Below are 60,948 nucleotides of genomic sequence, written 5' to 3'. Positions count from 1 at the left end.
TTCAATATTGAAATCACATTTATCGATACTATTTGAAGGTGCGCTTTACTTTGATGGTTTAGAGCCTCTGCCCTATACAAACAACACCTAGTATATGAGAAAAAGGAACTATGGTTTCATATTTTCATTTATAGGAAAGCAAGTATAATTACTGTCTAAGTATTTAAAGAATAAGAATTGCTTGAATATTGTTTTGAAAGAATAAGAATTTGGATGAAAATAACAGCTTGTTTAGAGGGAGGGAGAGAGAGAGTTTCCCAAGGGACATCCCAGTAAATTCGTACAAAGCCAAGGGTACCGTAAACCATTATCCTCAAGAAAACGAGCCCGATTCTTCCATTTTCGAAAATTTGAAACACCCAAACGGCACACAGGCTGTGTCAATGGTTTCTCTCTGCTAAAAAAAACCTTTAAACCTAAAAATGGAGGCCTCCCTCGCTTCCTCTCTCCGTGACTCGCCGGAAAAATTTCTCAGAATCGCCGGGAAAATCCAATCCAGGCCGGAAAAATCGTCCCTCAAAACCCTAATATGGACCACACCCTCCTCATCTTTTCCTCCTTCTCTTCCTTCTTCTCTCTCCGACGTCATCTCCAGATGCGTCAAAGAATTCAAGAAGTCATTGGGATCTGGAAATTTCCGACATCAAAGCCAAAATTCCGGCCATCATAATGAAGATTCCGATCCTCAAAGCCAAAATCTTGACCATGAAATTGAAAATTCTGGCCATGAGAAAGAAAATTCCGGCCATGAGAAAGAGAATTCTGGCGATGTTGAAACACCACCACCTCCTCCCACTAAGAAACTAAGGCGCTCAACCAGAAACCCTAAACCTAACCCTAATCCTGATACCAGTATCAGAAGAGAGCAAGCCCTACTCCATGAGCTCCATATCTACACTTGCATTGCTCATCTCTGCACTTTTCACCCCAATGGCGCTTTTCCACCATCAGTTTTACTCCCAGCTGTTCAAGCCCTCCATGATAGCCTATCCATCTATGAACCTGACCCGAATTTACAGTTATCCATTGCTTCCTTATGCGAAGAGTGGTGGAAGAAGAATCTTCCTGATAAAGAAACCCTAATTTCTCAGTCTGTTCCCTATCTGCTGTCTCGATCTCTTTCTCAGGGCAAAAAGTCAGATCTTCGTAGGGTTTATGCTCTAAAAGAGACTCTAACTTTCTTTGATTTCATGGACACTAGTATTGAGGACTTGAAACTCCTTCTGGTTCGATGTGTTATCACTCCACTATATTTGAAGACAGAAGAGGGACGAAAATTCATAGCTTTTTTGTTCGGTCTCAACATTCAGCTTTTGAAGGAGATTTTGGCCATGATTAGGTCACAAATCCCTTTTGGGAGGAAGTCGATGTTAGAAGGTTATGGAGAGATTGTTTTTAGGGCATGGAAGGTTGCTGAGAGTTTGACACGTGAGGAAATCGACAATGGATTTTTACAGAGTTTGATTGAGGGTGCCATACATGCTGGTTCAAGAGTGCTGGCTTCTTCTGCAAGGAGGGTTTTGGGGGCATTTGTGAACCAGCGAACAATAGTAGGGGTTGAAGGTGTTCTTTTTCGGCTTACTGAGCCTGTGTTGTTTCGATCCTTGCAGGTGATTTCTCACTCCTCTTCACTTTCCATGCAAATTTGTTCTTACTGTTCATGTCATTTTTCTTGGTGACTGCAAATTCTTATTGTTTAGTTGGATGGATGGATTGACATTTTAAATATTAAGGCTATAGTTTTTGAAGCATTTGCATTATTTGGGAATCACTAAAACTATTGGGTTGCGAGTGCAACCATTGTTGAGTTTGGCTACATTCCTTTATAGGAAACGTGTGGGACTGATTGGAGCTAACAATGAAGTTACACAAATGTATTTAATTTACTTCAAATGGTTGCAAAAATTGTAGTGAAAATAAGATAAGACAATTCAATTTATAGAAGGAGATCGGCAATAGCTGATTTGAAATTCAGATAAAATCATAGTGTATATTTTCCTCAAAGGTCAAAGCATTGATGCAAGATATGAAACAATCCTATCCTTTTATAACTTCGCATAATTGTGGAGGGTTTTGAGCTCAAAATGTACACAAATTATGTTCACCACGATGTTTCATTCATGAGGCTAAATAATCAGATTTTCCACTATTTCTCAAGATAAAAAATATATGACGACACCCACAGAAAACCAAGAAGGCCTCAAATCTACTTCTGTATCCTTAGCGAATAGCCTGACACTCCTTTAGGTTTGTAGCATACAACTTTTGGGATCGAAGCCCAATTGAGCATTATTTTGAAAAGTGAAACCCCCAGTTTAAGAACAAAGAGATTTCTCTCAAAATTCATGTGCCACCTTAGAACCCTGAAAGGAAGATCCCGTCACAATTGTTTTTTAGAATGGTCATTATTGCAACCATTTATGCAAATAACAAAGGCTGTCATAAAAGTATAACATTGATATTGTTTTTTTTTTCCTCAAATGGATCTTGAAAAAATGACGTAATGGTCTTATAGCACTCTCTATTATAATCATAATTGTTTGAAACAATTGAGAGGTTAAGATTTTGGATTGTTTTAGGAGTTGGAATCGCCGAATCATTGCTAGCTAGAAGATTTTTGTTTTTGGAATTGATGTCATGGGGAATTGCGGGGATTGAGATTCCTACTTTATAAGAATCGAGATTCGACTGAAATGGAAATGAGATCCCTATATATATAGAATTGAGATTCAGCCCTCGTTGGAATCGAGTTTTTGACCTATTTGGAATCGAGATTCTATATATTTGGGATCAAGTTTTTGATTTGATGCTTCTTATAGGTTCTGAATTGTTTGTTTTGTAGTTCATGACCCCATGTTTGTGCTTCTAATTTGATATAGAGTGTATCATTATGTTTGGAATCCAGATTCAACAAATGTAGAATCGAGATTCAACAATTACAGAATCGAGAATCAATAAATATCAGAAATGATAGTCTAGAGTGTTGGAATTGAGATTTCTAAAATAAGGAATTGAGATTCTTGACTTCATGGAAATGGATTCCGAGAAGATTCCTTGTCGGAATTGTGAAATTAGGATTCCTATTCGGAATTGCGATCTTGGGTGAGAGATCCTGGTAACTACAATTATAATATTGCGTTGCCTTCTTTCGACATTTCCCCAAAACCACCTCATTTCTAGATATGGCAAACTAAAACTTGAAACGAATACTTCCTCATTTACATTATGGCCGAAAACTAAGAAATTTTGTTCTAGAATTTCCATAATCCAAGCAGCTCTTGTTATCCTTTATCAAAGCCTAAAAGGACCGTGAACATCCTTGTAGTCTCTAGTGCCTTCATTCTAGAGAGGTTAGTGGACATCTATGAATGAAAATATTGGGAAATACAGAATTGTTTGATCAGCCACTTTCTAATCAACTGAAGGATTTTCCAACTCTTTAGCTTATTGGCAACATAAGTTCTAGAACAGTACCTTTCCTTCGTTTTCCATAGTCATTAATGGGGCATTACTCACCTTAATTGTGAATTTTCAGTAGAAATCTTCTTTGGAAAGGAGTTACAAATCCAAGCTCTAGGACTCCAAGGAAGAATGCTCAGAACTTAGAATCCTTGAGTCTTTCTAGTTAGTTTCTCGTGTTATAGAGCTCAAATTCTTTGAAATGTGAGTTCTAGTTTTTTGGAATGCCGTAAGTCTTTCTAGTTAGGCTCCTATGTCATAAACATGAGGGATTCTTCACACACACATGTGAAAAGTTTTTGCAAGCTTTAATTGTAGAGCGTAGACATCAACCTGCCCACGACACTTTACATAACACCATAACATAAGTGTGACATTGCTCATAATATCAGTTGAATAACATCTTTTCGTTCACATTAGGGAAAATACGGCGAGGAAAGTTACCTAATTGAAACAAATCATGTAAACAGAAATTTCAAGAATCCCAAAAATGTCCTCACCAGCAAAAAACTTAGATCCCAACTTCTTGTGATGCGTAGAACCACTATATACAAAATTGATGGTCCAACCAACAATCTATAGGTGTTCAAAAAAGTATTCTTCTTTAGTTGCTCCTACTTCCTACTCAAGTTCAAACAGTCTCCATTTCTTTTCTCACCAAGAGAAGGAAAGATTTCTCTTTTCACTGAGTTTCCAACTTGAAAATAGAATGTATATAGTGATTGATGCTCTCTTGATCAAAAGAGAGGCATTTGCCTGTTTTGTCAAGTAAAGAAGATTGTGGTGCTTAATTGGAATAACTAAACCTGGATACATGGTAGTTGCTTTCATTGTGGTTCTTAGGTTGATTGATTTTTTGCCATGAGTAAGATCTAATATTTTTTTCCATAAAAGCTATAATATAGATAAAAGATGTGCACGTTTCATGAAAATCATATTGCTTTTTGACAGCCAATGGTTGTATAACCCCATAGTTGCAAGGGTCTCCCAACCTAGGTGGCAATCCTGTTGTGGAGTCTTTCTCTTGCACTTCAAGAAAGGGATCTTCCAAGCATCTCGACTTTTAAATTTTGGGATCTCAATCCCTCTTTTTAGGATCTCAATTTTCTCCTTAAAGACCATGATGACGGACAAAGTGATGAATTTTTTATTTATAGCTAGCTTGCAACTATGCTTTTTATATAGCTGTATTGCTTGCAAGCTATGCATAAAGAGAACCCTGCTTTAAAGAGTATATAGACACGTGGACCATATATACTCTTTAAGGTTGAGACAAAGATTCCCAAAACATTGGGATTGAGATGCCTAAAAGGATTCGGATTGAGATCCCTAACATTTGGGGATCTCAACCTTAACATATTCATTGTACAAACGACTCTATTTATGAATTTGATTGGTACTTAAATGTAGATTTTGTCTCTAATTTAGATGAATCAATATGCCTTCTATTTTCATAATCATCATTTTCTTGAGAATCATGTCTTCCTACAACCTGTTAAAGCTCTATTACATTTTTTTTTTCTTATCGTCTTTTGCTTTCTTTTGGCAGGTTGCAAACTCCAATGTCCGTCAGAATGCACTGCTTTTACTTATTGATCTTTTCCCCCTTGAAGATCCAAGCGCTACAAAAGTAGTTCAAGATACACTACTAGATAAACAGTTCTTCTTGTTGGAGAAACTGCTCAATGATGATTGCCCAGGTGTGAGGGTTGTTGCTGTAGAAGGGACCTGCCGCATTCTTTGTTTATTTTGGGAAGTCATTCCCTCTTCTACCACATCAAAGTTGCTATCAAGAATAGTTGAGTCTATGTCATGTGATACGTGTAGCGAGGTGCGTTTATCTGTTTTGAATGGGTTGATATATTTGCTCAATAACCCACAAACTCATGAAGTACTTAAAGTGTTGCTTCCAAGGGTAGGGCGGATGTTCCAGGATCCTGTTCTTTCTATAAGGCTGGCTGTTGCAGATCTTCTTTTAGCATTGAAAGATGTTCTCTCCTTTCAATACACTAAGGTACTTTATATTTTTTAATATGGGGTTTGTATCAGGTTGATCAAAACCCGAGTTCGAAATGCAATTCTTGCCTAGATGTGGCTCCTGTTTCATCTTAAATCTATGCATGTTGTTTCTCTTCTTAATTACAAAGCTCAGTCTAGGTTCTTTTCTTAGATTGATTGAATGAACTTTCAGGTGGTGGGCATCGACACGTTAGTATCTTCTCTTGCAGAAGATCACCCTCTAGTTTCTAAGAGAGTAACCCGGCTACTGATTCCATCTTACTTTCCCTCAAATCTTCCTGTTAAAGAGGCATGTAGTCGGTGTATCACACTCATAAAAAGATCTCCTCAAGCTGGTGCAAGGTTTTGCGAATATTCACTTTCAGAAGGGTCTTCACCTGAGTCCCTCTTGGAGCTCGTCAAAGTCTTTGTCAGTCTGGTCCTCTCAGCTAATGATATGAACCCTATTAATAGGGATGGAATTTTCATGGCTCTTGGCAAGCTCTGTTGCAGTCTATCTAGTGACGCATCCTGTAAGGAAGTTCTTCAGAAATTGTTTTCAGGGAAAATTCTTCGTAGACTACTCACTTCAGGAACTAGAGTTTGTGCTCAAGCATCTATCCTTGAAATTGCTTCCACATTCTCTACTACAGATGTATCTAAGCTTCTTGAAATTTGTGTTGATTTAGTCACCGAGTGTGGGAATTTGTGTGAGGACACAGAAAGGCAAGCAGCAGTAAGGTTTGCTCATACATTGCTATTGTCTTTTGATTTGTTTGATGAATTGTTAGAAACATTGACAAACCTTCTCCAACGTCTGTCATCTGGCATCCCCATCAATTGTGGCCATCAAAAGTTGAAGAAGAAATCAAAGAAAAAGTCAAGGCTTTCGTCCTCCATCAAAAACTTGATCAAACAAAAATACACCAAGGGAAACAGACTGCACAATTCAGGCCAGTCTAATGTTGGGGATGATCTTCTTGTTGCTGGGGCAGCATGGCAGGTAAATGACATGCTTACAGCAGTTAACACAAGGAGGGCTTTGTTAGATTCTCCAATATTAGGATCAGTTTTGTCTGCTCTTAAGTCTGTCTGTCAGACGATTATTGAGCAGTGTCTTGACAGTAAATGTCTGAATACTTCCCCTGTTCGGGCTTACATTGCTCTCAGCATGCACATGGCTCTCCACAGTATCAACTTAAGTGATACAAATGTACCTGGTGAAGTTGAGAATAGTGTCCTGCATTCATCGTCTTCCTTGCCTACTGTAAGTATTGTTTCCTTATTTTAATATCTTATTGATCTGTCATTTAGATAGCATATCCAACAGGTTCTTTGACGATACTTATGATTTTCTTGTTATGGCTTCTATTCATATGCAAACATAATGGAATTGGTTATTTTCTTTCAATCTTGCTATTGAAAAATAAGAAAATTCATATGTTGAAGGATTATATATCCTTGTGCCACTATTGGTTAAAATAATTTCTTTACTATCTGTAAATAAAAACCTTTGTAAATTTAAATTGGAGAATTAGTTTCAAGTATATGCACTGAAAATCATTTCCAACTTTTCTTTCGCATTTTGGATTGAAGCCAGCTTGGCTTCTTGTTCATAGTTCAATTGTGTAGCTTTGAGAACTGATAAATACAGGTTTAATTTGTTTATATTCTTTTGGTTGGCTTTGGTAAGCATAGTTATGGTTCATTTGTGTAGCTTTGAGAACTGATAAATACAGGTTTATATTTGTTTATATTCTTTTGGTTGGCTTTGGTTAGCATAGTTATGTCACGATATACATGCTTGATTTCTCAGTAGGGTTCTGAGAAACAGATTGCCTATGGAGAAAAAACAATCCATTATGTATCATGGGATGCTATGGCTATTGAGTGTGCTTGTTGAATCAGGCACAATTACGAATGGACATTCTCTTTGTTTGAAATCGCATTGAAATTCATATTTACAGGTTGACCTTCATAAAGAAGTTCATCAATGTTCTTGAATGATTGAGCAAGATATGAGTTTAGATTAGATTGTCCATATGATAGTAGGTTAACTGGGCCAAAAACTTCAAATTTAAGAAGAAAACTGATTCGATTTGGTTGATTGGTTCCTTCTCTAAGATCCAATTTGAATATCATTTTGTGAATCTTAAGATTCAGAATCTTCGATTTCAGAGCAGTGATCGAGTTTATAGTCTTCACAATCTATTTTCTTTGATCCACCAAATTCTTTGGATCCTGAACTGTAAACTCTTGTCTATAGCAATCACATCTCTCTTTTCTTTTTTCGATTTTATGATTTTTGGTCCCCTGAACTATCCAGTATGTTGATATTTAGAAGCAAACAAAAAGGGGATGAATCTATACATGTAGTCTTAAGCAGTTTTTTGGAATCTTGATCGTACACATTAATTTTAAATTCTCCTCATTTGAGGGATAAGTTACATTGTCTCTGATGCTATCCTTTCATGGGAGGGGCTTTTCATATGATATATAACATAAGAGCACAAACTATTCTCTTTCTTTTGGTTTATCTTCATCTTGTGGGGTTCTTTTCTTCTTTTCCTTTCCTTTTTTATTATTCTCGATCCATCGAACTATCCATTATGCAACTTTTATACCAAACTTATACATTTTTGTGGAACCTTGACCATACAAATTTTTTAAATCTCCTCATGGGAGGTGTAAATTACACTGTTGTTATTGCTATCCTTTCATGGGAGAGTGCTTTTTCATATGATATACCGAAATAAGAGCACAAAATTTTTTTGTTCTTTTGGGTTATATTCATGTTGTGGTGCCTTTTCTTTTATTTTTTATTTTTATAATTTTCTATCTCTTAACAATTTAGTATACAATATTTTGAAATCAAACAAAAAGGATGCCAATCTATACATTTGACTTAGCCTTTCTTTGGAACATTGATGCCCAAATTAGGCTGGTAGTCCGACCGGTCAAAGCGAAGGTTGGTGCCTTGGCTACTTTGGAAAAAAACCGGTGAGAACCAGTGTTTGACTAGTTTTGGTTGGTCCTACCAGTTGGTTTCTATCGGTTTGACCGTTGGAATCATAGTTACCGAAGTCTCTCACCCAAGATCATGATTATGATTCGAAATCCAGATTCCATGATTCCGATAAGGGTTCTTCACGGAATTTGTGTTTTGTAACGTCACAAATCTTGATACTTTATTTTAGGAATCTATACTCCAACACTGTCAGAATGTCATTTCTAATTAATTCTTGATTACGCAATTGTTGAATATCGATTCTACACTTGTTGAATTTGGATTCTATATATAATGATACTCAATTCAATTTTACTCGAATCCAGATTCTTGAACATCAAGTGCCATAGTTCTTGGATGGAAGAAACCACAAATAAATCAAACATCAGATTGTGCTTCCACCCACATAGAATCTCGATCCGATTTTTTTGGAATTGTAATACCCCAAAATCAAAGATTAATGTTCTAGATGCACAAATCCCCGACTTAGGGATTGATTCAAATATTCGTGGATTTCGATTTGAGTTATTTGGAAATCGAACTGGAGGCGATTGTCTCCCATAGTTCATATGTGCACCTAATTATAGAGATTTAGCTTAATTTGGGATAAAGGCTCAGATAACGTTTCTAACAGTGCTAGGATTGGCTGCCTTTTTTTAAAATATAATTGATAAAGAGTTTTATGTTCAAATAGGACTACAACCCAAACAATAATATGGCACCGACAAAATCCTAGTTTGAATTGTAATAATGGAATCAAAATCTCATTTTAAATACATCAGGTAAGGAAATGTTTACTAAAGATACTCGTAGGACTCTAAACAAATATGATTGTTGTTTTCATGCGACTCATGAAATTGTACAAATAATGGACCGTTTACAATCTAACATGCCCCTCAAATAGAAAGGGTTGAATTCATGAACTTTGTGAAAGCAGAACACTGGTAAATTTGTCTTACTTTCTGCCATGGTTTTAAAATGCGGCCGCATAAAGCGTTATACGCTGGGCAGTGCATTGCAATAGGCCGCATATGTGCTTTGGAGAGATGTGCCCGCATATACGTCGCATCTTTCTGCATATGCGGTTGCATGCCGCATAATCCACATATGCAGCCAGTCAATTTTGTGAAGAAAACCCCTCGAGCAGGGGTATTTTTGACATTTTGAGCCCCAAAAAAGGCGGAAAGGGTTTGGGGGGTTATTAAACCCCCCAAACAACTAAAAATAACCACATGCATGGCTTTTTTGATCAAATCAAGCAAAAAAAAAAGTGCTGGAAATTTTTTTGTGAAGTTCTTGGATTTTTGTATTGGTTGATATTTGGTTGTTGATTTTTTTCTTTTGGGTGTTGATTTGAGGAAGTTTAGGTGAAGTTTTGACAACAAATCGAGAATTTCAACGGCCGAGAAGAAATTGATATTTGCTTCAAGTAATCAGTTACTTTTTTTTCCAACTACAATAATACTTTTTTTTTTGGGGCAATGTCTTCTTCCCAATCTTCTAGTAGTAGGGATCCGATATGGAAATATACAAAACTAAAAACGATCCAAAAGATTGAAATTGTGTGATTTGTATGCTTTGTGGAGATACTTATATGGGGGTATTTTTTTGGCAAAACGAATACTTAGCCAGTATTTCTGGGGAATGTAAGAGCATGCCCGCAAGCTACCGAAGAGATAAAAAAGGAAATTAAAGAATATATGGATAGCGTGTGAAAAAAAGTAGAAGAAAAAAAATGAAACAGAAAGAAGTAATTGATGAAATACAATTATTTGATGATGATGAGGATATGTCAGAAGTTGAAACGAGGCAAGGGGCACTCCAATGTCAAGAGAGAGGGTTATAAATATTGGTGGTAGTGTTGAGAAAAAAACACCTCTTTAAGGGGTAATGGACAGTTTTTTCACTCTTGACCCTGAAATTGTGGTCTAGGAGCGGAGGAAAAAAAAAACAAACCACAATTGAAAATGGATACAAGAAAGAAGAGAGGAAGAATATATGTAAGTACCTTGCTAAGTGGTTTTACATGGACGACATTCTTTTGAAGACTATAAATCCTTTATATTTTTGCATGTATGGTCTAGGCAATTGGGCAATTTGGCCCACTACTTAATCCTCCTACACTACATGAGATTAGGGAGCCCTTCTTGAAGGATGTTATATTCGATGTTAACAAAATTTTGATTTCTAAAAGAGAAGGGTGGGAGAAGTATGGGGCAACTATTATGTGTGATGGGTGGTTCGATGGGAAGTTGCAGTCATTCATTAATATTTTTGATTAGCTGTCCAACAAGTACTTTTTTTTTTTTAAGTTTGTTGATGCATCAGACAAGTCACATGATGCTACATGCTTATGTGGCTTGATGGATGAGATTGTAGAGTTTGTTGGAGAGAAACATGCACAAATTGTCACTGACAATGGTACCAATTACACTGCAATTGGGCAATTCTTGGCTTTGAAGAGGACGCATATATTGTGGACTCCTTGTGACAGCTCATTGTGTTAATATCATGCTTAAGGAAATGGGTATAACATCTATATTTAGTGGGGTGATTTCAAAAGCTATGTTTGTTGTTGGATTTATTTATAATCACACCATAGTCCTTAGCACGATGAGGAGTCTTACAAAGAAAAGGGAATTAGTGTTACTGGGTGTCCTAGATTTGCCACATCATTTCTCACTCTTTAAAGCCTATGCAAGCAAAAAAAATTCCTTGAGGACCATGTTTGCTTTAGAGCAATGGAATCAAAGTAAGTGGTCAAAGCATCAGGATGACAGATCTGAACAACTTATTCTCAATACATATTTTGAAATAAAATACATTATGCATTGGAGGTGGTTGGCCCTTTAGTGAGAGTGCTTCGAATGGTTGATGGTGAAGTGAAGAGGAGTGATAAAAAAGGCTTTAAAGGATGATGAAAATAAATACAAGTTAACATTCTAAAAAAAAAAAAGATGACGAAAATAAATGCAAGGCTATACTTGGCATTATTGATAGGAGATGGGATAACCAGCTTCATAGGCATCTCCACTCAGCCGGTTACTTTTTAAATCCATCTCTTCACTACAAGCACCCATCCATTGTGTTTGACCGTGTAATACATGGTGGGTTTTTAGATGTATTTGAGAGATTGGTCCCAGACAAAGATATTTAAGATGAGATCTAGAGCAAGGAATTGATTAAATTCAAGTTAGCATTGGGAAACTTTGGGAGAGAGATTGCTACTCGGAATAGGGACACTACAGATCTAGGTAAAGACCAAAAGTACCCTTCCTAAATTTTTTTTTGTTTGCTTTACAATTTTTTAGTTGTATAATGTATAGTTTCATTTATATAAATAATTAAATATTTATCAAAATTTAAATTATAAAATGTTATACAGCTGCATGGTGGGCATTATATGGAAGTGAGGCACCAAATCTACGACGTTTTACTATTCCAGTGTTGAGTCTCACATGTAGCTCATCTGGTTGCAAACGCAATTGAAGTGCATTTGAGCATGTAAGTCCTTAAGACTTATTCTTGGATTTCAAATCTAACTTGTCTAAGAAATGTAAAAGTAGAAACAAAAAAATAAAATCTATTACTTTTGCTTATTTCCTTGTTTTCTACCACAACTCCATACTAAATAAAAAAATAGGTTGGAGCAGAAGAAGTTGAATGATTTGGTTTATGTGCTGTATAATGAGTGGCTTAGGGAGAGGTATCGAAAGCACATGGATCTCAACCCTATTCAATTGTATGAACCTGATGGTGATTGCACAAGTGAGTGGACCATGGATCCACGACTAGAGCATATGTTTGAGGGTGGGGATCTTACTTGGCTTAATGTTGAGCTAGCCACAGGGGCTAATGAAGATGAATGACTTAACACTAGGGCACAAAGGAGTAAAGTTGGGTTGAGTCGTACATCGGCTCTAAAGATCAAGGAGGAGGAGGAGGTTGACTCAGAGGAGATTCAGGAAGAAAAATAATAAGTGAAGGCTGTCGAGGATGATAATGTTGATGATGATGCACATGGAGGCTCTCAAGATAACTTCTCTTATTATGATTTGAAATTTAGATTTTTAGATTCTCAAATCCTAAGAGTTGAGAAATGATGATTTCTTGAGCTTGATTTTTGAACTCTTTAATCTTCATAGATAGCTTATATTTTGCTACTTTAAAGTTTGTGGTAGTAAATTTGTGATTATGTTTGTTGAATGTTTTATAAAACTAGTTTCTAGTATCTATCAGAGGATTGTGGATACAAAATCTTCGACAGGCGATAACTACCTACTATCACATAAATGACCTCCATAATTTTTCTCTGCATTAACCTATTTTTTTAGTTGTTTTAGAATTTTTTTATATTTATTGACCGCATCGCGATGATGCACCCTCATCTGGACTGCATCGCCGCATTGGCCCTCCCAACACATCGGGCCGCATCCCGCATATTAAAACACTGCTTTCCCCAACATGCCTTACAGTGCGTATAGATGCAAGGTGCAATTCACCATTTGTGGGGTTCATCTTTTAGACATATATGTAGTTGTTGGGATGTTTCAGATTAAGAAAGGCTTGGTGTTTGCATAGAACTCTCGAAATTCTAAGATTACTAAACCATTTATAATCTAACGTACACCTCAAATTGAAAGGAATGAATACATGAACTTTATGAAAACAGGGTTTTGGTAACATTGTCATGCTTTGTGGAACATATTTCATAATGCATACTGATGGGAGGTGCAATTAACCTTCTGTGGGGTTCTTTTCTTAGTTATTTATGTATGGGATACTTTATATTAAAAAGGCCATGCTTCTAGTGAAAGCTTTACCATTTTAATGTACATTCGACTTCACGAATCATAACGTTAAGGGAGTCATATTTTGGTTTAATAAACTCCTGCTCCCTTAATATTGTTTGCTATATTGCTTGGTAGTATATCAAAGAAATGTTCTTCCATGAATGTCATAAAAATGCTGCTGTTTGATCTACTGATTGCACCCATTTGTGAATCTAACACTTTCCATGACTTCAAGCATAGTTGGCAAACATTTTGACCTAGGTCTCTTTCAGGTGGATCACACCCATTTCATTATTGAGTTAGTTGGGGCCAGTATTTTAAAAAACGGCGAGTCGCAACGGACTTGCGCGAGTCGACATGGGAATTGGTCACCCCATGTCGATTTCTTGTGTAAAACGTTGAATCTCTTGGTTCTAGAGAAGAACCAGTGATTCTGTACAGTAAATCGTGTAGGACGTCATAGATCAGCGTATGACATTACAATCTTCCCTTACACGTTAAAACGACGTCATGCATCCCCCTGATGACATCAGGATCGATAAACCCATGTATGTGTGACCATGCATCAATATTTTGTGGTAGTAGGAGTTGGTTTTCTTGTTTAATAGGGCTTCTTCTTCCCACATCTCTTCGATGTGGGACAATTCCTTAATATACTTTTGCTTTCTAATATAACCTTTTATTCAAGTAAATAGTACAACAAGTGGTGCATTGGTATATTTGGTTGTCACGTTCTTCTTACCCATCGAAGGTCCTTAGTTCGAACCTCCTGGGCGGCACCATTTTCTTAAAACAACAAGTATTTCTTGTTATTTTATTATTTTGTAAAAAAAAAAAAAAAAGTAATACAATAAGTATTTTTTATCAAAAATAAAATAAAAGGTAATACAACAAGTATCATATTTTTCTGGTAAAAAAGTAATAAAAGGTAATACAACAAGTATTTTTTGTCAAGAAAAAAGTAAAAAGTATTTCTTGTTGTTTTCCTACTGTTCTCATAAAAAAAAATAAAAAATAATACAAGTATTTCTTATTAAAAAAAAAAAAAAGGTAATACAACAAGTATCATGTTTTTCTTGTCAAAAAAAAAAAGAAGTAATACAACAAGTATTTCTTGTCAAAAAATAAAAAAAAGGTAATACAACAAGTATCATGTTTTTCAAACATGCATTTAAGCTGCGATTATTATAAGCTTAAATTAGATATGTAAAGGTAATACAATATAGGCTTGGAGCATATTAGCTCTTTTTCTCTCTCTCATCTACGAATGCTATTATTAGATTTTTTTTTACCTAGGAATAAATGGTTTAATTATATTTTTTATTTTATAATGTGGTGGTCTTTAACATAATTTAGGAATATTAATTTTAAAGATAGGGTTCATACAATGAGGCCATTTGAAATCTCTCTCTCTCTACTAACAATCTCTTCCACTAAATTTATTCTAGAAACCTAAAAAATTAGATTTTTGAAAAATTAAAGTGTTATTTCAAAAATTGGTATGCATTCTAATAATTTCTACATTGATAACCAAATATTTTATTTTATTTATTAATTTATTTGTATTATAAATTGTGTAATGTACTATTTTTTTTGACAGTTGTCAATAATTTATTTTAAATTAGATGATATTATAAGCTATTTTGGATTTGTTATTATTTGTATAATAAAATAATTATAAAATATAAACCAACAATTTCAGTTTCAGTATATAATATTATAGTTAGTTAAGTTGTAATAATTTTGGATTATAGTTAGTTAGGTTGTAATAATTTAGGTTTTTTTTTTTAATGGATTAGGGTGTTACTCCAATTCGAGATTTTTGTGGCCATTTTTTCATCGATTGAATCCATTCTTTATTGTAGTCCATGTATGATCATATACTTCATCCATGACAATTCTATGATTTTTCTTTTGTGTGATGTAAATTTAATGGTTAACATAAGTTCATACAGGGAAAGCACATCTCAATATTCGCATATTGATGAAAAAATGAAAGTTAATAATGTAGTACCTCCCTTTCTTATTGGATTCCTAAAAAACAACATTTATAATGAATTTTAATAATTTTTTGGAATTTATTTAAGGCTTAATCCGATTGATTCGGCCGATTCCCCGATCCGTATCGCCGATTCACCGATCCAAATGGGTTTTTGGGGTGCTTGATCCGGGGCACCGATCAGTTTTTTAAACCACTGGTTTGGGCATAATCTGTGGGAGGTTTGTTCATGTTTTATCTGAAACGAATGGTTTTTATATAATAATGTTTTTAATAATATTGTGAATATCTGCTTGGTCACCTACTCATTGATCACCTTGTAGACCCTGACTTTGTGATTGATTGAGCTTGGGTCTGGGTTTGGGTTGGAAATTTATACTTAAGTTGTCTGGAGACTTGCTTGAGTGGACTTACCTCACATATTTGCCAAGTCATTTTGTACTAATAATTTTCTTAACTTTCCCAAATCAACATAACTTAGTTGAATCCATGCCTTTCTTTCCATTGGTTTTGTAAATGGAAATTGATTTTGGTTTTATGTAATCTCCGGCCATTTTAAGTTCTTGTGGAGTCTTTTTAACTTTTTTTTGTTTTTCTAAATTATCTATATTCCTGGGTTATATTCTTGTTTTGGATTTTTTTCTGTTTACAGTACTTCTAAAAATATGAAAAATAAGCATAGTAAAGATACAACTGATTGAAACTATATGTGATTTGGAAAGCAAACCATTCTCTTGATTAGCTCAAGTTGATGTCTAGGTGAGTTGAGCTGCCACTCTTTGTCAACAATCAACGAGGATTCTTTTATGTTCCATTCAGGAAGTGGTTGTTGAGGAGTCAAAGTCAAAATCTCTCAACTCTTATGTTTAGTATTTTTATTCGTAAGGTTCACATCCAAGAATTGTATTTTAGTAACACAACCTTCTCTAAGTATACAAAGGGTGTTCAGACACTTCTATTTCCAATCCAAGTTTAGCTACCATATAGTCTTCATAATTCCTGGGACTTAAACTACGTTATTAGGGCCTGTGGGGATCATGTGCAAGTCATGGATAGCGTAGCTTTATATGTGTGTAGCTCATTATGAGATGTTTTGTGTGGCACACTGATCTACGAGTAAACTCAAAGTGATTTCATCGGAATTGGATGACTGTTCTGGTTCCCTCATGATCAGTTATGGTACTTGGCTAGTTTGTGTAACAATTTTGGTCCTTACTAAGCTAATAGAAAAACTTTTGATTTGATGTAAAAATAGACTTGGCCTTCAGAATCAACTGTAGCGGTTAAATCTATTAAGAACACTGTAGAACTCTCTGGGTTGTGATTTTATGGTGTCTCAATGATCTAGGGAAGTCCTGTTTTTGCCTCCTAGTTTAACTTCAGGCACATGCAGTTCTTGGTGTTGTCCATTGGATTTTTCAAATAATTGTCCTAGAAACAACTGTCAGGATTTTTTTTTGCAAGAGAGCCAAGGATAGAGCATCACATGGAGTTTTTGTTCTCTTAATACTTAATAGAGTGCAAGATTGTTTCTGATATGTCAACATTCTTAATTTCATGCTTATATTACCACCCCATCTTTAAGTTTTTTATTCCAGCTACTACTAAAACACAATATATTTGTCTTCCAGCAATCAGGGATTGACTATCAGCTCGATTACATTCTTGCTTGTACAGAAAAGCTTTTTGATTCAAGTCAAAATCAAGACATCAAATGTTCACCATTCAAAAATAAGAAAGGGCAGGCAAGGTGTCGTAGATCCAAGCGCAGAGAACCTTTAGTAGATGTCCTACAAGAATCTGGTAAGATGCTTTATAAGAAAAATATCCATGCACTGAGGTTGAAAGTATCTTTTACATTCGAGTTTCAAGAAAAATATTGATTTTATGATATGCTTGAGTCATCCTGATATTAGGAAGTGGGCAAATCACAAAATTCTTGACTATTGCTGTCAAATTATCTTGATCATTTTTTAAAAGTGATTGTATGGCTTTTATAGTAATTGCATGATAGTCGTTGAGGTATAAATATTGCTGTAACTAAAAAGGCTTTTTGTTGATTATTTTATATTTTCTGGAAGTCGAATTGGTTTAAATTAATTAGTGGTCAGACTGCCTTGTGATGCTATGAGATTTGACAATTCTATGGGAAGCTTAGGTAGTATTGCAGTTACCTTGTGGCCAATTTTCTCGATGGAAGCACCACTGGAAAATGCTGGTGCTTTTGTATTCTTTTGTTTTATGATAAATTAGAATACATTGAAATTGAAACTGATGTACGTATATGATGCATGCAAAAGTGAGCCCTGGACAAAAATGGCCTTTATCAAATGTATCTGGAACATAGTTTTAAAAAGCGGACAGCCCAGCACCTAGGCGGCCGCTTAGGCGGATGCGCCCAGGCCTAGGTAGCCAAACTAGGTGGATATCCCTGGTGCCCGCATGAACCCGCCTAGGCGCCCCGCCCAGCGGCGGAAATGCCACTCCTTGAGGGTATTTTTGGGTCATTTTTTTAATACTAAAGGGGCAAAATTGTGGGTTTTACGTTCATTTGAAACCTAAAACCCATTTGAGGCTATTTTAGAGAGAGAAAACCCAAAAAAAAAAAAAAATTCTACTAGGCCGCTCAGGTTTTGAGCCCCTGCCTAGGCACTAGGCGGCCTGGACCCCCCCAACTGCCTAGGTGCCGCCTAGCACTCTTTGAAACATTGATTTGGAAAAAAGAAGCAAAGATTTACGAACACCATCCTTAGCCAAGGAATGAGCGGCCTCATGAGTCTCTTGCTAGGAATGCTAGGAGGTGGCTAGGAGGTTGTTGATAATGGTGAATACTCTGGGCACATTTATCTAAAAGAAAGTGCTTTACCAAGTGCACTAAGCTAAGAAAACTTCCCCATCAGCTTGCGGAAGTGCTTTCACATCTAAATAATTGGAGTGCTGCTTTCTCACAAAAATATATGAGTGTTGAGAAAGGCTGGCAAAGCACTTTCCCAGCTGCCACAGGGATTCCTGCTTTCCAAGAAAATAAACGCGGGAAAGTGATAGTCCCACAGGAAAGCACTTTCACAAAAAATCTGTTCCTGCTAAACAAATATGTCCATTGTCAAAAATAGTGTTTGAAAACTCAGACCCCTGTGGGGCGAACCAGTCACCCTCTGGTCCAAGTTGAACCAGCTGCATTGGTTCGGTCGACTCAGCCAAACTAAAAAGAAAAAAAAGTCAACAAAATTTAAAGAGTACAAAATGTTTGAACATGGTTTAGGAATTTAAAATGTTCCTAAAAACATTGTTTCTAAACAAATGTATCTATTTTTAATGGTGCTTATACACTTCTAGGTTCCCTGGGTCGGAGTGCCAATTCAAGGAGGGACTCAGACTGGGTGGCTATTGGTCCCAGTTCGAATTGGCCATTTCGAGCTGAAGATGCAATTGTTTTAATGCTGGTAAAAAACATTACTCAATCTCCATAGATAATCTGTATAACTACTAGCCCATCCAGTGATTTTCCGGTGAACCCTTTTTAGTAAGTACTGCTTTCAAATTTTGGATCAAAACAGTGTGGAACTGTGAGAAGGACATGGGCTTCAGCTTTATTGGGTTAGTCTTGCATTCCTGTGGGATATGAGCAAACTCGTACCATAGTTCATGGTTCAAGAACAAGGTTTTGGCTTTCTGCTACTCAATTCAGAGGGTACATGAGTTTTATTATGAAATCCTCAGGGTTGGTGAAGCTTTCAGTTTTTTAAATTGAATATACTGGAATTCAAATCACTTATTTAAACTTGGTCTCAAGTTTGAATCCTGCTGTTGTCATGAATAATTATTTTCTAAAAATGTTATTGAGTTTTTATCCTAATTTGAAGACTTTGGGCACACTGACTCGGTTTTTGCAATGAGTGAGTTGGGGACCAAGTATGAGTTTCTAATGCTGGTTTTTGCAAGAGAGAGAGAGAGAGAGAGAGAGAGAGAGAGAGAGAGAGAGAGAGAGTGAAATTGATGATTATTAGTGGAAATCATGTTCATGTTTTGTTTCATATAATGCGCTTTACACCAAACTTACAACCTTGTAATTTATGTCACTATTGGTAGAACTTGATGTCACACCCACTGCCAGTGATTCTATGGGAAGACCCAATTTACTGAAAATGGTAACTACCATCCTCAAGTCCATCTTGGATGCTGCGGCCCTAAGGCTTATTTCCCATTCTCAAAAAAGGTGCTTGCTCTTTGCATCAGCATATATCAAATACGTCAACTCAATTCTTCATACTCCCAACCAACATCACTCCAATTCACGAATGAAGTTGGGAGATTCTAAGCTCACTTCTCTTTATCTCAAAAGCTCATTCAGCTATGTTGCCAAGCTTCTCAATTGGTTTCTCACAGATCCCCACCTTTCTCACTTGTTGGTAGCTGCTTCTTACTTAGCGAGCGACCTACTAGACCTTTTCTCTTTCTTGGAGCCAAGCCTTGGATCCAGGCACACATCTTGGTTTGCACCAACGGCCAAGCCATGGTTGCCTGACCTGATTCTTGCATTGGGTTCAAGATGGATCAAGGATGAGGAGCCAGACAAATTGGTTCATGAAGAGGCAGATAAGGGTAGGGAATGTCCTATGTGGATCCAAACTCTCGCTAGTCTTGAACTTGCTGAAATTGATCTTTTAAATAATCAGGAAGTCAAGGAAGAGAGTGAAAGTAGCAGTTTCTCAAGTGGAGGCCATTCTTTGTTTAAGAAGCTTGTTGGAATGGTTGTTGAATTGTTGAGGAAAGGGGATCCTAAAATCAGGTGGGCTATTGGTGCCTTCTTCATGTCATGGTTGGAGTGTGGGTTGGCAAGAAAGGATTGTGGTTTGGTGCTTGGGCTTGTGAGGTTTGTGTATGTGAAGGTGATGGGCTGTGGAGATGGTTGTTGTGTGGAGGACCATGGCATGATGGTTGGGTGCATGAAAGAGATTTTATCCATAATAGATGAAGCTTTACAAGATTCAGGGGTTGGCCAAGAAGGCAAGAAGAAGTTGCAAACTGCAAATGCCATGCTTGAATCTGTATGTATGCTTCATGCATAATGTGGTCTTTCCTCCATGACATGGTTCCATAATGTATGATGCGAATTTCATGCATGGGATGCTTCTAGTGACATTTGTGTATGTGAACTTGTGTAATTAAAGTATTTGGCGGGAAGTTGCAGCCACTTCTTGGCATTTCTTTACATGTTATCCAGTATTCTTCGTCAATCTGGTGTTTTATGTTTTTTCTTTTATCCTTGCATCAGAACTATTCTCTTTTTTATTGTTTGGTGAGACTTGTAAATAAAATAATTTTTCCACCCAACAATTCTCCTTGCTTCAGAACTACTCTAGAAACATGTATTTTCTAGCCTCTCTGCATAATAATGACATTATTTTCTCCTTAAATTTTTTAGTATGGTAATTTCTCAAGAACTTTTCAAACTTTTGTTTTTAGCAAGTTCAATAAGTATTAGAAGAAGAAAATGATTCTAACCTTTAGAAAGCATTTTTTTTATATGATTTGTGTATATAGTTGCCAAGGAAAAGATAATCCCATGATATTGTGGAAAATTTACTCTATGCAGTTTTTTTTTTATTGTTAATTTATACAGATTCTTACAGGCTTTTCATAATGGACGTCACGATTTACAAATATATGAAGTCATCCATGCCTTTCGATATATTCGAGCAAGATGAAAGACGGATAGCAACGATTAAGGCTAATTAATAGAGTGAGTGCCGTTTCTTAGCGAGCGTGACTAAAGAGAAACCAAGGATTAAGGCTTGCAATAGAGCGAGCGCACTAGTCTCTTAGAAAGGTTGCTCGTCAAGAGCTGCCAATGTTTTTGACTTGGCTTCGTTCATACAGGCCAAGTCTTAAACCAAAATTGAAGCGAAGTGAATAATAAAATTTTTGGTACGATTTGGGTTTCTTCGGCATTTTCCCCCTTCTCCGAAACTATAAAACCTTTGAATTGCTGGGATTTGGGCCTCTTTGGCCTTCGGGCAAACTTCATCAGGGCATAATTGATATTTTTAATGTATCAAGCACAAATTCAAGTAAAAATAAAAGCGAAAATTTTGCCCCAACGAATATAATACTATAGAGAGGGTCATTGTTTCTTTAAAGGGGGAAACGACCATTTTTTTCACCATAGAAAATTTCTCTTTATCATTCTTCTAGTTTTTTCTTTCTTTTTATATATATTTTTAATTATTTTAACAATTTTTTAGAAGAAACCCCAAACACTTCTGCCACAGCATCCAAACCACCGAAAAGCTTCCCTTTGCCAACAAAGTCAAAGAAGCCTTTGAAGTACTTACCCCAAAAAAAAACAGAACCCTTTGAAGTGAAACTGACCAATTGATAGTAACAAATCTGGACAAACCAAGAATCTCAAAATATCACAAAAACTGAAAATTTCTTAGGTTCCTTTAGTCGCCACTTTTTGCAAGTAGCAATAAATTGGCACATGATTTCATTTAAAATGCCTCTTGTTCTCTATAAAAAAGTAAGCATACATTAAGAGAATGTAGACATCAAGAAAGTTAAGATAAAAAACCCTCTCGGTTTAAGAGGATCCTAGGATGCAGACATCAAGAAAGTTAAGATCCAAAACCATCTCGGTTTCAACATATACAGTAGCATAAACAAATGAATCAGATGCATATACAAAAAGGTCTGATCAGCAAAATAAACAAAACTTTGAATATCTCATCCCACATTAGTAAAGCCCTATCCTAACATACCAAAATTACTGGTTTTCTCTGCACATTTTCCTTGTGGACCTCAAAAATAAACTACATGGAACACACCATTTTTTTTTTTTGGTGAACCCCTTCGATCTTCAGAGATGCTGTCACCTCATTTTGCTTTGTTTCTTCAGACAGGGATCTTCTTAATCATTGCAGCAATTGGCATCCCTAGGAATCCAATCAGAATACTGGCAAACCACTGGGTCAATGTAAGTGGGATTGTGTTTGCAAAAGTCCCGAGGTATTCAATAATTATGACTTGGAACACGACTGTGCATGAGAGAACCGCCACAAATACATAGTTGTCCAATATGCCTTTGAACACATTGATCTTCTCCATCTCTCTGGAGTTTATCTCATTGAAAACCTGCAGAGATAGACATAAAGACCTTTCTTTAGTGCAAATTACAAGACAAAATCGTGACATGAGTATTACTCAGTATGAAACTGTGACTAATAGGCTTGGCAAAAAAGTATGGATCCAAAAACTAACTTGATCAAAAGCAGCTTTGGGTTTTTACATTGCAAATGGGGTTGCAGCTAACTGCAAAGAATATTTCTTCATTGCTTGTTTTTTTTTTAAACTTTTCTTCATTGCTTGTTACCCAAATAAGACATTCATCCATGGACATTCTCAGGCAACCTCTGTCCTTCAAAGTTTTTTAGCCCTCAAAATAGATTGAACCTCGTGTGCCAATTTCTACATGCCACAACCAAGGCAATTGGCATGACAAAGTTCTATGGCCAACTGGATCCAGAATCTATTTAATTCTTACCAAGTGTTGTGGTAAAGAGTTGAGCATAATCTTTTGTATATGCCTTGCTCCAGTAAGACTTAAATGAAAGAAGTTTGATGTGACGCTATGCAACATTGATTACCTGGCAAAAGACGAATGAGTTGAAAATCAGAGTATTCAAAACGGGATCAGTATCCGGCCCAGCCAGTCGAAAAATCCCTTTTCCTTCTGTTTGGAGATAACGTATCACGGTGAACTGATATACAGCTTGGCCTAAAATGTTCCTCCACATCACATTGCTTATAAAATTCCCTTTCCTTCCAACTGGGGCTCTTTTCATAAGGTCATCTTGAGGGGGCTCAGTGGCTAATGCAAGTGCCCCTAATGTATCCATAATCATGTTCACCCAAAGAAGCTGAACAGCAGTAAGTGGGGCTTTACCTAAACAAAAGAACAGGCGCAAAATAAAGGTTAATATAGAAAGGCCCAAAATTAAAGTCGATCATCTATTCGTATTCTCTCTGACTGCAGGGAAAGTGTCCTATAGTCGAATGGACTGTGGAAAACCAGAACGGAAGCAATCGAAGCAGGAATCGTGTGCAATGCTTGACCCTACTGTCTCCATAGCACGGTCCATCATTTAATTCTGCATTTATGGGCTACATGGTTTTATGTGGTCCATTGGACCATTGTTACTTTCCCCGACTAAGAGTATGAGAATAGAAAAGAACAATTTTAAGCAATATGATATATACCTGTCAGGCAGGCTGAAGAAAAGTTCACAATTAGGGCAACCACATTAACTGTCAACTGAAACTGCACAAACTTTTGGATGTTGGTGTATACGGAACGGCCCCATTTGGCTACAGTCACAATAGTGGAGAAATTATCATCCAATATAATGACATCCGCACTCTCCTTTGCCACCTGCAAGAGGCATGCACGCATATATAGTTACGATTCATTTCTTGCAAAAAAAAATGTTCTAAAAGGATTTGTATGCCTCTATCATTAGTTTCTGGGAAATTTGTATGGATCAAACATTCCTTCTTGAACAACTAGAAGATTCCCATCAAATGTCTATCTTCCAGGGCACACTTTGAGGTGCAGCACTTAACCCAGGAAGTCTCGTTTCCATTTTCTGTTTTCCCCCTTTCTTTCGTAGTAGAAACAGAAATTAAGGAAATGTTCAAATGTTAAAGGTTGAGAGGATCAGACTAACCCAAACTCTTCTATTCATATTAACAATTCCTTAAGTGAAAAGATTGGGATGTACATCAAAATTGGGAATTCCCTCAAGAGGTTTTTTTTTTAAATCTGAACTTTTCAGGGATTTTATCCAGCTTACAAAAAATGAGGGAGAATTTAGAGGAGAAATAAATGAAAATGGGAAATAGAAAGAGAAATATTTTGGAGAAACATCACAATTTCGTGGGACTCTTATGTGAAACTATGACAAGAAATTGAAAATGCCCAAGGCATGAATCTCAGCTAACCGACCCAACAAAAAGAATTTCTAAACATTGTAGGATTCTTAAAATCTTGCAGAAAAAGTATAATTTTAGAAGGATCTGGTTTATATACCATCTGTGAAAGTCCAAACTATCACGTTCATACAGAAGAAAAGGTCAGTGATTCAAACGAGTGCAGCGACTTAAGGATTTCGCAAAGTAAGTTGGTTGTCTGAATCCAGGCAGACCCTCCTGCCTGGAGAAAAAAATGTTTTGACCAGTTTTTAAGAAGTTTGTCCTATGTCATATATTTCCCATTCTCATAAACATCAGCTTCTCTTTTGGCCATAGACATGAAAGAAGTAGAACTCCTTTTGTTCTAATTTTGTACAGCCTGCCCATAGGCACAGTAGCATATGCATGATGATGAGCAAGTACAACAATTTTATGCGAAAATGAGTAGCTGATTCAAATACCTCAGTCCCAGCAATTCCCATTGCAAGTCCAATGTCTGCCTCATGGAGGGCTGGTGCATCATTTGTGCCATCACCAGTTACAGCAACAACTTCATTGAATGTGGTACGAAGCTGTTTCACCAAGGTATGTTTATCTAGAGGTGAAGATCGTGCCATCACCTGAGATCCCACAGCAATGCAACATTTTAGTCTCACAGTAAGGAAACTATACTGAAATTGACCAAAATCAAATTGAATCTCAGAATACGAAAGCAGACCCTTATTTCAAAAAACAAATAGATATATTCAAACCGACTAAAATCAAATTTATTCACATTAATCTCACAATAATGAAACAGACCCTTTTTCATAAACCAGAAACTATCCTCAAACCAACTAAAATCAAATTGGAAAATGTCAATTCAAAATAAGTATGCAGGTCCATATTTATGCAGGTCCATATTTCCAAAAGCCAAACTATACTCAAACCAACTAAAGTCAATTGTTTGAGAAAGGTCACCTGAATTTTTGGAATCAGTTCATTCAACTCTTCCTGACTCTTTTTGCGAAATTCCGGGCCTTCAATTGCCACCCCACCATCAGTCAGAATTCCACATTCCCTAGCAATGGCCTTTGCTGTACTTATGTTGTCTCCTGTTACCATCCTAACAGTAATCCCAGCTGACCTACAAATCTCAACAGACTGCTTAACACCAGGGCGAACAGGATCCTTAATACCAACAATACCAATACATGTATAACCATCCAATGGGATTTGATCCCCAATTGGAAAGCTATTCTCCAGTTCAACATACGCAAGGCACAATGTACGAAGGGCCTCACTAGCAAAGCTTTCGATGGTATTCTTGAGATGGTTCATAGTCGCTTCATCGAGGGGGACAACCTTACCAGTTGGGTCTATGACCTTATCACAAGCATCCAAAATTATTTCCGAAGCACCCTTACAATGGGCCCTTAATTCTCCATTTGGCAGTTGGATGACAACAGCCATTCTCTTCTTTGCAGAATTGAAAGGTTCAACTTTCAAAAGTGAGCATTCTTGGCGCTCTGCCTCAAAATTACCACCAAGGGATAACCCAAACTCCAAAATAGCAGTTTCAGTTGGGGTGCCTAAAATCTCAAGTTTTCCATCTTGGGTTATCACAACATCACCGCCTGTATTGTTAAAAATTGATTCCAGAAGAAGTTTTAGGGCAGAATCAGGGATATGAGAGCACATGTTTCGAGCTTCCTCAGAGCTACCCACTTCTTTAATATTCCCACAAATGCAAGCTTTTACAACAGTCATGTGGTTGGTGGTTAGTGTACCTGTTTTATCACTACAAATTCCAGTAGCTGAGCCCATTGTTTCACAGGCGGCAAGGTGCCTGACCAGTGCCTTATCATTCATCATTTTCTTCATGGCAAATGCCAAACTCAAAGTGACAGCCAATGGCAAGCCTTCAGGAACTGCCACAACAACAATGGTCACTGCAATAGCAAAATATTCCAACATTTCCAGGGCCTCATCTCCAGTCCATATCCATTGCCGACCCTCTTGGATCTTCTTGCTTAGAAGGCTTTGAACCAACACAGCAAATGTAATTACAGCAAAGAACAATCCAATCTTCCCAATGATTGTGGCCACACCGTTCAACTTGACCTGCAATGGAGTTTCATCATCCCCACCTTCACTGAGAGTTGCCATTAGTTTGCCCCACTGGGTTCTCATACCAACAGTTGTTACAAGCATCTTGCATGAGCCATCTTGGACCTTAGTACCAGAAAGAAGAAATGGGTTGTCTTTGTTCACAGTTACTGGTTCGCTCTCTCCTGTTAAACTCGATTCATTGATCAGAACAGAAAATCCAAAGATAAAAAGCCCATCAGTAGGGACTTGGTCTCCAATAGAGAGATGAACAATATCACCAGGAAGCAAATCATATATCGAGAGCTTTTGCCTATACCCATTTCTTGTAACCTGAATTGATATCTTCTTTTTTTCCTTGTCCAAATCTTTGAACTGTAGAGACTGGCGATAATCACTAGTTGCAGTGACAAAAACCACCAGTAATATGCTCAGTACAATTCCAATGCCATCATGGGCACCTTTTGGCCAACCCTCAGTGGCAATTCCAACAAGCAAAGATACAAAGGCACACACTGCAAGGATCATAAGAGTCATGTCTTGGAGGGCTTCCCATACAAAGACCCAAAAGCCACGAGGTGGGCTTTCAGTGAATCTATTGACCCCATAAATTTCTTGTCTAGTTTTCAGTTTATTATCATCAGTTGTAATAATCCCATCAGTGGTTGATGTAGAAAGCTTGTTTGCTAAACCTTCGATGCCACCATGGACTTTGAGTTTCTTAACATCATGTCCTTCGACAATGGAACCCAACTCATCAGCACAAATCCCAAAACCGGCAGCTTTTACTCCACTGGGTACAATATATTCACCGGAAAACGTAATCCCTGTATGCACATATGGAAACTTGGATTAACTAAGAAGTCCACAGATTTGAAATTGCACATCCTAATCCAAGTTGTGAAAAGGAAAAATATCATAAGGAGGAAAAATTAAAAACCAACGCTTACCATTGATAAACTGAAGTGCAGCTTTTGAGACTAAAACAGCAACCCTTAACTTCTCCTGCAAGGTCGAATAGATTATTCAATTTCTCACAACAATCCATCCTAATGAATTCTTGTAATTAATGCGGTACCTACTCTAATTCAGCAACAAATACTGTGTTTCCCAGATTCTGAACGATTCAATAAAACTCACAACTGCAAACTGCTGCTTGGTAGACCGATTCATCGTAGTTTTTACTTTTAAGTTCATAAATCATTTATAGGACCTTAAACTTTCCCGTACCCGTCCCAAACCCGGGTAAAGGAGGTGTGTTGCATTAAATAGGCAGCCGGTGTAAAACTTTGTCACATCTTATCATGAATCCTGAAGCTATATTATGGTAGGCTTAGAAAGACATAGATAGAAGTAGTGCGAAAAGATATGTTGACTTTTGGTCTTACCGAGGAGTATGACCCTTAATAAATAAGAATGGAGGAACAAGATTCATGTAACCGACCCCGAATAATTGGGATAAGGCTTGGATGATGAAATCATCTGTAAGACTTTCGTTCTATTTTTGGGTCGTGCAGTAAATTAAATTGATGTGCATTGTGAAAAGCTAAATAATCAATTGTAACCATTTTCTTCTAGGCCTCCAATCTGAATATAACTTAAAAATTATTTGAAACAGTTCAATTTGATGTAAGGATACTGTACCTTTTACCTTAATAAGGGTTCATTATTATGTGATTTTTTTGTTGTTGTTGTTGCTTTTTCTTTTCTTTTTATAGTTAACAAGCATAATATCGCATTCACAGATGGCCAGCTGCATCACAACCAAGGGTGGGTCATATATAGGGAATAAATCTGAAGGAATTAGGACATTTTCCCATTAAAATGGGTCCTCTCCAAAAAATATCCACATATGTCAGAGAATAAGCTTTCTCATTACCTTCCCAGTTCATGTAAGAGAAGCAATTGCTCCTTCCATCTGTGTTACATAGACAAGGCCATGGGTGTAGTGTCCAGTACATGTCTTGAGTGTTTAGAACTTTGGTACGGCCAGACAAACATGAAAATATAACAATTATCAAACTTGAAAATATAATTTTATTTTATGCAAGAAAGGATAAAAAACATATTTTTTTATATTTTCTCTTTCAAAATGATCCAAGCTCAAATTCCACCAAGTATAATTACATTTCAGAATATGCAAAAGTTTTTAAAATTTAAAATAATGTTGCATAAAAACTTCGACATTTCTTTGCACAAAATTGTTGTCTTCTATTAAGGCATTTTTCTTGATTAGATAGGCTTCCATTAAGTAACTATTTTTAACTTATATAATTAATTATTTGCTAATAATTAACAAAAATGTTCTCTCCATGTGATGGTAGCCCTTACTACACACTCCCAGTCCCCACACATCATGGGTTCCAATCTTGACCTTTTTATTCTAAAGCACATTTTAAAAAACCCACTTTAAAAAAAAACACCATATGATTAGATATGGTGTTCTCTTGGCTCCAAAGACTCTAATCTACCGTATGGGTGACAAGACCTTAGTTGTAAAACGAGTGACGAAACTTCTATTCAAAGTGTCAACAAATATTGAAATTCAATCAAATCACCCGACACATATGGCCGGTGTATTGGGCGTCTGAACGTGTTGACACGTGTTGACGTGCGACACAAGGGGGAAGATGTCGCATTACCTTCCATGATGTTAGTGACTCCCCAAGGTCATTCCCATATTGGTATAACCCATCTTATGGTGTTTAGTCATTGATTTAGTCATTGATTCACCACCAATAAGTGCCTAAGAAGAGGTAGAAGAGGATTTTATTTGACATTTGTGGATGATTCTTTCAGGAATACTTCAATATATTTCAAACACAAATTTTGTCTATTAGTTTACTTCTAAAATTTGCATGATGGTTGAAACCTGATCAACAATATGAATTGTACAGTCAGATTTTGGGCAAAAGCATATTACGAATGAATTTAAAAACCACATAGCAACAGATGGTATTGACCCCAAAATGTCTTATGATTCTTATCCATATATTTCCACAGCAAACTGGAAAAGCAAAAGAAAATATAAACACTTTTCAAACTGACATGTTTTGATTGTCTTGTACTCCTTATAAGAGGCGCATAAGCTGTTATTTATAACTGTGTATTTAATTTAAAGAGCTCTAAATTCAACCAAAGTCCTCGTCTGTGAAAAACCAAAGTGCTCATACTAATTTCTTGCACTCTTCAATCTCTCAAATAAGTCTGATCTAAAATCTGACAAATTGTCTTCTTTAATGGTGTTTTCATTGGACCCGATATGACCAAATGGACAAAAAATATTCCTATTTCTATGCAGATCCCCAGGGGGATGATAATGGACGACAAAAGAACAAAAACAGAAATTATGAAGAGATTTGACACAATCTGAAGATTCAGTAACTCAGCAACCAACAACTTCTAGCAGTTTCATGAATACCCAATAACATAATACTTTCATAGATGGTCATCTGTATTCCTAACATCTCAGCTAAAACCGAAGGGAAAAAAAAACACGAAAATATTGATTCCTTCGGTAAATCGGTAAATAGGCACCATCCAAATCCATCTCTAAAACGAGAAAGAGAGAGAGATATCAACCTGATTGGTCTTGCGCATGGCCTGGGCCTCCGATCTCTTCGACAAGTTTGCGGTGAACCGAAATCTTCGTTTCGGGTTCTTCACGATGCCACAGAGTCTTCGCCATCGCCTCAGAGCCTCCTCCGAAGAGTGCTTAGGCCTCACCCCTCCAAAATTCTCATTAAGGTAGCTCTCCATTCTTGCTTCTCTCTCTATCAAAGTCTCAAAACCTTCAAACCCAAGGTTCAAATATACAAAAGCAAGGGTCCGAAATGTACGAAACCGCGTGCTTTTTCAAAAGCAGTATAGCAGGGGAAACTACAGTGAAATTTCCTTTGACCAAACATGGATCCTGGTCATTTCCACCGTGTATCTGAAAAATGTCAGCTTTAGCCGCAAAAGCAACAAATGGGTTTTAATGGCCTCGCAAAAATGGAGATGGCTTCTAGTGACTGAGAAGTGCCTGAAATTGAAGCAATCGAATGTTGTGGAATGTTGGGTCAGGTGTAGCTTTCTGTCTGATCAAAGATAGGAGAGAGAGAGAAAGGCAAAGATTGGAGAGAGAGAATGGCGAATTAGTGGATCGATTAGATGAGAGAGAGACATAATGAGTAGTTGCAGAGAAGGCCCTGCTCTTTTGGAAACAGCCCGGAACTGCAGGGTCAAACAGAAGATCCGATCGTGGGTTAACCCATGACGCCCATTTTTCTCTCTCTAGTGATTAAGGCTTGTGTTTGTTTGATTCATCCCACCAATTACAATTAACAGTTTTGTAACTTTCGTAAATTGCCTTTTTTTTAGGTGAAATCTGAGCAGCCCACATGTAATTTCAAGGAGAAGAAGTTGCAGGAAAATATCAGATTAGTGACAATAATGGCCTTCTATTATCGAGCAAGGTCGCTTTTACGGGGTAAGTTTATAGTCTTCTATTATCGTGCAAGGTCGCTTTATGGGGTAAGTTTATAGTATGATCCATCGGACCTCGAGTAGTCTATGGATAGTGCCTATCACTGCCCAATAATGGAAGGAGGTAGGCGAATGAAATCGCAGCCGGTAACTAGGGTTATGTGATGTCCTGTGGTCCCACACTACCATTGTGGAACCATTGATTGGATCCGTTGTCATTTTTTAGACCATATAATTTCTTGCTTTGGTTATATTAGCAGTGGAATGGGGGGCGAGCTGTTATGTTTGAGGCATCAACCCATCTAGCCACTTATATTTCAACTCCATTGTTTTGTTAATATTTTTTATAAAATTATTTTAGACATAGTTGAAAGCAGTGAGAAAAGATATAAAGATTTATAGTTTCAATGAATATATGACTTTTAATAAAGCAGAATGGTGGATTAAGATTCGTATAGCTGAACTCAAAGAGTTGAAAAAAAGCTTTGAAGGTGATAATGTTGGCATTGTAACGACATAAATGCCCTATACCCAAATGATTTGATATTCAAATCGTACTATGAATGCCTTTTAGCAACATATAGGTGCTGCCTTGTCTAAAACACATAAAATTGGGATCATAGAATTTATATAGTCATATTTGTTCAAGTGAAGTAACCTCAAAAACATGTCATTTGAAATAAAAATAAGATGCATGAAAAGTGGTACAAGAAGAACAATTATGATAGTGTTTATAATGAAATTCTCCTAAAAGATGCTGCTCCAATGGCAAAAATGCCATGGATCACTTTGACGCCCTAAAAGAAAGGGAATCATAGGTCTTTATTAAAAAAAAGAAAAGAAGAAAAGGAATCATAGGTCTTTACGAAAGAAAAGAAAATGGTTTCATTCGGGCATGCGATTCAGAGGTATAAAGCATTCATCTTAAAGACGGATGCAAATAGGTGGTCAATTTAAAAACAATTGAAACTAACAGTTTAAATGTTTTCTCAATAAAATTATTATTTTTAAAATTTTTATTTTTTTATATCTTCATGTTAAAGATTACACATCCTTAAAAATCGAGTTAAAAAATCCATCTCAAAAATAGATTTTTAAGAAGTGCCTCATTTATCCATGGACTCATAGAAACCAGGTCCTTAAAAAAAATAAAAAAATAAAAGGAAAAGCAATCATAGGAATAAATATTGCATTGTGTTCTTGTGGAAGCACATGAATATAATGCACATCGAAGACATGCATAAATTGTTCGGAAACTTATAAAAGCCCCTCAAGACCACACTTTCTATGCAACTTACCCCAACTTAACTTTTTCTCTCATTTTTTTCCCCAAACAAACTTTCTATGCAAATACCCCCAAGGAAAAAGTTCATTTTTTTAGATGGAAATGCCCTCCTTGTATACAAAAATCATTTTGGACAAATTTGACATTGACTTTTGGACCCAGTAACACATTATTGGAGCGCACCATCACATTTCGGAGAGCACAAGTGGCGGTCCAGACTTCCTTTTTCAATTGCCAGACGGTACTTTACATAGTATCAGAGCTTTATGACCAGACCAAACTTTACATAGTGCCGGAGCCTTGATGCCTGACCGAACTTTACACAGTGTCGGAGCGCTACTGCTGCACCTCATTTACATGGTGCCCAAACCCCCTATTTTGATGGGATAATGGAGAGAGGGGCAAGTAAAGTAAGAGTAAGGGAGGGTAGTTTAGGTTTTTTTTTTTTTTTTATTTTTAGTTGTGGGTTTTTGCATAGAAATTATATTTTGGAGAAAAAAATAGGAGAAAAAAAATAGGTTAGAAGTAAGTTACAGTTTTGAAGTTTTTTTTTTTAATTTTCTCTTAATTATTCACCTTCCGAAAATGGGAAGCCAAATCAAAGTTAGAATGAAGTAGGTCCAAAGTCCAATACGCGCATGAGAACGCATTTACACAGGATTCGCCAATATTTGGATGGGATAGTTCACAAGGAACGTCCGTACGGTCGCCTTAAGATTCAAAACAAAGGACAAGCACCAAACGTTTGCAATTAATAAAATGAGAAAATCAATATAATTAATTATAATATAAACAAGTTTTGTAGGGAAGTGTAGAGCTACTTTGCGTTTTAAATTCCCATTGGATGGATGTGGTCTTGTTATCCTCTCTCCCCCTCCCCCACACGTGTATACTATGCTCCTTCGGGATCATATTGTACATTTATTCCCTCAGAAAAAATCCTTACTTGTGAGTTCTAGATAAGGATTTTTTTAATTCGAAATTTTTATGTGCCTAAATAAAATGACATATTGTACATTTATTCCCTCACAAAAAATCACCATATTGTGGAAAGGTTTCAATTCATACTGCCCCACTAAGAACTAATTCCTAAATTATTTGAAAAAAATGGATAGGGGCTGTCTTTCCTACTAAATTAAAAAAAAAAAAAAAAAGATATTCGTTTTGCCTATGGGAGTAGATGGGAGTAGATAAATAGTACACTCCTAGGGAAAGACGAAATCTTTAGGTATATGAGTACGTGTGAGACCTTCAACCCAAATAACAAAACATCCTAGAAATAGTCTTAAGACGTGTAGTAAAAGGTCCGACTAAAAAATAATAAAAATAATAAAAGAAGACAAGTTAAAAAAAAAGAAAAAAAAGGAAGGAAAAATAAAATAAAATAAAATAATGACGCGTAGTTTAAAACGCGTTGTCTAGCGAGTGAACCTTTTAAATTACTATTTCTTGGGTGAATACCTTTTAAATTACTTTTTTTTTTGGGTGAATACCTTTTAAATTACTTTCATAAGAGACATGATTCGAATTCTAAAATATTTTACGCCACACGCCTAATTTTTTAAAATGTTTTATATGTATAGGCATGTATATTAGGATTCGGTGGGAGCATACTATACATTTATTCTCTTGGTCAGATGACCTACTAGGGAGATTTTTCCGATTTGAAAAATTTGAATCCCTGATGATAATTTTCAGCAGTTCCATCTCACTACTAAAAATTTAGACAGTCTCCATTCAAGTTTGAGATATTTTTTTCAAGCACATAGAGAATGCTATTTGGAATTTTTTTATTGAAGTTATTCGAAAAGGTCATATCTCCTAAATTTATTAGAGTCCTACCATTACTACTTGATTGGTTTCTCTCTCGAGAGAATGGATAGTTTGCTTCAGTCTGAGCATTAAATCTGGCTTCATCTGAGAATGCATTGGAAGGGAAGAAATGTCTATAAGAGAGTAAGAAATCAATAGCTATTTTCTCTCTCATATTTGCGGTTTATATAGAGCCTAGGCTCTAAACAATCAAATTAGAGCTTACCTTCAAATACTATCGAGAAATGTGGTTTCAATACTAAAAATCATTGTGATGACCTTAAAATATATTTTTATCTTTATTTATAAAGTTTAAAGATTAAAAAATAGTGTAGATTGATAGATTTATGAAAACTTGAAAATGTTAAAAATTGACGGTCCAAAAATGCTTTATAAAATACACAATTCCAAAAATTGAAATCCATTTTTTTTCTGAAGTCCATGCATCTTGATGTCGAGATGATCAATTTGAGGATATTTGGGCATCAGAACAAACTCTTCAGGTGAAATTTTTGAGGTTGGCTCTAATTTGATTGTTTAGAACCTAGGCTCTATGTAAATTTTTCCTTTTAAAATTTTAGGTTTGCTAAAAGTTTTTCAAATGAATTTATGACCTATTTTTTTTCTTTTAAGAGTAGATTGGAAGGATAAAGCTATTTTTTAAAAAAATACATCAAGTCGGGAAAGGAGCTGGGTGGTGGTGGTAGCACCCCTGTACTTTAGTCACCTATTGTGGTTTTCATTCCTGCTAACATTACCTCAATAACACATTAAAAAAACCAACTCCTAAATTATTTGAAAAAAATAAGTAGGGGCCTATCTTTTTCTAGTTAATCGCCCAAAAAAAAAAAAAAACAAAGAAGAAGAAGAAAAAAAGGGGTACAAGAGAATACTTATGAGAAATATATTTCCCAAGCTTATTCTTTCCCAATGTTTCTAGAGGAAGCAATAGTTGTAATAAGTGAAAAAAGACTTCCCTGCATTTGATATATTCTCTAAGATTTGACGTGAGGATAAGGCATAAAAACAAAAGACAAACACTATTAAGGGGAATATTAATAATAGTCATGCGTTAATAATTAATAATAATCATGTGTTAATGTTAAAAAAAAGGGCGGAATATTGAAAAGTTTCGGCCAAATTCTATCGAGTCTTGCCCATGAAGGAGTTTCACCGGTTGGAATAAGTACCCTGCTCACTTAAAGAACAATGTAGGAAAAATCAAATCGGAATCGTTAACCGGACATGGGTCCAAAAGTGGTTTAACTGGCCTACTCGGTAAACCGATCGGTTCAACCGTTCTACCAGGCAAGTCCTTGACGGTAAAAAAAGTGTTAAAAACATACAAAAATAACAAAAACCAAATCTAGTAAAATATGAAAAATATAATTAAAAAATGATTAAACAAAGCACATCCAAATGAAGTTGAAAATTAATGAAATAAATGAATTTTAAAGAATCAATTTGTGTACAGGGTATTTTTGAAATTTTTTAAAATAGATGAAAAAATATAAAAATAAATATTAATGGCCAAATCAATTTTCAATTTTTCCTATGATGATGAAAAACAATAAAAAATACATTACAAATAAAATCTCTTATTTTTTGAGATTTTACATAATTTTTTAATTTTTTTTAAATACTCGACGAGTCACTAAAATTCGATCTAATCGGACGGTCACCTGTTAAAACGACCAATTTTTCCAACAATCAATTTTTTCAAACAATGCTTATCGAAGCGGAAGAGGTGTAGTAGTAGTACTAGTACCATAGTGAATTGTCATTAAATTACATGGCACATGGGATGGATCATGTAACCAAGAAGGAACATGGTGATGGAAGCGTGTGCCCAAGGAACTATTAAAAACCTCATGCACCACTGCACACATCACAAGGACAACAATTTTCGTGAAGGAAATATTTTGATATAAAATGGTCAAAATTCAAAATGATACCTCAAGCATGTGCACACCTCACGTGCTCATAAAAATATAGAGTACCCATGGAATAAAAAAGTAGCAAAAATTATAAAAGAAAGGAAAAAGTTTTATAGAGCTATAGAAAAGGGTGTTCTTATGAAGCTAGAAAATCTTTTTGAGATGTATGGATATAAAGAAAAAAAAAGAATTTAAAATTTTAACAATAGTGCATCTTGTTACAAAACTGTTTATTTTTAAGATATTGAAGTGTTTATATATTGGGATTGTATATAATGAGACCATTTATTTTTAATACAAAGAGGTCACAATTATTTAAAACCATCCAATGTAAAATCTAATAATTAGGGTGTGTCACAGAGTTCGAGAAAAATTCATTTGAATTTTGAGCTTGGTCAATGCAATAAATACAGTCACCCATTTTCACATCCAATGATCTACTTTGTACCAAAGATAAATGGTCTCATTATATATTTTCTCTTATATATCTGCTCGATCTGTATCATTTTTTAAATTTTAAATTTTGCAATTATGGTTAAACATATATTTTCAAAACCATTATAAAGTTTTCGATACTGGAATTACATTGTTCGGCAAAATATAGAGCACAACTTACTTGTATAATACAAAGTGGTCACCTTACACAAACCTTCCACGAGTCCTAACATCGTTTGAATCCAACCTATGATTTAAAAGTGACCAAATTTGTTACTAAAAATAACATTTTAGTCCCAGCGATGCGGTCCAAGCCGCATGTGTGTGATAAGCGCGCCAATTTTTCGACCATAAATTAATCGAGAAAACTCTATAAATTTTTGGACTTTTGGAGGCTTCTAGGGTGATGTAAATCGGTACTTGGATACGTTTTGATGCATAAAACCCTACAAATTTTGGTTTTATTCCTCACAGGTTGTTTAGAACCCAAGTCTATATCAACTTTTTGATCCCCCTTTAGAAAATAAAACCAAAATTTGTTAAAAAGCCCTTAGAAAATTCTAAAAATTCCTAAAAAATCCCAAACATCCCTAAAAATAATAAAACTTCGTAGGAAATTTTGGGAGCCCTAGAAAGCCCTAAAAAATCTTAGAAAACCACCAACAACCGATAGACATATTTAGAGAGAAACCTTAAATCTAAGAACCCTAAAACCTATGGAAGCTCTAGAACTCAAATTTAGGGCATTCTAACTAATTTCCAAAAAAAAAAGTATTCTAGCAAAAAGATAATGGTGAATGACGACTTGATTCGAGCTTAAACTCTACATTTCGGGTTCCTTAAGGTAAAATTTTTTCCCTTTCTATTTTAATTTATTGTTCTATGATTTTTTTACAGCTAGCGCTCCTAGTAGGCTTAGAAAAGATCTGATATGCCAAATCTGTATCGGTTCTAGCCTATAATTTGAGTAGCCCTATTTTATCGATTTATAAATTTTTAATTAGTTTTATGTAAATTTGAATTGATCTCACACAAACGACAGTATACTCCGGAGGGAGTAGAATATCTTTTGGATTAGAATAAATTAGAAGAGAACATTTCACAATTAAAATCCTGATGCTATACGAAATAGAAAGCGTGGCATCCATTGGGTTAATGATTTGACCCAAAATAAAAAAAGCAGATGCATACATGTCTTGACCAAAGTTGTCAAATATGTCCATCTCTATTGGAGGAGGTCAATGAAACCGTAGGTTTTTATATAGGGTGAGGTTTGTACAGATAAACAATCAAATTAGAGCCAACCTTCAAATAGTGTTGAGAAATATAGTTTCAACATTGAAAATTTTTGTGATAGCCTAAAAATATATTTCATATTTATTTATAAAATTTAAAGTTTAAAAAATAGTGTAGATCGACATATCTATGAAAACTTGAGAATTTTGAAAATTGACGGTCCGAAAATGTGTTACAAAATACATTATTTCCAAAACTTGCAATCTATTTTTTTTCTCACGTCCATGCATCTTGATGTCGAGATGATCAATTTTTTTTCTCATGTCCATGCATCTTGATTTTGACATCATGATGCATGTACATGAGAAAAAAAATGGATTTCAAGTTTTGAAAATAGTGCATCTTGTAGTATTTTTGGACCGTCAATTTTCAAGATTTTCAAATTGTCATAGATCTGCTTGATCTACACTATTTTTTAAGCTTTAAGTTTTATAATTAAAGATGAAAATGTATTTTAAGGCTATCACAAAGATTTCTAGTATTGAAATGACTCCTTTTGACACTAATTGAAGGAAGGCTCTAATTTGATTGTTTTGAGGGTCGGCTCTATACAAACCATACCCTTGGTTTCATGGTCGGGCAGGCGAGCCCACCATTGCGTATCCACTCTAGTATACCTAATGGAAATTCTATGATGGTACCACGGTGCCAAATTACATATTTGGTCGGGCGCCAAAATACTAGGTTAGTTTGTTTCCTTAGTTCATCTCCCCCCTTTTTTTTGGTTTAATGTTTGTTTCTTTAGATCAACTCTAAGAATCCAATTAGATAACCCATTCCCAAAAACAAAATTAAATCTGAGAGACAGTATGTTTGATGAATTAGGATTTGAATATTTAAATTTTTAGCAATTTGAATAAGGACATTGCCTTCTTTCTATACATATATATATATGAATTTTATGTTATCTTGATGTATGTTTTTGTGTGCACGTTTGACTATCTGCTATATTTCAGATAAGCCTATCCGGTGTAGAGAAGGTTGCGTTTTAAAGTGATTAATGATTCATGGTTGAGTTTATGGTTCAAAGTGATTAATGATTCATGATTGAGTAAAATCGAGCGAAATTTCTGAACTACCCACAGATGAACACCACTAAAAATCAGGACGGAGAATTTGGTTTAAGAAGTTTGCACAACAAAAAGAAGAAAAAAAATAAAAATCAAGTAGGAGAATTTGGTTTAAAAATTTTGCCCAAAAAAAAAAAAGACCGGAGGAAAGAAAGAGCAACTGTACGGTACCGTCATGTTGGCCATAGATTGCTCTGCTAGGGCCTCATTTGTCAAACCAATTTACAATCTAACTAAATTGCAAACCAACTAAAATTCAAAAAATTAAATATATTTCTCTCTCTCTCAAATACGAGCCATCTGAAATTCAAAAATTAATTGAATCTCTCTCTAAATTGCAAAGCATCTTAAATCTAGAAAATTAAATCTCACTCTCCCTCTCTCTCTCTCTCGATCTACTTATTAATGGGTTTCTTTGTTGCATCCATCCCTTTATTGACTTGCTATCTTATGCAAACATTTCAATTTGTTCATCCTTTTATAGTTGATTTTTCAGTTTAAAATTTTCATTATAAATTAATGCTCTCTTTCATTGGATCCGATAAACTCATTCCTCCCTTTTTATTGCTTTTCAGCTTGGACTAGGTAACAGATTCTTCGTCTTTCTCAATGTCAACTTGTATGTTCAGAAGCTCTCTCCCTGTGTTAAGCGCCAAAAGAGCAAACTAGCAATTGGTTAAACCATATGTTATTCCATTACCAATCACAAAAATTGCAGAGAAGAGAGAAAAAAAAAATCCAATCATGGCGGAAGAGACTGTGAAACCTTAACCTCACGGGCGACAGAGATTGTAATGCGAGTTGAGAGAGAGAGATAGGGGGAAAGTTTGTGACAGAAAATCTAAGGAGGGGTGTGATTTGACCATCAAACACGGCATATGAATTTATATAATTAAAATTATACTTTATTCTAAAATACTAAAATATTGGAATGCTATCAAACATACACTATGTAATTCAAATAATCAGATACGGCATGTTTCGCCTTGAATTCCTTTGTCAAAACGACAAATTTCTCTACTCCAGCCAAAGGCATCGCAACATCAACCAAAATACTAAAAAGAGAAACCCGAATGAAGAAAAAAGTAATCCAATCAGACCTAGATAACCCATTCCCAATTTTGCATAAATCAAAATACTAAAAAGAGAAACCCGAATACAAAAACAAGGTCAAATCTGAGAGACTGTAATTGTAATTAAAATAATCAGATGAAGCATGTTTGGCCTTGAATTCCTTCATAAAAGCAACCAATTTCTGTACCCCAGCCAAAGGCATGGCATTACAGATGGAGGCTCGAACCCCACCCACCGATTTATGACCCTTGAGTGAAACCATGCCCTCACTAGCTCCCTGCTTAATAAACCCTTCTTCTAACTCAGATTTCTCAAGAGTAATGGAAACATTCATAAGAGAACGAACCGATCTCTCAATTGGGTGTTGGGCTCACGCAATTAGAGCCCTATCGTACGAATGCGGATATGCACTGTGGTACAAAGATATATGAGATACAAAAATATGTCAAAGTTGATGTGTGTACGAGTGGAAAAACTTGCAATAAAAAAATAAATTTTATTGACATCGGATTTACATAGTTCACATTTCAAGCAACGTCCACGGGAGAAATATACGAATCTACTATTGATTCAAGTGGTACAATAGTTTTCCAGGTACAATAGTCTTCTAAAAAACAAATTTTTTTAGGCTCACTGATTTCTTCTAAAGACTCCCTCCCTAGGATTTCCCTATTTGAAGTTCTTTTTTTTTTTCAGAGACTTCTTTTCTTTCTAGAGGTTTCTCTCTTTAAAAGAAAATATTATCTCTTTTTCTCATTTTCTTCCATTCTTTCTCTTTTATCTCTCAACAAAGGAAAGGCTTAAAGGATGTATAATGGAATGGTTCCAACTTTTGAAAATATGAGGCATATGCCTAATTTAATAAAGAACTTGACTTCATTTTTTTCTCTAGATATGGAAGGTTCTAAATTTTTTAGGTAAGGTTGAGTAAGTGAGCTCTAATTCTAATGAAAGAAGTTTGGGAAAGAAACTTGTATAAACGGCTAGGGAGTACTATTGTAAATGAAAAGGTAAATTTGGTTTTAGAAAAAGAAGCAGATCAACAAGGGGTATATAGTTTGGCAATAAAACATTTTGGTGTTATGTAGCAAGGTGTTAGCATGGACATGTGGCAAGGTAGAAAATTAAAGAATTTGAGGCTTTCACAAAAGGATATAAAGCTTAGAAGCACCTCATGAAGTTTCTTCAGGTGCATATTCAAATTTTGGTAAAAGAAGGGTTGATGTGACTTTAGAGTTGTATACAACTCTAGTGTTAATTTTAATTATTACTATGGTTGGTGTGAAATTTGTCATTTCAGTTGTTTTGATTTTTTTTCTTGATTGACTTGATTAGCCTCACAGGAAAATTTTGGAACGTAGTGAAATGGGTATTTCAAAATTTGAAAAATATGGGCAAATATTATAAAGATTTCAAATATTTTTAAGGATTCATGAGAATGATTTATGGAAGGGGATTCAGTAACAAGATATCAACTACCAATTGTGCTTGTAGGTGTGCGGGAGAAAGGTCACACTTACAGCATGTGAGAAGGTGAAATAGCCTCAAGAACTCAAAGGTGAGAGAGTCAAAGAAGGCGGAGTTGGCATGAGAAGGACAAACATGAATAGAGATGAGCACATAGAGGTTAATTTGGCTAGAGAGCTTACAATATTAGTTAAGTTCTCTAAGTTTTTCAAGAAAAGAATAACTAGTTTTTTAAGGGAAGGGTATGATTTTGTATCAAAGTGAAGATTGTTGGGTTGGTGATCCAAGTCATCCCCAATATCTTTCTCATTATTCAAGCGTACTTTTGGTAATTGTAAAAAATCACACAGATGTAGAGAGAAAAAGTAAAAAGGTGCAGTTGGCATATGGATGCATCCGTAGCTGTAGAGATAATGTGCACCTTCAAATTTTATCAGGTATATAATTTTGATGTGGAATGTTCTTACGATTATCTCAAAATCTATTTTTATATCTAATTAAAAAATTTTAAATTTAAAAAATGGTTAAAATCAAATAGATCTATAAACATATGAAAATCTTGAAAATGGATGGTGTAGATAATATGTTGTAAAATGCATTATTTCTAAGAGTTAAAACTTTTTGATTTTTCATAGTCATACATCTTGACATCGAGATGATCAATCAATGGGTTTTTCAATATTAAAACGACCTTTTCCGATGGATTTTTGAGGTGCATCCATAGTTCCACATTATAGGTTGCATCCTTATATAAACTTTTCCCAAAAGTAAATATCGTGAGGGATAACTTTTATTGAGGTTGAGATTGAGGTTTCTCGGCAAAACCTTAACTGCCATGATGCCCTACTTCGGATAATTTCATTGGCATTTTCTATTGTAAGCGGATACATGGTGATGTAATTGACGATGATTTTTTTATGATCGCGGAAAGGAATTGGGAGGTTATTTACTGAGTGGGAAGTAACCCTTACCAATCTTGTAAATTTCCCATCATAATTAATTCATTTCCTTGCCGATTGGCGTGGATGTATGGTGAACCACGTAATTTGTGTGTGTGGATAACGGTTGTAATTTGTTGTTGTGGTTTTGGATTCTTATGTCTCTTATGTTATTCCAAATTCTTTACACCATATATAATCCTAGGGTGTTCGGATTTCTTGGAATCCATTTGCCGGTAATAGGATATTTGTTTCCAAGTATTGGATTTGTAGTGGTGTAGGGTTCAAGCTAGTCTCAGTTCCAACTCTTTAGTGTTCAAATATTCGTGTATATGAAACTGATCATGAGAGAATTAAAAAAAATTTAAAAACTGAAAAAAATGAAAAAATTAAGATCGTTGAGAACTGGGTGATCTGGATTGCCCAGTTCCCTGACTAACTCACCCAATTCTTTGACAGAACTGGGCTAGTCCGTCAAAATCAGATGATTCTTAGTTCCAACTACAAATTAGGTCGCTCCACACCAAATCTCGATCTGGATTGGTGATCCTCGTTCCAGATTGACAAATTTTTAATCACTAGCTAAAACAAGTAGTCTAAGTCCTCAACAATTGGTGAAAGCCAAAACCAATGTCTAGAAATAATGTGATTACCAAAACACCCCCAGGAACCCAATTCTCCAGTACACAGAAGGTCAAGTTGGCTAATTTTCTAACAAAACGAGTCATGGGGTTGGAGTAGATCAGTCTATGGCTCGATTTGACATCTCCTTTGGGCAATGGAGAAATTGCCACTTGGGTCTGGTCCATCATAAAAGGACACCAATACCCCACCACTGGCATGTAACAGAGAATCCCAAATAGACAACCAGTCTCCATGATATGGAACATAAATAAAAATGGGTCAACATGGGAAAACTCTAAACAGCATGCCCGTCTCTATAAGGTTTTGTTACTCTAAAAATTTCTCCAAGTGCACAATACCGGAACAGGATGAAAAAGCTTGGACCCCAAATGCCAAAGCATTTAATGTCGGAATGTATGAGTAGGCCGAGATCACAACCCTTTTCATTGCCCAACGACAACATATGGAACTGAGTTGATGACCTATGAAGTAAAATGTCCAACAGCGGCACATAAGAATGACTTCAATGATCCAAGTACCAAAATGCTTTAACAGCGTCACAAAACAGGCCAATGGCCAAAGTGTTCAAGCACCTGGGGCAATACAAAGGCATTAACTACTGCCCAAATCATCTAAGGGCTTGACAGTAGTGCATATGATCAGGTTCCTGTTCAAGTCATCTAAGCATTGAATTAACGGTACAAATGATCGGATCTCCAAACTGTTAAAAGTGCATAACAGCACATGGATGAATGAACCGATATCCATAAAGTTTGAAGTCCTCAATGATAGTAAAAATAAATGGACCAATAACCAGATCATGTCAACGACATCATATGTATAATGGCTCAATAGGCAATTCAGCTTGCAAAGCAGGCAACTCATTGGCAACATACGAACAGGGCCAGATAGCTCAATGGAGGAATGGGTTGGTCAAGCCACGACCTGAGTACCCAATGGACAGAAAATTCGTGGGAATCAATATTTATAATGTTTATGCAAACTATGGCAGGATATTTGCAGGAACTTTGGCCCCCAATAGCCCAAACACTTAGAAATGATCAAATGGCCGCATAGCCAAACATGTGAACTTATGTCCCAACATAATCAAAGTTTTGAATCCAAGAGAGCTTTCATATCATCTAGCATCACTTGGAATCTCCCAAAAAAATTTCTACCAACCTGTAAGAGCCAACAAGGGCTGAACAATAAAACAGGCACAAGAATCCTATATGCCCTTAGATTCTTAAAAGTCAAGGGATGCCTCCGATATCCCAAAATTTAACGAGAAAACCTTAAGAGGAGCGGCAGAATCTGCACAGTTTCCAACAAATTCAAGCTCAGCTGACCCCTGTCAACCTCATCCACTCCCCTCTAAATAAAAGCATGAAGCTCTAAGAAACAAGGAAAGGTGTTATGTAGCTCCCCCACTCTTGGATGATCACCAGAACCGTCTCAAGAACATCTGTAAAATAAGAGATAAACAGACGAAGAAGAATTACGAGGTCAAGTCACAAAAAATTACATAAAAAGGAGGTTTCACGAATAACTATTACAGAGCTTAGCTCTTCATGCAATAAGAGAGAGAAAACAGTCATCTACACAAGGGCGAATAAAGATAAAATAAAATGGTAAGGCAAACATTGTATCTTCATCATCTCCATGTCTTTTCTTCGGCATCTTCCTTGTAACTCTAGAAAATCAAAGATATTCTCCATGAGATGTAATTAGTAGACCATCAGTCGGTGCTATGGAAGGATACATCCATAAAAATTTAATATAGATCCCCAAAAGGTAAGAATTCATCACATGCCTTGTATCTTTCACTCTAAGGTGGTTGGAACTTTGGGATTCAAGGGAGTGTGGGGTTATAGGGGTAGTTTCTCTCTCTAAGAACAAATGTTTTTCTCTCCTCGCCACTTGGGTCTTGGACTTGCAAGCAAAGTAAAAACAAGAACAAAGAATTTAAGAGTGAATTTCACTCTAAAATGCTTAAGTGTTTAAGAATTTCATTACAATGACCAAGAGTGCAAGAGCCCAAGCCAGCTATTACAAATGAGGTGGGTTTCCTTATATAGAGCAACCACTAAACAAGGGTGACATGCTCAAAAGTACCCAAAATTGCCAAAAAAATACATATTTAATGAATTAAAATATTAATCCATTTTTTGGATCAAATGACTAAAATACCCCTAAGCACTTTTCAACAAATGACAAAACCATCACTCTATGAGGGGCCTCTTGCCATTGCTAGTCTTCGGGAGCTTTTTCGGATATCTACAATGGTAATTCGGGCGATCAATCATTGTATAATCAATGCTTGATCTTTTGTAAACGTTTTGATACTCTTTGATCATCGTGAAACGGATTTTGGGATGGATTTTTTAGGAAGAACCCAAAATCCGGCCAAGTCCATAAACTTTGCAATTCTTCAACCATCAGTGTAGCTTGATTTATGAAGTTCCAAGTCTTCATTTTTATCACAAATTGAAGAGGACATTGTCACAATCATTTTGCAATAATTTTCCTTTGTCGAAAAAAGGGATTCCGGCGACCGGAAAAGTTTGTGTTTCTTCAACCTCAAAATTCTTGTCATTTGGGTTCCGATCACGTATAAAACTTGTACCAAATTGTAGCTCTTCGAAGCATGGTTGCAACGGACTCGTATTTGCGTTGATCCAACACCGGGATCTTGAGCTATGACCTCTTCAAGAATTGGATGTTCCCTTGTATAAGATCTGAATTTTCATGTTTCTGAGCCTATCTTCTCTCTAGAAATTATTTCGTTTCGAGCCACGCCATGACGCGTGCCTTTGTCAAAACGAGCAGGTCGTTGAGATCTAGCTCGTGTCCAAATTTGAACTTAATTGGACTCAAAACGAGTAAGATATGAGCATTTGAAAATCATCCCAAAATGAGAAAACACAGTTTCCATAAATGGAAACTGGTTTACCGAGGCTACACCGCAATAGTGTAAAACCCACCTTTTTATGGTAAGTTAGGCCTAGAATGGTCCTAGAGGTTCCGATTGCGTTGAAATTTGGCACCTAGGGGTTTTTCGACGTTCCAGATCTAATGACGATGGTCTGGTATTGTTTTGAGACCCAGAAAATATGTCTGTAGTTGTAGGGCCCATTTTTAGCACGATAGGAATTAGATTTGAAAACCAAGTTTCGTCCTGATCATATCAAAACTAATCAGAATGCAACAAAACTTTGCAAGTTTCCTTAGAGTATTCCAAACTACCCTTTCATGCAATTTGAAGCCATTCTCACACTTCTTTAGTGGTCCTCCAGTTTTAGGCTTATTGTTGTAGTGTTCCCATTGTCTGACGGTGTCTTAGTACCTGCAGGACCAGGTTACTACTGGCTCGCTTTTTATTCGCCTCAGGGATACAAGTACTTCAAAAATGACATATAACAACTTGTCCCACCGAATGCTGCTCTTCGAGAGAAGCGAGAAATGTAGTACTCGAAATAAAATTTCGTCAAAGTTCATCTTTCGAATCCTTTCTAAGACCTCTTTATTGCCTCTAAAAAATCTTTTTCTTCTCGATCATCGGCATCAACATGATCCTTGAGGGGGAGACCATGCTAAGCTTCTTCCCTGGGGCATGACCGCAATGGATTTTAGCTACTGGGGAGCCTTGTTTAAGGGCTTCCTTCCCAATGCTACTAGAATTTGTTTTCTGTGGGAGCATGCTGTCCGGGTGCCTTGTAGAAGGGCTTACCCTGCCAACTCAACAATGCTTTCTAATGAGCCAGCTGGTGGGTGCCTTGTAGAAAGGCTTGCTCCCAATCCAGTGGTCTTTTTTTGTTTGACCAACTGAGGGCCTTGCTTAAGGGCTTCTTTCCCAATGTCATCAAAAACCAAATATGTTTGGCAGTCGGGGGCCTTGCATGGAGACTTCCTTCCCAATCCGTCAAATTTTTCTTTGAGGAGCCAGTGGTGGGGAGCCTTACTTAAGGGCTTTCTCCCCGTTTACATTGAACCCGGGGTTTGTCTTTTTGAGAGGTTAGTGGTGGGGTGGCTTGCTTAAGGGCTTTCTTCCCCGTTTACACTGAGCCTTGGGTTTGTCTACATTGGTTTGGATAGACAACCGAGGAGAACCCTTAATGGGGTGCAAAACTGCTTCACCAGGATTTGAACTGATGGCACAGGGGGTGTCTCTTTGGGGGCTTTTAGCTGATGTACCGGCCTTAGTCAGGGGCTTTTTGGGAGGCTGTCTTGAAAGTCTAAACCTATTGGCAATGGACGCCTTAATTAATACGGTTACCCTCGAAACCAGGGCATTGATCCATGTTAGGCAATTATATGCCTTATAAGAACTTCTATCTTGAGCTGTCAACATGTCATTCGTATTTTTTGTTGACGTCTTGGATTGGAGAATCTCTTCCACAAATGGCTATCTTGACTTGCCATCTTGATGATTTTTCTAATCTCCATGGGATTTTCGCCAAAGCTAAACCCAAGCTGCTGGATTTTCTTAAGCTCTTTTTTTTTAGTTTTGATGGTAATGTACCCATGAGGGGTATTGATTCCCAAACCATCAAACTTTTGCTGCACTCAGTTGAAGTCGCCTTTGATTAAAAGCTACATCAACCTGTTTATTAGTCCGGGCGCCCTTTTGGGTTTTCACCTGAACTGGATAGAAGTCGCATCGTAGAACGGTATTCACCAACTTCTTCTTTTATTGAGGCTCTTTTACCCATGACTTCGAGGCCACATTCACCTTTTATTTCCTTTTTTTTACACTTGGCGCCCTTTCGGGCTTTCACCATGCCCGGTTTCTTATTTTTAGAACACTTTTACTCATGGCTTCATGGCCATGCCCGTCTATCATTTTTACTCATGGTGCCCTTTTGGGTTTTCACTATGCCCAATTTTATTTTTAGCAATCTTACCCATAGGTTCATGACTATGTCTGCCTGAAGCTTTCACCTGAAGCTTTCATTTTTGCTCATGACGATCCTCATCGGATGCTCATCATGCCAGGCTTCTTTTCTTTTTAAGAAAAATCCTCCTTCTTGATGATGCACAAGACAGAGGGATTCTATCTGTATAGGGCTCACTGGGGTAACAAATACCATAGGGGAGGCTTTTATTGGGGAAGTGGACATCGCTGGGGATGCACTGGGCTTTTGCAAGGTTGCGAATGGTTCACACTTGCTGGGTGTTGGGGGTTTTAGATGAACTAGTGGATTCTGATGAATGAAAAACTCCATGGGGCAATGTATATTTGCATCACTGGGTAGTAATCTATTGAGGATGGCGACTTTCCACAGGGGGATTAAGGATCAAATGGGGTATTAGACCCTTGGGATGATGTTTATTGGCGGTAGCGACCCGCTGGGGGGGTCTACTGGGGATGTTGGTTTGTTGGGGTGATGGTTTATTTGGAAGTTGATGGACTATTGAAAAGTGGTGGCTCACTCGGGATGTTGGTCCATCAGGAATAGCAATCCGCTAGGGAAGATGGATCGTTGGGGTATATGGTCCCTTGATGGTAATCTCTACTGGGGATGATGAATCGTCCAGGGTGATGGACTATTGGGGGTGATAGGCCATTTGGGAGTTGATGGACCACTGGGGATGGTGTATTATCGTGGGTTCTTATGGTGCTCTGAGCATGATATCTCCCATGGGGTCGTGTGAAAGTTCAAACGGGCAGGGTATCTTTGGTACGACTCCATGGGGTTAATGGAGTTCTGAGTTTGAAGCCCAAGTAAACAAGGGTTGTTGGGATGGTTTATGATGAGGTTAGAATTGGTGAATGGGATGATTTAGGATTCCCATGGTTTCTGTGAGTCATCAGGTTTTACCAGTGGACATGATGTATCAACCCCAATGGTAGGCTTGGGTGTAATTTTGAAGTTTTAATGGGAAGCTATATCTCCAAGGACGTTTGAACATGCTGTGAACATTCTTGGGAAGATGTTCAATGCATTCCCAATTGAATCCAAGGTCATACTGGATTAACAAATTCATCGTTTGTGGTGAGAGGGTTTGGGAAAGGGGCTACTGAGCTCAGGGTTCTGGGCTTCACATAGCTTGAGGTTACCCACTGGGGGGTTAGTATGTGTTGGTAGAACAAGGAGCATAGCTCTTTTGTTTACCTTGTATCAAATGTGCACAAGTGTGTGTTGAGCTCATGGTTATACCCTGGGCTTTTAGAAGTTGATTGGAGATGAGAAGAGAATAAAGTGAGAGAAGGTAGGTGTGGTCGTGCCCAGGCATGGGCCCAGAAATTTTTTTTTTTGACGAAGACAAAAGGGAGGTGGATGTGTCTGCGCCTAGACGTGGGCCTAGAGTTATTAGTGGAGAATAGAGATCGAAATGTGAGAGCCGTAAACGTGCCCACGCCTAGGAGCGAGCCTGGAGTTTTTGGTGGAGAAGAGAGAACGAAATGTGAGAGAGGTAAACGTAGGCGCGGCCTTGGAGCTTTCAACGAGAGAAAGAGAAAGATGAGGTGAAATTGACTGGCCCGCGTCTAGGCGTGGGCTTGGAGTTGTTGACGAGTGAGAAAGAGAGAGATGAAGTGAAATTGATGGGCCCGCGCCTAGAATTGTTAGTGAACGAGAAGGAAATAAATGAAGTGAAATTGACAGGCCCGCACCTAGGCGCGGGCATGGAATTGTTAGCGAGCGAGGAGAGAGATGAAGTGAAATTCACAGGTGAAATGGTGGTCAGGCAGGGACGACCATTCAAGGGTTTAAATGGTGCCTAAGGTGAGGTCCCTTGGATGCCGAATCTGCCTTCTTCAACATGTTCCATCCCTTTTTCTACCTCAATCTTTCCAATGTTCATCAATGACAATTAATAACCAGTAGTTCAAGAAGATCTAGTCTTTTGCACCCATTTTTTTAACCTCAATTTTCCCATTCTTCAACAAACCAACAAGACGAGAAAGCCCAGTAGTTCAAGAAATCCCATGGGATACCATGGCCCCAAATTTTGGCTTTTTTGTAGTGGGATCTCAACCTGGATTTCAAACCAGAAACCTTGACATTCAATGAGACAATCCATCCTTTTAATAAAATTCATCACTTCACTTAAGCTTCAGAGACAATAGACCCCATAAAAAACCCAAAAATCAGAAATTGGGATTTGGCTTGGGAGTTTATAAACTCCACCAAAACCAAAAATTTAGAAATTGAGGCTTTTAGAGAAAGAAAGGGAAAACATGGGTTCATTGTGAGTGAGAGAGAGAGAGGGGGGGAAGAGAGCTCATTCCCTAGATAGTGGGAAAAACATGGGTTTTAAAGGGAGAGAGAAAGGCATGGAAGTTTTGCAACTGGCTAGAGAGAGATTTAAAATGAAGGCAGACTGCATAGAGATTCATGGAGAGAGGCCCTAAAAGCCAATAGGTTAGATGAACGAGGAAAGAGGATTTCCTAAAAGAAAGGTAAGAGGGACTCCCATACACCGTTGCACTGTAATTAAAATATACAATCAATACTCATAAAAATTCGTAGAATTTTGCTTGGAGGAAGGACAATAATATATTTGTTGTGTCATTTATATGTGTAATAGGTGATTAATGACTCCAAATCCCAATATCATAGATGGTAGGCAGTTTATGCCAAAAAAAAAAACCAACGAAAAAAAATCATGGTAGTACATTAGGTAGTAATAATAGAGACTTAAGAATCTAAACAAAAATGATACAGATAGTGAATGGGTAACTGAAGATCAAGTAAGCTTCTCAATATTCTAATTTTTAATACTATATCTCCATAGTTACCAAAGGCAAGAGAAATGTGATACAAGTATTTCAATCACACTTGGTAACAATTCTTAGTGGAAACCTGGACTAACTAAGAAACAAGAAGTACAAAAGATATTTGAAACTCGCAATAGATTTATATAGGTGAATTGATGTAAAGAATAAGCATGTATGAGTGCAACAAAAGAAACAAGAACACATTAAGCAATATGTTGAGTGTCAAACATTCAAGATAATGATCAGAAACTTTTTGAAACAACAATATTTCCTCAATCCAGTCCTAAAAAAATTTGGAAAAAAAAAAAAAAACTTAAAATTGACAAAATGATAGAAGTTTCCACACAAATAGTATACAGTAAAGGCAAAAGAGTGATGAGCATCTTAATGATTTACACACAAACAAAAAACTTAGGTAAAATATGTATCATCCATAAAAGATTTGAAACATGGAGTAAGCAAGCAAAGTTCAATGTTTAACTATTCCATCATCATCAGATTCAAAGTCATTTTAAACACAGACATATATCAAAATATCTTTTTTTCTAAACAAGAAGTAAATGTACCAATGGTGGCACTGGCATAACACAACGTCCATCAAGGTTCGATTGCAGGCTTGAAGATCCTTTTATGACAACACGACCTCCCTTGTGAACATCAAAGGCCAGTCAAGCTCCACGCATCTCACTGCCTCTGATCAGAAAGCTAATAACAAGATGAGAAACCCTCGTAGAATTTAGCATTGCAACCAATAGAAGTAGGATAGGTGCTGGCCTTTTGCCATGCTAAGTGTCTACTAGTTTTAGCTTCATTGCATGCAGCCCATAGATGCAGATATTGATTGTGTAAAACAACTCTGTCCAGTTTCTTAGTCAAATTCATGTCCAACACCAACCTTTTTATCAAGAATAAAAATTAAAGAGTTAAATAATTTTAAGAAATTAAACATTAATGGACAATGATTAAAAATGTAACTTTGATAGGTTTATAGCCTAATTAAAGGCATAAACTAATTACAATGGTTGTCTCTTAAGATCATTACATAGATTATCGTGCGCATGCAATACGTGAACTCTTCCTAACCTTGTATCATTTGATGTTGTGGATTTGAAGGTAAATACTTCAGTTTCCCTCAGAACATGAGAAAGATGGTTAAAAGGTAATTTAAATCATTGAAGAATAATAAATGCAAAATTCATAAGCATGTAGTCCAATTAAAAACATATATTAGTAAATAATACTTGTGTAATTTGCTTTCTTTCTTGGGAGTAGAAAAAGATTAATGTGTACGCACACTAGGTCATCTGCTCTTCCTACAGTAAAATTATTTCTCTTGATGTTGTGGATTTGTAAGTTTAGCAGTCGAATTTCTCTCAAAACATGAATAAGAAGCCATTTGAAAAAAATTAACAATTATAACATTAGCACACTATAACCATGCGTTCGCCACTATATTTATGAATAATTCACAACACTTTCTTCCAACATACATCTAGTTAACATAACCAACTGAAGAACTATTTTCCTAAATTGTATATTAAGTACTCATAGTTGCTTAGTTGGAAATCAGATGTGCAAAAACACGTTGCTCGATTTGATGGAACTTCTTTATCTTGATCAGAAGCAAAAGATATTTTATTTCTGAAGCTCCTCCATATATACTTAGAATATTATGGGTTGACATAATATAATGTAGCAGTCTGAAGCTCTTAATCGACCTCAACATTAACAAATATTCCAAACTATGAAAAAATAAAATATGTGATTGACTGAAGATTATCTCTTTCTTCTCAAGTTTAAAACAAATAGGCGATAGTGATCCTAAATGTGGACACACAGCTTCAGCGTACCTATCTCAGAATAATTGGCTTCCAAGTTTCTTTCTCAATCAGCTTCCTCTGCATATTGAAAGGAATAATTGGAGCACTTACATTCATCTCTACAACAGCAAAATAAACAAGCTAAATAATGGAAAAGCAAAACACATTATAGTTGGACACCAATTTACGAGTACCTCAGCAAAGAAAGCAGAATAGACATACGTACCATTCACTAATATGCTTTCGATCTGGGTTATAAAACCTGATAATTTTACATTCATTATTGTTATTTATTAATGATTTATGTCAATTAAATTGTTTAATACTTGAGTTGATATTCTTCATATTCGGATTTTGATGTTGAACATGAATTTAAGGACCCAGAAACGGTTAATATCAATGATGATGACCTCATTGGGGAAAGGGATTGACAATATGTGATACTGGTGCCACCATTGGTCTTGTGTAAGAAGCAAAATTATGTTGGCCAAAAATGCACCTGACCATCAAAATGACTTTGATTAATTTTATCTAATATTATATCTTAAAAAAAATTACTAATTAATAAACTTTAAACTTTGTTACCGTAACTCTGTATGCACAATACATACTTTGTATAAGTTTCATGTTTGTGTGTGAATCATCAAGTTCATCTGTTGTTCCTGTAAGTCCAGTTAAGTTCATTCGATTAGTTTTTAATCTTTATCTACTGTTGAAATGAATAAACATCATTGACTCAGAGTTTCCAATTCATAGTACTAAAGATATGGAAGTCTACACATACATTACTTAATGGGAAAAGTTTATATAGAGCCGAGGCTCTAAACAATCAAATTTGAGCCTACCTCAAAAATTTCATTAGAAGATGTTGTTTTGATGCCCAAATATCTTCAAATTGATCATCTCGACATCAAGATGCATGAACATGAGAAAAAAATGGATTTTGAGTTTTGGAAATAGTGTATTTTGTAACGCATTTTTTGACCGCCAATTTTCAATATTTTCAAGTTTTCATAGATCTGTTGATCTACATTATTTTTGAAGCTTTAAACTTTATAAATAAATATACAAATATATTTTAAGGCTATCACAAAGATTTCCAGTAGTGAAACCACATTTCTCGACACTATTTGAAGGTAGGCTCCAATTTGATTGTTTAGAGCCTAGGCTGTATACAAACTGCACCTTTACTTAATAGCCTTCATTTTTTGGAGAGCTCATATTCATGCTTAAAATCCACATATTTCTATATACATTTTTGTCTATGAATATATTGATGCTTTTAGTTTCTTAGGCCAAGATCTCACTCTGATTTATTAACAAATGATCTACATGTAATCCAGAGATATTGGACTATGGGTAATAATAATTTGTTTTTCATAAGGTAACCATGAAAGTACAGCATTAAAATTAGAATATTTATCATATTCGTATCGTGTGGTATATCATGGTACTAACTTGTTTGATAAGATATTATTCATATCTGTGCAGGAATTCATGGAAAGCTGAATGGTATCCCTTCTCCTTGGACATGTCCATGTTCGTGTCTGTATCCATATCTGTATTCATGCATCAGAGCTCTCATATTAAAAAGCCAATCTAATTAACAGTGAAGCCATTTCTCTCTTCATGCACTAATTACAATTTTAACTGAAGAGAAGTTGAAGGCCTCCTGGTTTTTCTCCAATTTCAAGCTTGTGTGGTGACAATAATGAGTAATCTGTGACACAACATTAACTTCAAAAGGTGCCATTTATGCTAAAAAAAGGAAAAGAAAAAGGGTAGAAAATGCTATAGATTGTTTTTTCTTTTAACTAGTAGAAGTACAACAGTTTGTTGATATATAAGGGGAACCAAGTTTTACAAAGAGTAAATTCACTGCAATGTATTAGATTTATTACAAATCATATTCACCCATCATCATGTGCTATAGCTACCAATTTACCATTATGGCATCAGGACTACTTGTAATGGTGTGAACTAATCAAGCCAGCTCACGAGCGAAACCAAGCCAAACTCAAGCTGAGATAAGCAGGGCTCGAGCTTGGGAGATATATCTGTGTGTGCGACATAAAAAAGACATGAGATACACTATATTATATACGTTGGGTACCATGTTGTAGATGGTCGGCTTGTTTATGGCTTGACTTTTGCTCATTTATTTCCTTGTTTAAGTAAACAAGTCATCTGAAGCCGAGCTCAAACCTATTTTCCCTTAATTAAAACAAGTAATGTGTTTCATATTCAAGTTAAGGTCAAGCAGAACTCAAGCTCGTCCTCCATCCATGGAAATGTCAAGCTTCAACAATCAAGCTCGGCTACGCTCACCTCACAAACACCAGTTACATGGCCAGATACCAATTTCTCAAGCTTGGCTAGAAGGATGAAATCCCATCGAAATCCCATCAAGCGTATGTGCTTAGAAAATTATTCCACCGACACATCCTTGATTGAAAAGGTTTGATACCATATTATCACTTAAATATAGGCGATTTACAAACATTAAGGATCAATGGGGGGGTTCAGTTTTCAAGAGCACAGAGAGAAGATTCTCCTTTAGAAAAAAATCAGTGACTGCATGCCCCCCATCAAGTTGAGTCCGATGCAGTGGAGAGCATGGTCCCAAACATCAGATGAAGTCTCACAAGAAAGATAAACAATATAATCCAAATCCTGTATTTATAAAATAATAATACTCTACAAGTGGAATAAAATGCATCATATGATCCTGCAAATTTTGAAGCCAGAGTAAAAAATCCAATATACTCCTAATGTCTTGGACTAAATTATGGTCCTTATCCACTTCGGCTTAATAGCAAACCCAAAATAGTTGCGATAAGGCTTGGATGATGATGATCCACTCAGGGTTAATAAAAGCAAGTGACATCATTCTGAGAATAAAATAACCTCACGCATACCCTTATATCGATGACAGTGACAAATTTTTACAAAAGCACAAATTAAGGCATCTGCCAATAATCAATTTATAAATCAATGTGTTGTGAACAACACTTCTCATGAATTTAACTCATTTTATTAAACTAAAGGCATTAAGATCATGCAAAATAGATGAGGTAATCTGGAAGTAATTAGAGCAAACGGAAAGACTTAAATGTTATAATCCATCAGCAAATTTTACGACAATCTATTTTCTAAGAAAAGTAATTAGTTTTAAAGCCATCCATTGAAACTGAAAGGTAGAAAAATGGTACAATGTCATGGACTCGAAGCAATCCACTTAGGGTTAGTAGCAAACCCAAAATAGTTGGGATAAGACTTGGATGATGATTGATCCACTTAGGGTTAATGAAAGAAAGTGACATCATTCTGAGAATAAAATGACTTCAAGCATACCGTTATATCGACAACAGTGACATAAAGTTAGACAAAAGCACAAATGAGGGCATTTGCTTGAGGCAACTGCCAATATTCAATTTATAACTGTAGACTAAATTTAGCTGCAGGGACAGCAAAAATGGATTATATTGAATATATTTTGACCAATAAAATGCGCTGCGAACAACAACACTCATGAATTGAACTCATTATATTAAACTTAAGGCATTAGATCATGCAAAATAGATTAGGTAATCTGGAAGTAATTAGAGCAAAAGGCAAAACTTAAAGACCGAAAACTGAAAGAACACATAAATGTTATAATCCATCAGACAATTTTACGACAATCTATTTTCTGAGAATAGTTATGAGTTTCAAAGCAATCCATTGAAACTGAAAGACAGAAAATGGTACAATGTCATGGACTTGAAGCATGATGACGTGAGCCTTGGAGGGGATGTGACTAGTACAAAGACCTACTATGAGTGACATCTCTGAGATAAGAAATTGGGCGAGTTCACAAAAGATGAACAAAACAAAGAAGCATCCAAAAAGATGTTCAATTTCTTTTCAACTGGGACGACTTGGAAGGGAATCGAGATGAGCTGGAAACCCCAAGAAGGTTCAACTGTGATGAAAGAAGAGTAAAAGCATGGTTCACTAAAAGCACAGATAGTTCCCTTTGCTCTCATACCACGCGACGAGGACTGAAGGTCCCTTTCCCAAATTGTGAATTCATCAATAACCAATGAATGACAAAATTCCTTGACAAACACCTATATTTATACATATCACCAAAACTTCTTGGTGAAAATATGCAGTGAAGAACATACAACATAATGAACAATACCAAAAAAAGGCCTTTAATAGGCAACTAAACACCAGTGAATGAGAAAATTCCTTAAGATAAAGCTACGTGAGATGTAATGACCAAAATTGCCTTACAAAAATATGCATAGTCAATAACATACAAGACAATTAACAAGAAACAAAATGCCTTTAATAGGCAAACCATACACAATGTGATAGAGGAGCAAAGGAATTTTCCTTTTCGCTCTAATTTTAATTTATCATTTGAATGAAATTCTACATAGAAAATAAAGAATAAAGGAGTTAAGGATCTTGTTGCAGCAGGCTCCACACTGGTGTAATGAAATCATGCTACAATAATCTTGTCCAATGCATATTGGGTATTTCCAATGTACATTTAGTAGCTCTATTCCCATTTATGCCAATGAATATAAAACACACAGATACACATGTTAGAGTTGAGAGGCCAGGGAAAAAGCTACTTGAAACAAGCAGTTTGATAAGAGTAGTAAACCAAGCAAAATTTGCAAATGGTCTGGAATTAACCTTTAACATACAAAAGTGATCACTCATTTCTTCTTTTTCCTCGTCTTTTGCATCTGCAAGTGTTGTTTCTTCTTGTTCTTCTTCTGCCCTTTTTGGGCCAACTCTGTCATTCTTTCCTTCCTTTTCGGCTTATAAACCTCAGTTTTTGATGGATCCAACAGATCAACGGAACATTGAAGCACTGCCCCTCTCTCCAATGCCTCATCCCAAAGCTTCCTACCAATCTCAAACTTCCCTCCTTTACAAAGCTTCGTAATAAGCAAGTCATAAGTGGGACCATAAACCTCTGAACAATTCTCCTTCATTCTCGCTAAAAGCCAAAGGGCATGATCAACCTTTTCAACCCCACATAAGACCCCAGTCAAACTATGATAAAACCTGGCCTTGGGCTTCAACCCAATCTGAATCATCTCATCCACCATCTCATTTCCTTTACCCATTCTACCAGTCAAGTATAAAAGCCTAACAACCAAAAAATAACTAACATAATCAGGATCACACCCCTCTTGGACCATTGCTCGGAAAACCTGATCAGCTTCCTTAACTCTTCTGGCCCGACCCAAATAAGAGATCAATATATTGAAGCTAATTGTGGTGGGACAAACACTATTAGACCTCATTTCCATAACCAATTCAAAAAAGTCTCGAACAAGAGCAGATGGATTAATCCTCAGATTTTTTGCACAAACACATCTAATTAAACTATGGTAAGCAACCAAATTCGGACTAAATCCATTAGACCTCATCTCCTCAAAAACCCTTCTAGCGTCCTTAAACTCCCCTTTGATACACCACCCGTGGATCAGGGTGGTGAATATATATGAATCCATCGAAACCCAATTCTTCGCATTCCACACCACACCTTCAGCTTTGCGAGCATGGCCTCGAGCACATAGAGCATGAACCAGAAGATTCAAGCTCTTTTCATCTCTTGGGCACCTATATTTCTCTATGTTCTTAAATATACCAATTGCTTGGTCCTCTTTTCCATGATCCACCATTGTTGTAGCAATGGCTGCCCATGTATCAATACCCATTCCTCTGCTCTCTCTCTTGAGCTCCGTGACCAGGAGTTCCATGGCTCTAAGGTCCTTTAGTGAAGCAAAGAGTTTGATGGCATGATTGAACAAAGTGTCTGGTAATTTACAGGTGGGTTGTTTCGCCGACCAAGTGAAGAACCTTAAGAGCCTCCTGGTTTGTGCACGATGCGTACATGACTCCATAACTTGGGTCACTAATGGTGGGGAGATTAAGATTTCGGACTGGTTCAAGTTTGATTCGATATCATCAAGATTGCCAATGTCTAAGAGTAATTTAGAAAGCTTTTGGGCGTCTGATGAGTAGGAGACTGTGCAGAGTAGTCTAGAAAAAGATATGGGGTGCCAATGGTTCAATCTTAGCATCTTTCATGGCACATAGAAATCATCTTCTAGTTGGGGTTTATTGTTGAACCTTGTGGACAAGAGACAGAGAACTCCAGACCCTGTTTCATCATATGAGTAATTTTCAGAATTGTGGAAAGCAGAAAATTTGCAGACTACGAGACATACCTACAAAAAGCAAGAGGCAAATGCTAGTCTTCGCTCACTCGCAAGGTCTGTGTAACAGTTTGAGCTGGTGGCTTAAGAATGGTAAGACCACTCTTAATTTAGTTCTGAAAATGCCAAATCCGGATTGGAAAACGGTGGGACAGTACCGATTGTCACCGCACAAACTAGCCCGTTCTAAGAAGAACCGCCGATCGGTTATATGAGCTAATGGGGCTGAAGTGACCACTTCATTTATTTTTTCATAGGGAATGATCATGTTTATTTTTATTACACAAGTTTAAGGTAATTTTAGGATTTGACCGTTGGATCAAGATCCAATCTCAAGATCAAATGTCCTCCTTACCGGCTAAGCATTTTCAATGGACCGGTTTAAGGTGTTTTTAGCCCTTGCCATTAGATCAATATCCAATCTCCTGAACAAATGTCCCCCTTACCAAATTCACCCAGTAAGTTACTCTCATATGTTTCAAATTTGTCCCTAATCTTTTTTATCAAAGAATAATAATAATAATAATAATAAATAAAAGTAAAAAACCACGCGAATAAACCATCTCTCAAAGTGGAAGGAAGTCAACTCCAAAGATCTTTTCATAAGATCACAATACTTTTTTTTTATTATCAAATAACCTAATTCTATAAAAGGGATGTACTCATCTTTTTAAATACAACTTAAAAACAAACATAAATATTTTTTTTTTTTAAATTTATGTTTAAGGTGTTTTTTGCCCTTGACTCGTCTTTAGGAGAGGACCTGTAATCCACAGACTGAGATTGCGACCCCTTGGCTCATCGACCTGACTTGGGTGACTTACTAATAAGCCCCCGCTTGAACTGTGGATCATGAAAAATACTGGATCGGTCAGATAAAGCAAATGTGGTCCATAGTCTACAGTTGAGTGCGTCATGATTCTTGATTCAATTCCTAAACCATATGTATAATTTTCCCATCAAATTAATTTAATTGTGTTTGTTTTATGATAATAAATATTTTAAAATTATTATTTGAATATTTATGAACCACTAGATATTTTATTTATAATTTTTGGATTTATAAAATTAAATATATTGATTTTACAATAGTTTAAATATTCAAATAATATTCTAAAATTATTTATTAATTTTAAAAATATAAAAATACCATGGGGGTCCATTATGCACAGGAGCCCACCATATTTCTAGAAGGTGGCGCCCATGAGTGCCTTCCTTGAGTGGCATGCCCACCCTTATTCTCTTTCCTATTTTTGTGGTGATATGGCATGTGACCATATGGTTGAAAAATATTGACTTGATATATCTTTGAAAGATTTTATGGAAAGATTGAATAGACTTATGTTATTTTATAGTATGCACAATATTTTGATTAAATTTATTTTATCTAATTTATATTGATGGGAAAATAGTTTAGGAAAGGGAATAAAGGTTTATGCACCTTCCATAATGTTGATGACCAGCTATGAAATGGATGGCTCAGATCTCTTATCCCACATGTCACCATTGATCGACGGTCTATGTTCAATCTCACAAGAAGATGCAAGCTAAAGAAAACCCCCAGAAACCCTAATCTTATTCAAGTCTATAAAAAATAGATTGTATCTACTCAAAATCTCTACACCTTATCTTACTAGTTCTCTTTTAAGAAAGTGTCTCTCTCTCATGTTTGATCTCTCTCCCACATTGTGTAAAGGGGCTACGAGTTTAGGCTATAAAGTTCTTCTCTATCTCATCTCTTAACTATGGATTTATGGCTACAGGTTTTAGGGTTACCAAAAAGAGAATCTAACTGTCTCAAACTAGGTTGCTAAGGGAATTCACCTAGGGTTTGAGTTTGTGATAAAAGGGGTTCATGTTCCATTGGTGTGGCTTGGTCCAAACTTGCTTTTCCGGTTTAAGATTTAAGCAAGATCATCGATCCCGCTCCATCGGATGGTGGTGACTCGGTGTGGGGTGTAATAAGCCCGATTGAGGTAATCTCCGGTACTCTTCTTTTTTATTTCTTGCAATCTTATCTTTTATTTTTAAGCATAGTGCATAGTTATTTCCATAGCATCAAGTTTTAAGATCTTGGTTTTATTGTTATGTTGATTTTATTTTGAAGTATATGTTAATGTAACAAGACCACCTGTAAGTGATCTTTCGCCAAAACAAAAGGGGTGAAATTAAAAATAAAAAATTTATTATTCCCCGATAAAAGATCGCGTAGGTCTTTCTTTCAATACAATCCCAATATTCTTTGGGAAACTCTTTTTACTTTAAATAAACAATTGATCAAACATAATTTATTATGGAACTCTGAGATACCTAACTCTGGAACACTAAACTGAATCTTGATCTCTCCTTCAGGCTCAATGGGAAGCATTAAACATGATATAATACGTGCCTCTTCTTCTTCATAATTGACTTTTGAATTTTCAAGCTCTTTTGGGATATCAATATCTTTTAAACTG

At 36.3% G+C, this 60,948-nt stretch overlaps 3 protein-coding genes and 1 long non-coding RNA gene across 19 annotated transcripts; 2 read left to right on the top strand and 2 right to left on the bottom strand.

Annotated features, from left to right (window-relative positions):
- Window positions 1-321: 321 nt before the first annotated feature.
- HEB1 (ARM repeat superfamily protein) lies at window positions 322-20,468 on the top strand. 8 transcript variants are annotated; one of them, XR_016045294.1, is made up of 7 exons: window positions 322-1,610; window positions 5,009-5,473; window positions 5,651-6,460; window positions 6,628-6,724; window positions 16,888-17,059; window positions 18,593-18,699; window positions 19,346-20,468. XR_016045294.1 is itself a non-coding variant. In XM_088852844.1 (6 exons), exons 1-6 carry the CDS (start codon window positions 423-425, stop codon window positions 19,397-19,399), a joined length of 3,060 nt encoding a protein of 1,019 aa, XP_088708970.1. In that variant the 5' UTR covers window positions 322-422; the 3' UTR covers window positions 19,400-20,468. The 8 variants fall into 8 exon arrangements, 4 of the variants coding, with proteins under 4 accessions (XP_088708970.1, XP_088708971.1, XP_020525944.2 ...); XR_016045295.1 differs by lacking the exon at window positions 18,593-18,699 and having other exon boundaries at window positions 16,934-17,059; XR_016045293.1 differs by lacking the exon at window positions 18,593-18,699.
- A 1,276-nt stretch (window positions 20,469-21,744) lies between these two features.
- On the bottom strand, window positions 21,745-30,092 carry ACA1 (autoinhibited Ca2+-ATPase 1). The gene is made up of 7 exons (XM_006849258.4): window positions 29,897-30,092; window positions 27,265-27,319; window positions 25,187-27,141; window positions 24,688-24,846; window positions 23,516-23,687; window positions 22,903-23,201; window positions 21,745-22,390 (listed from the first exon to the last, which is right to left on the bottom strand). Exons 1-7 carry the CDS (start codon window positions 30,071-30,073, stop codon window positions 22,151-22,153), a joined length of 3,057 nt encoding a protein of 1,018 aa, XP_006849321.1. The 5' UTR covers window positions 30,074-30,092; the 3' UTR covers window positions 21,745-22,150.
- A 193-nt stretch (window positions 30,093-30,285) lies between these two features.
- On the top strand, window positions 30,286-31,157 carry LOC148779547 (uncharacterized). Its single transcript, XR_016045291.1, has 2 exons — window positions 30,286-30,556; window positions 30,677-31,157. It is a non-coding gene; the product is annotated as an uncharacterized LOC148779547 (long non-coding RNA).
- A 12,530-nt stretch (window positions 31,158-43,687) lies between these two features.
- LOC18439081 (Pentatricopeptide repeat (PPR) superfamily protein) lies at window positions 43,688-58,683 on the bottom strand. 9 transcript variants are annotated; one of them, XM_020670291.2, is made up of 7 exons: window positions 56,955-58,666; window positions 53,721-53,821; window positions 52,874-52,924; window positions 52,673-52,761; window positions 52,293-52,340; window positions 51,009-51,147; window positions 43,688-44,184 (listed from the first exon to the last, which is right to left on the bottom strand). In XM_020670291.2, exon 1 carries the CDS (start codon window positions 58,355-58,357, stop codon window positions 56,978-56,980), a length of 1,380 nt encoding a protein of 459 aa, XP_020525950.1. In that variant the 5' UTR covers window positions 58,358-58,666; the 3' UTR covers window positions 43,688-44,184; window positions 51,009-51,147; window positions 52,293-52,340; window positions 52,673-52,761; window positions 52,874-52,924; window positions 53,721-53,821; window positions 56,955-56,977. The 9 variants fall into 9 exon arrangements, with proteins under 9 accessions (XP_020525950.1, XP_020525949.1, XP_088708968.1 ...); XM_020670290.2 differs by having other exon boundaries at window positions 51,009-51,135; XM_088852842.1 differs by lacking the exons at window positions 52,673-52,761; window positions 52,874-52,924 and having other exon boundaries at window positions 51,009-51,135; window positions 56,955-58,437; window positions 58,543-58,683.
- Between the last annotated feature and the right edge of the window lie 2,265 nt (window positions 58,684-60,948).

Source organism: Amborella trichopoda, chromosome 12, assembly GCF_054954075.1.
Source record: "Amborella trichopoda isolate Santa Cruz 75 chromosome 12, AtrichopodaSantaCruz75HAP2 v2.0, whole genome shotgun sequence".
NCBI classification, from domain to species: Eukaryota; Viridiplantae; Streptophyta; class Magnoliopsida; order Amborellales; family Amborellaceae; genus Amborella; species Amborella trichopoda.
This window is presented reverse-complemented; position numbering and strand designations above follow the sequence as displayed.

Bases quoted from the DNA above. Each gene is read 5' to 3' on its own strand.
- LOC18439081 (XM_088852842.1), bottom strand. From the start codon at position 58,357: ATGCTAAGATTGAACCATTGGCACCCCATATCTTTTTCTAGACTACTC.
- ACA1 (XM_006849258.4), bottom strand. From the start codon at position 30,073: ATGGAGAGCTACCTTAATGAGAATTTTGGAGGGGTGAGGCCTAAGCAC. The intron at 24,847-25,186 runs GTGACCTTTCTC...GTGGGATCTCAG, and splicing joins AACTGATTCCAAAAATTCAG to GTGATGGCACGATCTTCACC. The intron at 22,391-22,902 runs GTAATCAATGTT...CTATCTCTGCAG, and splicing joins ACTCATTCGTCTTTTGCCAG to GTTTTCAATGAGATAAACTC.
- HEB1 (XM_020670285.2), top strand. From the start codon at position 423: ATGGAGGCCTCCCTCGCTTCCTCTCTCCGTGACTCGCCGGAAAAATTT. The intron at 5,474-5,650 runs GTACTTTATATT...ATGAACTTTCAG, and splicing joins TCTCCTTTCAATACACTAAG to GTGGTGGGCATCGACACGTT. The intron at 17,060-19,345 runs GTAAGATGCTTT...CACTATTGGTAG, and splicing joins AGATGTCCTACAAGAATCTG to AACTTGATGTCACACCCACT.